Source organism: Mobula hypostoma, chromosome 7 (assembly GCF_963921235.1).
Source record: "Mobula hypostoma chromosome 7, sMobHyp1.1, whole genome shotgun sequence".
Taxonomy (NCBI): domain Eukaryota; kingdom Metazoa; phylum Chordata; class Chondrichthyes; order Myliobatiformes; family Myliobatidae; genus Mobula; species Mobula hypostoma.
In genome coordinates, this window is record NC_086103.1 from 11323322 (window position 1) to 11395410 (window position 72089).

At 45.4% G+C, this 72089-nt stretch overlaps 1 protein-coding gene across 2 annotated transcripts; it reads right to left on the reverse strand.

Annotated features, from left to right (window-relative positions):
- Positions 1 to 1564: 1564 nt before the first annotated feature.
- Positions 1565 to 47249, reverse strand: LOC134349122 (protocadherin-10-like). Of its 2 annotated transcripts, XM_063053010.1 has the most exons (4): positions 44745 to 47249; positions 38623 to 38681; positions 38384 to 38469; positions 1565 to 3645 (listed from the first exon to the last, which is right to left on the reverse strand). In XM_063053010.1, the coding sequence occupies exons 1-4, from the start codon at positions 47232 to 47234 to the stop codon at positions 3398 to 3400; spliced, it is 2883 nt and encodes a 960-aa protein (XP_062909080.1). In that variant the 5' UTR covers positions 47235 to 47249; the 3' UTR covers positions 1565 to 3397. The 2 variants fall into 2 exon arrangements, with proteins under 2 accessions (XP_062909080.1, XP_062909081.1); XM_063053011.1 differs by lacking the exon at positions 38623 to 38681 and having other exon boundaries at positions 3464 to 3645.
- Positions 47250 to 72089: the final 24840 nt, after the last annotated feature.

A 72089-nucleotide genomic window follows, 5' to 3' on the forward strand; every position in this document is an offset into this window, starting at 1 on the left:
TAGATAGATAGCTATCTGCCAAGAGGATCAATGGGGTCTCCTTCCCCCTAGTTGTGACTTTTACTGGGAGCATTGTAGGCAAAAGACTCGACCGCAATCTCTCTGACCCACTACCATCAGGAAGGAGGTACAGGAGCATCAGGACTAGGACCGTCAGACTGGGTAACAGCTTCTTCCCTCATGCTGTGAGACTAATACCCTGCCACCACCAAGGTCTCGTCACTAGGACAGCGAGCTATGCTGCACACTATATACACCTTAAATTATATCTTATCAACTAGTTTGTGGCAGTATTTTGATTAATGTGCTGTGTGTGATGTATTGTGGGTGCACAGTGGTCCAGAGGAATGTTGTTTCATTTGGTTACATATATGTACAATCAGATGACAACAAACTTGGAACTTGTATTACAGAACATGTAAAATGAGGCTCACTGGGCCGGAGGGACCCGTTCCACATTCCACTTCTAAATAAAAATAAAATGCAGGCAGCACCCGAAGTCAGGATTGAACCTGCGTCTCAGGCACTGGGAGGCCTTCGCTCTACTTGCTGCATCACTGCACCTCCGACACCCACAAGGGCTCCACAGATAATGACTCCAGTGCAACGCAGGTGCTGGACAGGCTGTATCCTAGTGAACAACTATTACCTTCAGGAGAAGGCCTTCTGTATCCGGTGGTCCCGATGCGGCCTCCTCTACCCGACGTAGATTGGGAGACTACTTTGTCAAGCACCTTCACTCCATCTGCAAAAGAGTAGGATTTTCTGGTGGCCAACCGCTTTATTTCCTATCCCTACTCCCACTCCAACATGTTGGTCCATGGCTTCCTCTGCTACCATGGTGAGGCAACTTTCAACATCTCATATTATGTCTGGGTCGTCTCTACTATAGATTCTCCAACTTGTGGTCATTTTACCAGCCCCCTTCCCTCTTCTTCAATTCCCCACTCTTAGCCTCTTACCTCTTCTCCTCACCTGCCTGTGTGACCCTTCTCCTCCCCCTCCCCTTTCTCCCATGGTTCACTCTCCTCTCCTATCAGATTCCTTCTTCTTCCGTTCTTTACTTCTTCCACCTATCACATCCCAGCTTCTCAGTTCACCCCCTCCCTCCCCACCCGCCTGGATTCTCCTATCACCTTCTAGCTTGTACACCTTCCCCTCCCCCTACCTTCTTCTCCCCTCCATTCCTGTATAGACAAAGGGTCTTAGCCTGAAGTGTCGACTGTCTATTCATTTCCATCGATGCTGCCTGACCTGCTGAGTTCCTCCAGCATCTTGTATGAGGCGACATACGGAAGAGCAGTTTTAGTAGGAAGCTTGTCAGTGTAGCTAAGATAAGCAAAGCAACACATGGCCAATGCAACGCGCTAACACCTCCAGCAGGGTCATCCAGCTGTCAATGCCTGGCACTCGGCAAATCAACACATCAACGCGAATATACTTCTAACAGCGTCTCAACAGCATGGATCTGAGTGATTACTCATTCTCACATCGTCTAACACTTGAGGGCGGGGCAAACGAAAAAACGCAGCAAAAAAAACTCAAACATCACAGCCTGATTTTAATCTGGGACATGCTGCAGACACGTTCGTAGACACTGAAGCAAAGAGCACAATCAGGCAGACAACCCCCAAAGGACCAAATTTTTTGTTTCAACCATACCCTTCCCACACCCCCGTAGCCCTGTGAACATTCTATCTTGAAGAATAGATCCAAATCTCATTTCTGGATCTATTCCACCGGAAGTGGATTCCAGAATGCAACAAAGAAATTTTATCTCCCCTCCTCACGGTTTTTGTTTTTACCAATTATTGGTAATCGTAACTCAAACAGATTGCTGTTTCTGTGTGTAAATAAAATGGATTCTTCCTGATAACATTAACTCAAGAGCAACACACAATGCTGGAGGAACTCAGCAGGCCAGGCAGCATTTATGGAGGGGAATAAGCAGTCAACATTTCAGGCCGGGTCCATTTATTAATGATAATGGAACATCAGTACTGATGACACTTCGTCATTCTCCCTACTGAGGAATGAAAAATAAATGGGCTCACTAGAATTCAGAAGAATGAGGGGTGACCTCATTGAAACCTATCGGATGTCGAAAGGCTTGATATAGTGCATGTTGAGGGGATGTTTCCTATGGTGGGGGAGTCTAAGACCAGACCACAGAAGCTCAGAATAGAGGGGCGTAGTTTTAGAATGGAGGTGAGGAGGAATTTCTTTGGCCAGAGAGTGGCGAATCTGTGGAATCGTTTGCGGAAGCCAAGTTATTGGGTATATTCAAGGCAGAGGTTGATAGATTAGTAAGAGCATGAAGGTTTATGAGGAAAAGGCAGGAAGTTGGAGCCGAGACGGAAATGAATCAGCCATGATGAAATGACGGAGAGGACTCGATGGGTCAAATGGCCTAATTCTGCTCCTATATCTTATGGTCTTAAAATAGCAGATGGAATTTAATGCAGATGAATTAGCTGAAGACACCAAGACTGGAGGTCAAGTGTGAGGTGTTGCCCTTTGGGGAGACAGCCCAGGGTAGGACTGACACAGTGAACTTTAGGGTACTGAGGAGTGTGCTAGAACAAAGGGACGTGGGAATACAGATTCCTTGAGAGCGACATCACAGGAAGATAGGGTCGTAGAGAAAGCTTTAGGCACATTGGCCCTCAATATTGAGCACAGGAGTCGGGGTGTGAAGTTGAAATCATATAAGACGCTGCTATGGTCTAATTTGGAGTATTGTGTACAGTTCTGGTCGCCCATCTACAGGAAAGATGTCAATCAGATTGAGAGTGCAGAGAAAATTTACAAGGATGTTGCCGGGACTTGAGGACCTGAGTTATATGGAAGGGTTGATTTTATTCCCCAGAGCGTGGAGAATGAGGGGAGATTTGATAGAGGTATACAAAATTATGAGGGGTATAGATAGGGTAAATACGAGCAGGCTTTTTCCATTGACGTTGGGTGAGACTACAACTAGAAGTCTTGGGTTAAGGGTGAAAGGTGAAATGTTTAAGGGGAACATGAGGGGAAATTTCTTCACTCAGAGGGTGGTGGGAGGGTGGAACGAACGAAGTGGTGAATGCAGTTTTGATTGCAGCATTAAAGAGAAGTTTGGATAAGTGCATGGGATGGGAGGGGTATGGGGGGGGTGGCTGTAGTCCAAGTGCGGATCGATGGGACTAGGCAGGATAATGGTTTAGTGTGGACTAGATGGGCCGAAGGGCATGTTTCTGTGCTGCAGTCCTCGATGACTCGATGACTATGAAAGGTTTCAGCCTAAAATGTTGACTCTTTATTTCCCTCCGTAGACACTGCCTGGCCTGCTGAGTTCCTCCAGCACGTTGTGTGTGTTACTCTGGACTTCCAGCATCTGCAGAATCTCTCGTGCTTAATGTTAACTCAATGTCCTGTCTGGTTCTGTGTCCTGTAATGAAGTTAATTTTGTCTTTTTCCCAAAGGTGGAGAAGGTTTTGCTCTGGTCCGTCTTGCCTGCCGGGTTCATTTTGCTCGACTTGAGTGGTGCGTTGCCGGGAATGTAGACGTTAAGCTTGTATCCAGTGGGCTGATCACCATAGGGGTACTGAGGCCCGTACCTGGGCATCCATGCATCACCTCCTGACGATGAGGACGTCTGCTTGTTTCCTGCATTTAGAACAAAGAGAAACAGATCATTACTTTCCCCCCTCAGAAGCGGTAAGGGAGGCCGAGCGCGAGAGACGTTGCCCGCCCTCTGCACACCTCAATGACACCCTTCTGAAGTGCCGTCACGGCTGGCTGGAAAACATATGGCAGTTTAATTACATAAATGCATCTCCCACAAATAGAAATGTGATAATGAGAACACAAGAGTGTGTTAACAAGTCCTCTTTAAATATCCTCGGGATGCTAAACTGTGTATTTTGTCTTCTCCTTCTTCTCAGACAGTCCCTCGGGGTCACAAATGGACTTGTGTCAGCTCCTCCATCTTCTTCAGCCCCTCAGCCCTTCTGGGGCACAGGCCACCGAGAGCGGATCTCCACGGTCCTCTGTCCTGGGCTGAAAGCTGATCAGCCCTGTGGCTTCTGCTTTCACCATGTGACTTCATACGTCCTCTAGGTGCAGATCCTTCCTCTCCCAGGGACGAGGTCTTTGGGGCTTCTGTTCGCAGTTCTGGGTTTTTATGGGAAGGGGTTACTAGCCCCGTGCCCAACCTTTTCCCTTTTGCAGCCAGGCTCGGCTGAATTGGCTGTCTGCATCTCGACCTGGTATGGAACACCAGTGCCCAAGAACAAAGAAGCCTACAAGAAGTGGTAGACACATCCCAGTCCTTCACAGGATGAGCACATTCACAAGGAGCACTGACACAAGAAAGAGGCACCCACCAACAAAGACCCCCACTGCCCAGGCCGTGCGTTCATCTCGCTGCTGCCATTGTGAAGGTGATACAGGAGCTTTAGGCCTTTACCACTGGGCTCAGGAACAGTTATTACCCTACCAGGCTCCTGAACTAGCATGGCTAACTTCACTCACCTCAGCACGGAACTGATCCCACAACCCACAGTATCACTTTCAAGGACTCTACAACTCATGTTCTCAGTATCAATATGTTCATTTATTTGGTTATCTATCTATCATTATCATCATTTCTTTTAGTATCCACAGTCTTCTTTTGCACATTGGGGGTTTGTCAGTCCTTGTGTGTAGTTTTTCATTGATTCTATTGTATTTCTTTATTTTACTGTGAATGTCTGCAAGAAAATTAACCTCAGAGTAGTACATGATGACATGCACATACTTTGTTACTAAGTTTACTTTGAACTTTGAACTTCAAACTGGGAGGGAGTAGAGGTGCTCCTAGCCAGTGAGGAGACACGTTCCCTCTGCCAGTTCAGAGTGCTACCGCTGCACGGTGATGAGATTCTCAACGCCATGTCAGATGCTCCCTTTCCATCAGCCATCGAGGACCCTAGCAAATTTCTACAGATGTTTCCTGGAGTGCATCACGATCTGGTGTGGAGGGGCCGCGGCGCAGGACCAGAAGCCCCTGCTTCAGCCGGCTCCAGCATGGCCACCTGCCTGGCCGTCAACATCTCTGAAGAGCTGACCATGGTCCACTAATATGACACGATTGTGAAGAAGGCATGACAACAGCTACGTTTCATTGGGAGTTTGAGGAGATTCGGCATGTTATCAAAGACCTGGCAAATTTCTATGGTTGTACAGTGGAGAGCATTGGGACTGGTTGCTTCACCTCCTGGTAGGTCAGATCCATCATGGACACCTGCCTCCCAACCATCACGGACATCTTCAAAAGGTTATGCCTCAAAATGGTGGCATACATCATTAAAACCCAGGACATGCCCTTTTCTCACTACTACCCTCAGGGAGGAGGTACAGGAGCCTGAATCACACATTCAATATTTCAAGAACAGCTTCTTCCCCTCTGCCATCAGACTTCTGAACGCTCCATAAACCCATGAACATTACCTTACATTTTTGCACTCTTTCCACAATTAATTTAGATTTTTAATACATTCTTATTGTAGTGTATAGTTATTTTTATGGTTCCTTCAGCTTGTCATAACGGGGACTTAAAGGGGACAAGCTCCCACACTACCTACTAAACGCTCCAATGGCGTGCCTCTGTAAACAGCCTCTGACAACCAAGTCCACTCCCGGCCTTCACCTGTGGCTTAGCTACGAAGCACATCGGAACTGTTTCTACTGACTGGAGAAAGGGTTGCTGGCACCTTAAAACCAGTCGCTTTGGGTAGATGGGCCTCATCAGCCGTGGTTGGCAGCTCATCTAGGAAAAGGAAAACTCTAATCTCAGACCTCCATTGTCTCGCGCCTAACCCACTCATGGGGAAGGCCTCAGGAGTGAACCCTGAGGGAAAAATCCGCAGCTGGAGTCCCTAAAGCAGTCCTACGTTGAGTTCAGCGCTGACTGGCAACCCCTGTGATGTCACTGGTACCAAACTGTATTGGTCTCTGCTGTTCCTTTGGGCATGGAAAGGCAGAGTCAACAGCTTGCTTTCCATAGCGTACTGCCCTGGCTTGCTGGGCAGGAAAGGTGAAGAACATTATAGGCCCAACACTGGTGAATGGGACTATCTTAGATGGAGCATCTTGGTCAGCATTAACCAACTGGGCCGAAGGGCCTGTTTCCATGTTAATGGCAGAGCAAAATATTCTTGTTACGAATATTCTTTTCCGTAAGATGTAGTTACACAATAACGCCACTTGGTGTCACTGTTGGCTGATTAAATCATTCCAAGGTTCCTGATGAAATACCAGTTCTGCGTGAATTCCACGCAGATCTATTCACCTGTTAAGGGGAGAGCTTTGTTGTATTATACAAGTTTTGTGATATAACCACTCACCAGTAATAGTTTCCTAGTTTCAGGAGGTGGGTGGGGAACATAGTTTTAGGGAAGTTACTAAAGGAAAGGGAGATAGAGGGGTAGTGCAGTGTCAGCACGATGCTATTAAACTCGAGGAGTCGGAATTCGGCGTTCAACCCCAGCACTATCTGTAAGGAGTTTGTACGTCCTCCCTGTGAATGTGCGGGCTCCCTCCAGCTGCTCTGCTTTCCTCCCACAGTTCAAAGACATTCCAGTTAGTCAGTTAAGACCAGAAGACACAGGAGAAGAGATGAGCTCTTTGACCCATCGAGCCTGCTCTGCCATTCAATCATGGCTGGTCCTTCCCTCCCCTCCTCAGCTCCGCTCCCCAGCCTTCTCCCCGTAACCTTTGACACGAGTTCCAATCCAAAACCTATCAATCTCTGCCTTAAATACATCCAACGACCTGGCCTCCACAGCTGCCTGTGGTAACAAATTCCACAAATTCACCACTCTCTGGCTAAGCAAATTTCCCCACACCTCTGTTTTAAATGGATGCCCCTTGATTCTGAAGCTGTGCGCTCTTGTCCTAGACTTCCCACCATCGGAAACATCCTTTCCACAGCTACCATGCCCAGGCCTTTCAACAGTGGAAAGGTTTCAATGAGATCCCCCCCCCATCCTTCTGAATTCGAGTGAGTACAGACCCAGAATCATCAAACGTTCCTCGTATGATAACCCTTTCATTCCTGGAATCATCCTTGTGAACCTCCTCTGGACCCTCTCCAATGCCAGCACTTAGATAAGGAGCCCAATACTGTTCACCACACACAAAGTGAGGCCTCACCAGTGCCTTATAAAGCCTCAGCATCACATCCCTGCTCTTGTATTCTAGACCTCTTGAAATGAATGCTAACATTGCATTTGCCTTCCTCACCACTGACTCTACCTGCAGGTTAACCTTTAGGGTGTTAGGGTGTTCTGCACAAGGACTCCCAAGTCCCTCTGCATCTCAGAGTTTTGGATTTTCTCCCTGCTTAGAAAATCATCAGCACATTTATTTCTACTAACAAAGTGCATGACCATGCATTTTACAACATTGTATTTCGTTTGCCACTTTCTTGCCCATTCTCCTAATCTGTCTAAGTCCCTCTGCAGCCTACCTGTTTCCTCACTCCTACCTGCCCCTCCACCAATCTTCTTATCATCTGCAAACTTGGCAACAAAGCCATCTATTCCATCATCTAAATCATTTATATACAGCATAAAAAGAAGCAATCCCAACACCGACCCCTGCGGAACACCACTAGTCACTCGCAGCCAACCAGGAAAGGATCCTTTTATTCCCACTCACTACCTCCTACCAATCAGCCAATGCTCTAACCATGTTAGCAACTTTCCTGTAATACCATGGGCTCTTAACTTGGTAAGCAGCCTCATGTGTGGCACCTTGTCAAAGGCCTCCTGAAACATACAACATCCACTGCATCCCCTTTACCTATCCTACTTGTAATCTCCTCAAGGAATTGCAACAGGTTCGTCAAGCAAGATTTTCCCTGATGGAAATCATGTTGACTTTGTCCTATTTTGTCCTGTGTCACCAAGTACTCCATAACCTCAAACTTAACAATTGACTCCAACATCTTCCCAACCACTGAGATCAGGCTAAGTGGTCTATAATTTCGTTCCTGCTGCCTCCCTCCTTTCTTAAAGAAGGTTAAGTGGTCATTGTAAATTGACCCGCGATTAGAGTAGGGTTTAGGGATTAGAAGGATACTCCAACGTAAATCCTACGACCCGGGGACCTCGCTGTCACCATCCCAGCTTGCTAGGCTATGGCAGATGAACCCCGAGTGTAAAGGGTGGGGCCAGTACCGCGCACACTGCACTCCACCGTTGCGCAGGCCGAAGGGCATGCCCACGTCCACGACCAACCTCCCCGACCCCGCTGTGGCCGGGCCTGCCTGTCCTGTATTGGCCTCGTCAGCCACCAGTGAGCCTGCAGAAGACGTGGGCAGCCGGCTTCCTAAATCTTCATTCGCGAAGCCAAGCCATGATGATGAAGAGTAGGGTTTAAATTGGGGTTGTTGTCGGTGTGGCTCAAAGGGCCGGAAAGGCCAGTTCCGCATTGTATCTCAAAATAAAATAAATATCAAGATGGAGGACAAAGTCAGTGTCTAGGCAGCAAACGTTATCGTTGCTCCTTCCAGCCATCAGAATCAGGTTTACTGTAACTGACATATCAGTTGTTTTGCAGCAACAGCCCAGTGGAATACATTTAAAAACTATTAATTACAACTTACAGTAATACACAGTATATAGATTAAATTAAATTTAAAAAAGTAGTGCAAAAAAAGAGCAAAAACTGGTGAATTAGTGAAAGTGAAGTTAAAAGAATCATCTTGAACCATCTTTGATAGAACCCGCAGGGTGATTCTGAGAAACTCTGGTAAAATAATTCTCAGAAGTTCAATTTAAACGCAAACAACAGGAATTCTGCAGATGCTGGAAATTCAAGCAACATACATCAAAGTTGCTGGTGAACGCAGCAGGCCAAGCAGCATCTATAGGAAGAGGCGCAGTCGACGTTTCAGGCCGAGACCCTTCGTCAGGACTTCCTTCAGTTAGTCCTGACAAAGGGTCTCGGCCTGAAACGTCGACTGCGCCTCTTCCTATAGATGCTGCTTGGCCTGCTGCGTTCACCAGCAACTTTGATGTATGTTTCTCAGAAGTTCAATGTGGGCTCAACTTGCAGTTCATAGTTATAGTTATTTATTTATTTAGGTAACAAGCCCACACTGCCAAATTACACCCATACGACTAATTAACCTACCAACGGGTACGTCGTCGGACTGTGGGAGGAAACCAGGGCACCCGGAGGAAACACACACTGTCACAGGAGAATGTACCATCTCCTTACAGTCAATAGCAGGAATCGAACCCAGATCACTGGCATTGTGAAGTGTTGTACTAACTGTGACACTACTGTGCCCTAGCAGTGGCTCCAGGCCATTCGGCCCTTCACAAGCCTACCCTGTGATTGTGCGAGATCTGGTCCAGGCCTCTAAGTGACCCCTGGTAATTTGCTCCCAGCATCCTATCCTTATTTCTGTACTTGCTGGAGTTTAGAATAATGACGGGATATCTCACTGAAACCTATCAAACATTGAAAGGCATAGACGGAGTGGATATGGAGAGGTAACGCTGATCTTTGGTGTCCTGCACGGGGTCACGTGAGAGTCCAGGGTGGGGGAGCAGCCCAACGTCTCAAGCTCAATGTCCCATCAAACACCTCCTGGCCCACCCCCCAAAGTGTGCCATGGGACCCATAGTGGTCCCTTCAACCATTTCAGCACCCACATGGGGCGCCACAGTAGCGTACTGTTAGCGTGATGCTGTTACAGCTCGGGGCGTCGGAGATCAGAGTCCAGTCCCAGTGTCCCCGGTAAGAAAGTTTGTACGTTCTTCCCCTGTGCGTGTGGGTTCCCTCCCACAGTGCAAAGACACACCAGTTAATGAGTTAATTGGACATTGTAAGTTGTCCTGTGATTAGGGTGGGGTTAAATCGGTGGGTTGTTGGGCGGCTTGGCTTGTAGAGCCAGAAGGGCCTATTCCACACTGATTCTCTAAATAAATAAATGGGATAGAGAGATAGATAGATAGACAGATAGATAGATAGAGATAGAGAGGTAGATAGATAGAGAGATGGCTAGATAGATAAATACATAGATACATAAATAAACAGGTAGATAGAATGATAGATAGATGGATGGATAGAAAGATAAATAGATAGATGAATGGATAGTTAGATGAACATAAATAAACAGATAGATAGATAGAGAGATAGAGAGGTAGATAGATAGAGAGATGGCCAGATAGATAAATACATAGATACATAAATAAACAGGTAGATAGAATGATAGATAGATGGATGGATAGAAAGATAAATAGATAGATGAATGGATAGTTAGATGAACGTAAATAAATAGATAGATAGATAGATAAAAACAAAAGAAAATCTGTGGATGCTGGAAAGCAAAGTAACACACACAAAATGCTAGAGGAACTCAGCAGGCCAGGCAGCATCTGCAGAAGAGTAAACAGTCAACATTTCAGGCTGAAACCCCTCATTAAGGCCCTTCTGCAGTATTTTGTGTGTATCAGATAGATGGGTAGACAGACAGATAAACAAATAGATAGATAGAAAATTTGTAGATAAATAAATAAATGAATGAATGAAGCAAATAAAGTTAATTATATATCCTTAAATCCTTCTTCTCTTGAACCAAACAGATAGGGGTTGGGAAAATGGCTGATGAACAACAGACGATAGGTAACAGAGCTGACGATTCAGGACACTGGTTACACCTATTCATTAGTGGGAATACCAACTAAATGGCCCAAACTCACAGGGCACATCACACCAGTAATCCCTAGCATGACTAGATGGCAAATATACGGTACTGCACAAAAGTTTTAGGCACATAATTATTGTCAGGGTGCCCAAGGCTTTTGCAGATTTTCTCTCATTTTTATCCATCTATCTGTTCATTTATTTGTGTCGTAACTTTATGTATTGCACTTTACTACTGCCACAAAAAAAACTAATTTCATGACATGTAAGTGATGACAAACCTGATTCTGATATGGGCCTCTATTGTGTACTGAGAGTGGGAAGGGGTCAGGGAGAGGGTTGGGAAAAGGGGAAGGGTGAGGGGAGGGGGTGGGAAGCACTGGAGAGACATTATGTAATCGTCAATAAACCAACCGACCATTTGCTTGGAATCAAATGACCTTGCCTGGTGTCTCAGGGCTGGGTGTGTCTGCACCCGCGCACCCTCTGCCCCTGGCACTTCTTCTCTGCCACCTGTCCCACGCCCCTCCCGCAGCGCCCCACCCTCGCTACTCCCAACATCCTTGGCTCAGGCCTGATTTACAGACTGGCTCTCCACTCCACATTGACAAATACAGTGCCGTGCAAAAGTCTGAGGGCACTCTAGTTATATGTATGCACCTAAGACTTTTGCCCAGTATTATACATATGCAGAAATTATGAAAATGGACCAGATTTAGACATAAATAGACTGAGGTAGGTAAGTCTAAAATGCATGAGGTAATGGGGGAGCCTGATCCAGTCAGGCCTGGAATGAGATGTTTAATTGTGGTTGCTGTACAGAGGGAGGGTTACTGTGGGTCTGAATGCAGGTAGAGAGAAGCAATATACGCAGCTGAGTGGTCGAATTATTTATTCTTCTAGTTATTTATTTATGTGCTTATTATTTATCTACCTACTTAATTGTTTGTTTGTTTATTCATTCATTCCTTCATTCATTAATTTTTATTATTATTTATTTGATATTTATTTACTTCTTTATTAATTTTATTACTTGTTTCTTTTTCTTTTGCACTCCTTATCAGTCTTTGTGGTAGTTTTTCATTGATTCTATTGTACTTCATTGTTCTACTGTGAATGCCTGCCAGAAAATTAATCTCAGGGTAGTATTTGATATACAGTGCCGATAAAAAGTTCTCACCCCCACCTCCAGTGGTATTTATGTTTTATTGTTTTACAACATTGAATATGGCACAGCTGTAAACCTGCCCAGAGCAGTCCATCCTCAAAAACTGAGTGACCGTGCAAGAAGGGGACAAGTGAGGGAGGCCACCAAGAGATCTGTGACAACTCTGGAGGAGTTACCAGCTTCAGTGGCTGAGATGGGAGAGACTGTGATACAACAACTGTTGCCCGGGTGCTTCACCATTCGCAGCTTTATGGGAGAGTGGCAAAGAGAAAGCCACTGTTGAAAAAAACTCACGTAAAATCTCAGCTAGAGTTTGCCAGAAGACATGTGGGACACCCTGAGTCAGCTGGAAGAAGGTTCTATGGTCTGATGAAACCAAAATTGTGTGTTTGGCCATCAGTCTAAACACTATATTTGACCTAAGCCAAACACCGCACACCATCAAAAACACACCATCCCTACTGTGAGCACGGTGGTGGCTGCATCATGCTGTGAGGATGCTTCACTGCATCAGGCTCTGGAAGGCTTGTGAAGGTAGAGGGTAAAATGTATGCAGCAAAATACAGGGAAATCCTGGAGGAAAACTTGATGCAGACTGCAAGAGAACTGCAACTTGGGAGAAAATTTGTTTTCCATCAAGATAATGACCCCAAGCATAAAGCCAAACCTATACAGGAATGGCTTAAAAACAACAATTTAATGTCCTGGAGTGGCCAAGACAGAGTCCAGACCTCAATCCAATTGAGAATTTGTTGTTGGACTTGAAAAGGGCTGCTCACTCACCATCCCCATGAAATCTGACAGAGTTTGAACAGTTTTGTATAGAAGAATGGGGAGAAATTGCAGTGTCCAGACGTCCTGACAGAGACTGATCCACACAGACTCAAGCTGTAATTGCTGCCAAAGGTGCCTCTACTAAATACGGACCTGAAGAAGGACAATACTTATTTTCTGTTTTATATTTGTAATTAATTTAGATCACTTTGTAGAGATCTGTTTCCAGTATGACATGAAATAGTGTTGATTAGTATCAAAAAAAGCCAAATTAAATCCACCGTGATTCAATGTTGTAAAACAATAAACTTGAAAACTTCCAAGAGGGGGTGAAATATAGACACTGTACGTGCATTGATAATCAATTTACTTTGAACTTTGAACTCATTTGCTTATTAATCTAATACTTTTTATCTATTTGTTTTTACATATTTTAGAGATACAGCATGGAACAGTCCCTTTTGTCTACCAAACCATGCCACCCAGCAACTCCTGTTTTAACCCCTGCTGAACCATGGGACAATTTGCATTAACCAATTAACCTACCAACTGGTACGTCTTTGGACTGTGAGAAGAAACTGGAGCACCCAGAGTAAACCCATGCTTACAGAGGACGCCAGAACTGAACTCCAAACTCCAACACCCCAAGCAGCAATAGCTCCACACTAACCACTTGGCTATTTATTTATTTACTTACTTACTTAATTAATTTAATTAATTACAGATACAGCACAGTCACAGCCCCTTCCAGTCCAACGAGCCTGCACTGCCCAATCACGTCCTACTAACCCACGCGTCTTTTAACCGTGGGAGGAAACCAGAGCACCAGGGGGAAACCTCTGCAGTAATGGGGAGAACCTACAGTCTCCTTACAGACAGCCGTGGGAATTGAACCCGAGTCACTGGTGATGTAATACCATTACACAAGCCATTATGCTATTGTGCTGTTCATTCTGCAAGGACAATCAGAAGGACCACAACTTAACTTTCAGAATAGCTATAGATAAGAATAGGTGTGGTTCTTGCGGGAGTAGGGAAAATTAAGAAGGCATTAAGAAGAGTTAATAGGGAATAACTTTTTTCTGGCAAGTCCACATCAGATACCTTAACAACAGGTACTCCTGTTTGAGTACTGTTGGGGGGGGACAGCTTACCCGGGGGAAGCGACAGTGGCCGTGCCTCCGGCACAGAGTCTGGCCCTGTAGCTCAGAAGAGTAGGGAAAGGAAGAGGAGGGCAGTTGTGATAGGGGACTTGATAGTAAGGGGGTCAGATAAGCGATTCTGTGGACGCAGTCCAGACACCCAGATGGTAGTTTGCCTCCCTGGTGCCAGGGTCCAGGATATTTCTGATCGTGTTCAAGATATCCTGAAGTGGGAGGGTGAGGAGCCAGAGGTCGTGGTACATATAGGTACCAATGACATAGGTAGGAAAAGGGAAGAGGTCCTGAAAGGAGAATATAGGGAGCTAGGAAGGGAGTTGAGAAAAAGGACCGCAAAGGTAGTAATCTCGGGATTACTGCCTGTGCCACGCGACAGTGAGAGTAGGAATGCAATGAGGTGGAGGATAAACGCGTGGCTGAGGGATTGGAGCAGGAGGCAGGGATTCAAGTTTTTGGATCATTGGGGCCTCTTTTGGCGCAGGCATGACCTGTACAAAAAGGACGGGTTACACTTGAATCCTAGGGGGACCAATATCCTGGCAGGGAGATTAGCGGGGGCTACTGAGGTGACTTTAAACTAGAATGGTTGGGGGGTGGGAATCAAATTAAAAAGGCTAGGCGTGAGGAGGTTAGTTCACAACAGGGGGATGGGAACCAGTGCAGAGAGACAGAGGGGTGTAAAGTGAGCGTAGAAGCAAAAAGTAGTAAGGAGAAAAGTAAAAGTGGCAGGCCGACAAATCCAGGGCAAGCATTAAAAAGGGCCACTTTTCAACATAATTGTATAAGGGCTAAGAGAGTTGTAAAAGAGCGCCTGAAGGCTTTGTGTGTCAATGCAAGGAGCATTTGTAATAAGGTGGATGAATTGAAAGTGCAGATTGTTATTAATGATTATGATATAGTTGGGATCACAGAGACATGGCTCCAGGGTGACCAAGGATGGGAGCTCAACGTTCAGGGATATTCAATATTCAGGAGGGATAGACATGAAAGAAAAGGAGGTGGGGTGGCGTTGCTGGTTAAAGAGGACATTAACGCAATAGAAAGGAAGGACATAAGCCGGGAAGATGTGGAATCGATATGGGTAGAGCTGCATAACACTAAGGGGCAGAAAACGCTGGTGGGAGTTGTGTACAGGCCACCTAACAGTAGTAGTGAGGTCGGAGATGGTATTAAACAGGAAATTAGAAATGTGTGCAATAAAGAAACAGCAGTTATAATGGGTGACTTCAATCTACATGTAGATTGGGTGAACCAAATTGGTAAAGGTGCTGAGGAAGAGGATTTCTTGGAATGTATGTGGGATGGTTTTTTGAACCAACATGTCGAGGAACCAACTAGAGAGCAGGCTATTCTAGACTGGGTTTTGAGCAATGAGGAAGGGTTAATTAGCAATCTTGTCGTGAGAGGCCCCTTGGGTAAGAGTGACCAAAATATGGTGGAATTCTTCACTAAGATGGAGAGTGACATAGTTAATTCAGAAACAAAGGTTCTGAACTTAAAGAGGGGTAACTTTGAAGGTATGAGACGTGAATTAGCTAAGATAGACTGGCAAATGACACTTAAAGGATTGACGGTGGATATGCAATGGCAAGCATTTAAAGATTGCATGGATGAACTACAACAATTGTTCATCCCAGTTTGGCAAAAGAATAAATCAAGGAAGGTAGTGCACCCGTGGCTGACAAGAGAAATTAGGGATAGTCTCAATTCCAAAGAAGAAGCATACAAATTAGCCAGAGAAAGTGGCTCACCTGAGGACTGGGAGAAATTCAGAGTTCAGCAGAGGAGGACAAAGGGCTTAATTAGGAAGGGGAAAAAAGATTATGAGAGAAAACTGGCAGGGAACATAAAAACTGACTGTAAAAGCTTTTATAGATATGCAAAAAGGAAAAGACTTGTAAAGACAAATGTAGGTCCCCTACAGACAGAAACAGGTGAATTGATTATGGGGAGCAAGGACACGGCAGACCAATTGAATAATTACTTTGGTTCTGTCTTCACTAAGGAGGACATAAATAATCTTCCAGAAATAGTAGGGGACAGAGGGTCCAGTGAGATGGAGGAACTGAGCGAAATACATGTTAGTAGGGAAGTGGTGTTAGGTAAATTGAAGGGATTAAAGGCAGATAAATCCCCAGGGCCAGATGGTCTGCATCCCAGAGAGCTTAAGGAAATAGCCCAAGAAATAGTGGATGCATTAGTGATAATTTTTCAAATCTCGTTAGATTCTGGACTAGTTCCTGAGGATTGGAGGGTGGCTAATGTAACCCCACTTTTTAAAAAAGGAGGGAGAGAGAAACCGGGGAATTATAGACTGGTTAGCCTAACGTCGGTGGTGGGGAAACTGCTAGAGTCAGTTATCAAAGATGTGATAACAGCACATTTGGAAAGCGGTGAAATCATCGGACAAAGTCAGCATGGATTTGTGAAAGGAAAATCATGTCTGACGAATCTCATAGAATTTTTTGAGGATGTAACTAGTAGAGTGGATAGGGGAGAACCAGTGGATGTGGTATATTTGGATTTTCAAAAGGCTTTCGACAAGGTCCCACACAGGAGATTAGTGTGCAAACTTAAAGCACACGGTATTGGGGGTAAGGTATTGATGTGGATAGAGAATTGGTTAGCAGACAGGAAGCAAACAGTGGGAATAAACGGGACCTTTTCAGAATGGCAGGCAGTGACTAGTGGGGTACCGCAAGGCTCTGTGCTGGGACCCCAGTTGTTTACAATATATATTAATGACTTGGATGAGGGAATTAAATGCAGTATCTCCAAGTTTGCGGATGACATGAAGCTGGGCGGCTGTGTTAGCTGTGAGGAGGATGCTAAGAGGATGCAGGGTGACTTGGATAGGTTGGGTGAGTGGGCAAATTCATGGCAGATGCAATTTAATGTGGATAAATGTGTGGTTATCCACTTTGGTGGCAAAAATAGGAAAACAGATTACTATCTGAATGGTGGCCGATTAGGAAAAGGGGAGGTGCAACGAGACCTGGGTGTCATTATACACCAGTCATTGAAAGTGGGCATGCAGGTACAGCAGGCGGTGAAAAAGGCGAATGGTATGCTGGCATTTATAGCGAGAGGATTCGAGTACAGGAGCAGGGAGGTACTACTGCAGTTGTACAAGACCTTGGTGAGACCACACCTGGAGTATTGTGTGCAGTTTTGGTCCCCTAATCTGAGGAAAGACATCCTTGCCATAGAGAGAGTACAAAGAAGGTTTACCAGATTGATTCCTGGGATGGCAGGACTTTCATATGAAGACGGACTGGATGAACTAGGCTTGTACTCGTTGGAATTTAGAAGATTGAGGGGGGATCTGATTGAAACGTATAAAATTCTAAAGGGATTGGACAGGCTAGATGCAGGAAGATCGTTCCCAATGTTGGGGAAGTCCAGAACGAGGGGTCACAGTTTGAGGATAGAGGGGAAGCCTTTTAGGACCGAGATTAGGAAAAATTTCTTCACACAGAGAGTGGTGAATCTGTGGAATTCTCTGCCACAGGAAACAGTTGAGGCCAGTTCATTGGCTATATTTAAGAGGGAGTTAGATATGGCCCTTGTGGCTACGGGGATCAGGGGGTATGGAGGGAAGGCTGGTGCAGGGTTCTGAGTTGGATGATCAGCCATGATCATAATAAATGGCGGTGCAGGCTCGAAGGGCCAAATGGCCTACTCCTGCACCTATTTTCTATGTTCTATTTTTCTATGTGGAGGGTGTTCAACGATCAATTTCACAGAGTACTGGAAAGGAATGTTCCTTTTAGAAGGAAGGATGGGGATGGAAAGATAAGAGAACTTTGGATGTCCAGAGAGGTGATGAATTTAGTCATGAAGAAAAAGGGAAAGTTTGTAAAACTTCAGAAGTCATAATCAAACGAAGCACAGTAGGATTATAAAGAAACCAGAAAATAACAAAAGAAAGGAATTTTGAAAACCAGGAGGGACCTTGAAAAGTCCTTGACAAGTAGGATTAAGGTGAATCCCAAGGCATTATGTACCTATATCAGGAGAAAAAAGGTAACTCGGGAGAGGGTGGGACCACTGAGGATAAAGAGGATGTGGAGAGTGTGACTGAGGTACTTAATGAGTATTTTGTTTAATTATTTACCAAGGAAAAGGATATGGATGACCAGGAGAGCAGTACTGAGTGTATAAATACATTAGGCATTTAGAGATTAAGGAGGAGTAAGTGTTGGGCTTCCTAATGAATATTAAAACCCTAAGACTATAAGACATAGGAGCACAAAAAGGCCATTTGATCCACTATTCAATTATGGCTGATACTCTTTTCCCTTCCTCAGCCCTACTCCCCGGCCTTCCCTCCATAACCTTTGATGCCGTGTCCAATCAAGAACCTATCAATCTCTGCCTTAAATACACCCAATCACCTGGCCTCCACAGCTGCTGTGGCAACAAATTCCACAAATTCACCACCCTCTGGCTTAAACAAATTTCTCCACATTTCTGTTTGAAATGGACACCCCTCTATCCTGAGGCTGTGCCCTCTTGTCCTAGACTCCCCCACCATGGGGAACATCCTTTCCACATCTACTCTGTCCAGGCCTTTCACCTTTCGAAAGGTCTCAATAAGATCCCTTCCCCACCCCCCGCCCGCATCCTTCTAAATTCCAGTGAGTACAGACCCAGAGCTATCAAACGTTCCTCGTATGATAACCCTTTCATTCCTGGAATCATCTTTGTGAACCTCCTCTGAACCCTCTCCAATGCCAGCCCGTCTTTTATAAGATGAGGAGCCCAGAACTGTTCACAATACTCAAGGTGAGGCTTCGCCAGTGCCTTATAAAGCCTCAGCATCACATCCTTGCTCTTGTATTCTAGACCTCTTGAAATGAATGCTAACATTGCATTTGCCTTCCTCACCACCAACTCTAACTGTAGGTTAACCTTTAGGGTGTTCTGCAAAAGGTCTCCCATGACCCTTCGTACCTCAGATTTTTGGATTTTTCCCCTGTTTAGAAAATATTCTACACATTTATTTCTTCTACCAAAGTGCATGACCATGCATTTTCCAACCTTGTATTTCATTTGCCACTTTCTTGCCCATTCTCTTAATCTGTCTAAGTCCTTTTGCAGCCTTCCTAGTTCCTCAACACTATCTGGCTCTCCACCAATCTTTGTATCATCTGCAAACTTGGCAATAAAGCCATCTATTTCATCATCTAAATCACTGTTGTACAGCATAAAAAGACGTGATCCCGACACCAACCCTGTGGAACACCACTATTCACTGGCAGCCAACCAGAAAAGGATCCTTTCATCCCCACTCACTGCCTCCTACCAAGCAGCCAATGCCCTAACCATGCCAGTAACTTTCCTGTAATACCATGGGCTCTTAACTTGGTAAGCAACCTCGTGTGGCACTTTGTCAAAGGCTTTCTGAAAGTAGAAATATACAATATCCACTGCATCCCCTATATCTACCCTACTTGTAATCTCCACAAAGAATATCAACAGATTTGTCAGGCAAGATTTTCCCTTAAGGAAACCATGCTAACTTTGTACTATCTTGTCCTGTGTCAACAAGTACTCCAAAACCTCATTCTTAGCGATTGACTCCAACATCTTCCCAACCACTGAGGTCAGGCTAAATGGTCTATAATTTCCTTTCTGGTGACTTCCTCCTTTCCTAAAGAGTGGCATGACCTTTGTAATTTTCCAGACCTCTGGCACCTTGTCAGAGTCCAAGGATTTTTGAAAGATATTTGCTAATGTCTCCATAATCCCTACCGCTACTTCTTTCAAAATGCTAGGGTGCAGTTCATCTGGTCTGGGTGACTTATTTACCCTGAGGTCTTTCAGTTTTTTGAGCACCTTCTGCCTTGTAATAGTAACCGCATTCACTTCTCTTCCCTCGCAACCTTCAACATCTGGCACACTGCTAGTGTCTTCCACAGTGAAGACTGATGCAGAATACTCACTTAGCTCATCTGTCATCTCCTTGTCCCCCGTTATTATTTCTCTGGCCTTATTTTCTAGCTGTCCTATATCCACTCTCATTTCTCTTATGTTTTATGTACCTCTAAAAGCTTTAAGATTTAACTTCCCTTGTCAGCCTCATTTGTACTATTTTGCCATCTCAGTATTTCTTCATTTTGGAATACACATGTCCTGCACTTTCCTCATTTTTCCCAAAAACGCAAGCCATTACTGCTCTACTGACATCCCTGCCAGCAGCTCCTTCCAGTTTAATTTGGCCAGCTCCTCTCTCATATCACTGTGGACTGCTGGAGACTTGACCAGTATCTTTGTGTCCTGTCTAGGCACACGTAAGGTCCTGAAGGACTGGCCAGTGGCTCTGTTTAAGGAAAGAACAAGGGAAAATCCTGGAGACTATAGACTGGTGAGTCTCATGTCAGTTGTAGGGAAATTGCTGGAAAAAAACTCTTAGAGATAGGTTAGGTGAAATCCATGGCCTGTGAGGGGCAAGTTGTGTCTTTCCAAATTGATGGAGTTTTTTGACAAGGTGACAAGAGAAATTAATGAAGGTAGAGCAGTGGATGTTGTCTGCATGGATTTTAGTAAGGCGTTTGACGAAGTCCCTCATACAAGGCTAATCCAGAAGATTAAGATGCATGGGGCCCACAGCAAATTGGCTGTTGGTTTCAGAACTTGGTTGCTCAAAGACACGGGGGTTAGTGGTCAAAGGGATTGATTTGAGTTGGAGGTCTGTAATTAGTGGTGTTCCACAGGGATCTGAGCTGAGACCTCTGCTGCTTATGATGTATATAAATGACCTGGATGAAAATGTAGATGGGTGGGTTAGTAAGTTTGCAGATGATACCAAGATTAGTGTAGTAAACTGGCAAAAATACAGCGCGATATAGATCAGTTGCATTTGTGGGCAAAGAAATGGCAGATGGAGTTTAATCCAGTTAAGTGTGAGGTGTTGCACTTGGTAGGGCAAATGCAAAGAAAGAGTACAATGTTAAGGGTAAGATCTTGGAGAAGCTCTCTGGACTTCCCTTGAGCAGAGAGATCTTGGGGTCCAAGCTCGTAGCTCCTTAAAAGTGGCTACACAGGTTGATAGGGTGGTTAAGAAGACTAAAGGAATGCTTGCTTTTTTCAGTCGAGGCATTGAGGTCAAAAGTCAAGAGGTTATGTGGCAACTTTATAAAACTCTGGTTAGGTCACATTTGGAGTATTGCATACAGTTGTGGTCACCCCGCTATAGGAATATGTTGAGGCTTTGGAGAGGGTGCAGAAGAGGTTCACCAGGATGCTGCCTGGATTGGAGGGCATGAGCTATCATGAGAGGTTGGACAAACTTGGACTGTTTTCTCTGGAGCGATGGAGGATGAGGGGAGATCTGATAGAGAGTTATAAGATTATGAGAGGCAGAGATTGAGTAGACAGGGTAGGAATGTCTAATAGCAGAGGGCATGCATGAGAGGGGGAAGGTTCAAAGGGAACATGAGGGGTAAGTTTTTTACTCAGAGAGTTGTGGATGACTGGAATGCACTACCTGATATGGTGGCTGAGGCAAATACATTAGAGATTTTTGACAGGCCTTTAGATAGGCACATGAATATGAGGAAGATAGGGATATGGACATTGTATAGGTAGGAGGGATTAGTTTTTGGGGGGTTTATGATTTACTATTTAGCTGGTTCAGCACAACACTGTGGACTGAAGGCCCTGTTCCTGTAAGTACTGTTATATACTCCATATTGGTTCTATGAATATCAATCAGATATTCAAGACTATTATAGAAGAACTAATCTGCAAATATTTGCTCCACAGTGATTTGTATTTACACAGTATTTCTAAGTTTAATGGGAGAGTTAGCAAGTCTTGGCTCCAAGCCAAGAGAGCTGATACTGAGATGCAAGAGTCTGCAGATGTTTGAAAATGCAACAGCAGTAAACTTGGAGCAATTCCGTGGGTCGAGCAGTATCTGTGTGGGAGGGTGCGGGTGGGGGTAAGGAATGGTCTCCATTTCGGAAACAACTCGGAGAAATTCAGCGAGTCAAGCAGTATCTGTGGGTGAGCATGCAGGAGGAGGTAAGGATTGGTCTACATTTCAGAAAAGCTTCAAAAGAAATAGTAACATTGCATGGTCAGAGAGACAAGCTTTGGAAGGGCAGAGAGATTGGCGAATGCATTCAGGCAGGGAGTTCAGAACTTCCGGGTCAAGTGGCTGCTAGCAGTGAGGGTGAGGGGATGAATGGGAGGAATGTTGAATTAACAGCTGCAGCAAGTTACAAGGGGAGGGATTTACTTAAAAGATTATAGGTTAGCTTTACTTGTCACATGTACGTTGAGACATACAGTGAAATGCTTCTCCGCGCAACGAACAACATTCACCAAAGTTTTGCGCCACCCTTCCGGCGCCAACATAGCGTGCCCACAACTTATTAACCCTAACCCGTATTTTTCTGGAACGTGGCAGGATATCGGAGCACCTCGAGAAAACCCACGTGGAGAACGTACAACCTCCTTGCAGATAGCGGCGGGATTTGAACTGTGATTGCCGGTGTTGTAAAGCATTATGCTAACCACTACACTACCGTGCTGCCCTGCTGGCTACACAAGCTAAGGGACCATTGCAAGTTGCCCCCAGTGGACGAATTTCGAGGAGATGATAGGACTGCACTGAGAATAGGTTACAGGCAAAAAAAATCATGGCAAAGTGATTGCTCTGTGAGCCAGTATAGATTTGATTCGTTGAAATGATCTTTATTTAATGTTACATTAGAAAGCTGAAGAAAACTGTTAACTCAGCCACTCTCTCGTGGGCACTGGCCTCCCCAGCATCCAGAACACCTTCAAAGATCAATGCCTTAAAAAAGGCAGCATCCATCATTAAGGACCCTCATCACCCAGGACATGCCCTCGTCTCATTGGGCCATAAGACAAAAGAGCAGAATTAGGCCATTGAGCCCATCGAGTCTGCTCCGCCATTCCATCACAGCTGATCCCAGATCCCACTCAACCCCATACATCTGCCTTCTCGCAATATCCTTTGATGCCCTGACTGATCAGGAAACTATCAACTTCTGCCTTAAGTATATCCACAGACTTGGCTTCCACCACAGTCTGTGGCAGAGCATTCCTCAGATTCACTAATCTCTGGATAAAAAATTCCTCCTTACCTCCATTCTAAAAGGTCGCCCCTCAATTATGAATCTGTGCCTTCTTGTTCTGGATACCCCTGCCATAGGAACTATGCTCTCCACGTCCGCCGTATCTAGTCCTTTCAACATTCAGTAGGTTTCAATGAGACTCCCTCCCCACCCCGAATTCTTCTAAATTCCAGTGAGTACAGGCTCAAAGCTGCCAAACGCTCCTCATATGTTAACCCCTTCATTCCCAGAATCATCCTTGTGAAACTCCTCTGGACTCTTGCCAATGACAACACATCCTTTCTGAGATTTTGGGCCCAAAATTGTTGACAAAACTCCAAGTGTGACCTGACTAGTGTCTTATAAAGCCTCAGCATGATCTCCTTATTTTGATATCTATTCCCCCTGAAATAAATGCCAACATTGCATTTGCCTTCTTTACCACAGACTCAACCTGGAAATTATCCTTCTGGGAGTATTCCATGAGGATTCCTAAGTCCCCCTGCACCTCTGATGTTTGAATGTTCTCCCCATTTAGATAATAGTCTGCACTAGTGTTCCTTTTACCAAAATGCATTATCATATATTTCCCAACACTGTATTCCATCTGCCACTTTTTTCACCATTCTTCCAATTTGTCTAAGTCCTGCTGCAATCGCATTGCTTCCTCAACACTACCTACCTCTTGACCTATCTTTGTATAATCCACAGACTTTCCCACAAAGCCATCAATTCCATTATCCAAATCATTGACAAACAATGTGAAAAGTAGGGGTCCCAATACTGACCCCTGAGGAACACCACTAGTCACTGGCAGCCAACCAGAAAAGGTCCCTTTTATTTCCACCTGCTGCCTCCTGCGGTCAACCATTCCGCTATCGATACCAGTATCTTTCCTGTAACACCACAGGATTTTATCTTGTTAAGCAGCCTCATGTGAGGCACCTTATCAAATGCCTTCTGAAAATCCAAGTAAATGACAGCCACTGTCTCTCCTTTGTCCACCCTACTTGTTACTTCCTCAAAGAACTCAAACAGATTTGCACGCAAGGTTTTCCTTTACAGAAACCATACTGACATTTTACTAATAGTCTCCAAGTACCCTGAAACATCATCCTTAATAATAAACTGCAACATTTTCCCTACCACTGAAGTTAGGCTAACTGGCCTATAATTTCCTTTCTTTTGCCTTCCTCCCTTCTCAAAGAGTAGAGTGACATTTCCAATCCTCCAGGACCATGCCAAAAATCAAATGATTCTTGAAATGTATCCATTATCTCTTCAGCAACCTTTCGCAGGATTATGGGATGTAGTCCATCTGGTCCAGGTGACTTATCCAGCTTAAGACGTTTCAGTTTGCCTGGCACTTTTTCCTTTGTAATAGCAATGGCACTCACTCCTGTTCCCTGACACTCACGGACCTCTGGCAATTGCTAGTGTCTTCTACAGTGAAGATAGATGCAAAGTACCCATTAAGTTCATCTCCCATTACTACCTCACCAGCATCATTTTCCAGTGGTTTAATATCAACTCTCACCTCCTTTTTACTCTTTATATAACTGAAAATACTTTTAATATTCTGCTTTATATTAATGGCTAGTTTGCCCTCATATTTCACCTTTTCACTTCTTATAGCTTTTTAATTGCATTTTGTTGGATTTTAAAAGCTTCCCAATCATCTAACTTCTCACTCACTTTTGCTACCTTAGATGCCCTTTCCTTGGCTTTTATGCAGTCCTTAACTTCCCTTGTCAGCCATGGTTACCTACCACTCCCATTTTAGAACTTCTTTTATGGGATGTCTCCATCCTGCACCTTGTGAGCTATTCCCATAAACTTCAGCCATCTCTTCTCTGCTGTCATCCCCACCAGTATCCTCCTCCAATCCGCCTGGGCAAGCGCCTCTCTCATGCCTCTGTAATTCCCTTTATTCCATTAGGATACTGATACATGTGACTTGTGCTTCTCCCTCTCAAATTGCAGTATGAATTCAATCATATTATAGTCATGGTCTCCTTTACCTTTAGCTCCCTAATTAAATCTGGGTTATTACACAACACCCAATTTACGATAGCCTTTCCCCTAGTAGGCTCAAGCAGAAGCTGCTCTAAAAAGCCATCTTGAGGGCATTCAATGAATTCCCTCTCTTGTGATCCAGCACCAACCTGCTTTTCCCAATCTCCTTCCATGTTGAAGTCCCCCATTACAATTGTGCCTTCTCCAGCTACCTTTGCAATCTCAACCCAACATCCTGGCTATATTTGAAAGCCTACATATGATGCCCATAATGTTTTTTTCACCCTTGCAGTTTCTTAATTCCACCCACAAAGGTTCAATGTTCTCTTTCTAAAGATGTAATTGCATCTCTTACCAACAGTGCCACACCACCGCCACGCCTTCCTGCCTGTATTTCGATACCCAGTGTATCCATTAATGTTAAACTCCCAACTATGGCCTTCTTTCAGCCACAAACTCATTGATGTCATACCTACCAATCTCCAGTTGTGCATGAGTTCATCCACCTTATTCCAAAGCTATGCAAATTTAAATACAACACCTTCAGTCCTGCATCCTTCACCTTTTTGAAATTTGCCTCTGTAGTACAATTTAAGTCTTTGCTCTGTCTGTATTTGTAACCAGTCATTGGCTTGTCCTTCCTTACATTCACGTTACATCCATCATCTACTTGTAAACCTGCTGGCTCACCCCCCACTCTATCAAACTGGTTCCCATCCCCCTGCCATATTAGCTTAAACCGCTCCTAAGAACTGTAGTAAACCTGTCTGCAAGGATATTGGTCCCCCTCGGATTCAAGTGCAACCTATCCCTTTTGTATAGGTCTGACCTGCCCCAGAAGAGGTCCCAATGATCCAGAAATCTGAATCCCTGCCCCGGTTCCAATTCTTCAGCCACGCATTTATCTGCCACCTCATTCTATTCCTATCCTCACTGTCACGTAGCTCAGGCAGCAATCCTGAGATTACTACCCTTGAGGCCCTGCTTCTCAGCTTCCTTCCTAACTCCCTGTATTCTTTTTTCAGTACCTCCCTTTTTCTACCTATGCCGTTGGTACCAATATGTACCACAACTTCTGGCTGCTCACCCTCTCTTTTCAGGATATTGTGGACATGTCCAGAAACATGGCGGAACCTGGCACCTGGGAGGACAATGACCACCCATGTTTCCTTTTCACGTCCACAGAATTGCCTATCTGTCCCCCTGACTATAGAGTCCCCGATTACTGCTGCCACCCTCTTCAGTTCCCTACCCTTCTGAGCCACAGGGCCAGACTCAGTGCCCGAGGCACGGCCAAATATATTTTTTAAATATATTTCTTATTGCAATTGACAATTTTTTAATTATTATGTACTGCTGCTGCATAACATCAAATTTCACAACATATGCCAGTGATATTAAAGGTGATTCTAATTTTGAAATAGAAGAACAAATAGGTTTAAGTCAGGAATGAACCACCAGAGGGGTGGTAGGAAACATTATTATGCAGATAGGAAGAATATTGCCAGCCTGGTCAGAACAGGATGGAGAAGAAAGACCACAAGACCATTGGATAAAGAAGCAGTAATAGGCTACTTGGCCCATCATGTCTATTCCACCATTCCATCATGGCTGATTTATTTTCCCTCTCAACCCCATTCCCCGGCCTTCTCCCCATAACCTTTGACACCCTGACTGATCAAGAACCTATCAACCTCTGCTTTAAGTATATCCACACACTTGGCATCCACAGTCATCTGTGGCAATGAATTGAACAGATTCACCACCCTCTGGCTAAATAAATTCCTCCTCATTACCATCCTAGAGGGACGTCCTTCTACTCTGAAGCTATACCCCCGGTCCTAGATTCCCCCACTATAGGAAATATCCTCTCCAAATCCACTCTATTGAGACATTTTAATATTCAATAGGTTTCAATGAGATTCACCCCATTCTTCTGAACTCCAGCAAGTACTGGTCAGAACCATCAAACACTCTGCAAACATGAACAGTTCAATGTCTCGAACCATTCTCGTGACAGTCCTCTGGACCAGCACATCCTCTTCTCGATAAGGGGCCCAAAACTGTGCATAACTGTGGTTTGAGCAATGCCTTATAAAGCCTCTGACCAGCTAGACAAGCATGATGGGCCAAATGGCCTCCATCTCTGATGTAATCTTCCTGAGATCATATGAAAATGAATGCTCATCATCACGATGTGCCATGTTGTATGACATAGGCCATCATGTTCTTCCTCAAGCCATGACCGTGATTGTTCTTGTCAAATTTTTTCTACAGAAGTGGTTTGTCATTGCCTTCTATCTGGGCACCCAGCTATTATCCATGCTCTTCAGAGATTGTCTGCCTGGTGTCAGTGGTGGCATAACCAGGACTTGTGATATGCACCAACTGCTCATACAACCATCCACTCCCCATTTCCATGTGACCCTAATCGGGGGGGGAGGGGGCAAGCAGGTGCTACACATTGCCCCAGGGTGACCTGCAGGCTTGCAGAGGGAAAGAGAGGCTTACGGTTGAGAAGTATCTCCACTCCGCCACCCCAACCAGTACTGGAGGTAGTAAATCACGGTGAGCGCTTCATAGCCAGTAATAAAACATAGAACGTTACAGCCTAGGCTGGCTGGTGGTGCAACGACATCGGCGCCAGACCCAGGAGCAGAGGTTCCCGGGTTCGAAACCAGTCGGGTCCGCTCCTGAGTACGCTTTCCACCCGTGCCGGGTTGCATGTCGAGATCGCAACTCGACCTCGTAAAAATAAGGGGAAAAAATACTGCGATAACATCTGTGCACCACACAGTCTCTCTCTCGCTCCGCACCTTGTAAAAGCCATGAAAAAGACATCATCACAGACGCACGCACGGACACGCCAAAAAAAAGACATTACAGCCTAGTACAGGCCCTTTGGGCCACAATGTCGTGCTGATCTTTTAACTATTCTAAGATCAATCTAATGCTTCCCTCCCACGTAGCCCTCCATTTATCGCTCATCCATGTGTCTATCAGTTTCTTAACTGTCCTTAATGTATCTGCCTCTACCACCAGCCCCGGTAGCACATTCCACGCACCCACTGCTCTGTGTAAAAAACCTACCTCTTGTATCCCCCTATACTTTCCTCACATCTCACGGTTAAGACCATCATCGCCCACGGCACATGGTATCGATGATATAGGGGCAGTTCGGTTAGCTCAACGCTTTACAGTACCTGCGACCCAGGATCAAGTCCCATGTCTGTCTGTGAGGAGTTTGTTCGTTCTCCCTGTGACCACTTGGGTTTCCTCCGGGTGCTCCGGTTTCCTCTCACAGTCCAAAGACGTACCAGTTAGTAGTTTAGTTGGTCACTGTAAACTACCCCGTGATCAGGCTGGGGTTAAATCAAGAGTTGCCGGGTGCTGCACTTGAAGGACCGGAAGGAGCAATTCCACACCGTATCTCAATAAATAAATAAACACTTAAGTTTTTATATATTTCTTATTGTAATTTTAGTGTTTTTATGCCTTGCTCTGTACTGCTGCCGGACAGCAACAAGTTTCATGAATATGTCGATGATAATACTGTAAACCTGATTTTGATTTGGATTCTGGTTCATTTTCTCGTCGCCTTTGATCTACTTCTGCTGGTTCTTGCCCCTTCCACCTACAAGGACAAATTCTTACTACGTGCTTTTTCATGATCTTCAGATCTCCATGCAACCTCTGCACTTCCAAGGAGAACACCTCATCTAATGTCTCTCGTGCACACAGTCATTCCGATCGATATTTTAGAGTCACAGGACAGAATCGGGCCCTTCGATAAATTCGTACCTCATTCTTGTGCTGGGGGATAGGTGGTTTGCCAGAGTCCTCTGTCCTGCCCAGCCTTTCAAGTTTTCCCGAGGTCCAAAGATCCTTCTTCTCCCAGGGATGAGGTCTTTGAAGCATCCGTTGGTGTTTCTATAGCTCTGGGTTTTTACGGGATGGGGCTGCTGCCCCATGTCCAGCCCTCCTCCTTCCCTTTCGCAGCCGGGCTTGAGATTGTCCATGGGGGAGTTTTATTTTCCTTCCCTCCATAGAAAAAATGTGCTGAGCCTGTCTCCATAATTCAGTCCCTTTAGTCCCTGCAATATCCTTGTACATCTCCACTGAACTCTTTAGAGCTTAGTGGCATCTTTCCTCTCGCAGGGAGACCAAAATTGAACATAGTGATCCAAACATCTGATTTATTTATTTAGAGATGCAGTATGAGACTGGCCCTTCCAGCCCAACGAGCTGCAACCCATCGATTTATCCCCAGCCTAATGTCAGGACAATTTATCACCAATTAATGAACTAACCAGTATACCTATCTGTGGAATGTGAGAGGAAACATACATGCTCACGGGAAGGGTACAAACTTCTTACAGACAGTGTCGGAATGAACCCGGAACTCCGATGGCCCAAACTGTGAAAGTGTTGTGCTAACCATGACACTGTAACATTACATTCCATCTTCTATCGTCAATGCCTGGCTGATGAAATGTGACGAATCCCTTGAGTTTTCTTATTTTGTAAGTTTCAATGAGATCTCGTCTCATTTGTGATACATCCCTACCTAGACTACTCAATCCCTCTGCAAATGACAGACCCAGCATCCCAGAAGCCAATGTGATGACTCCTGTATGGCAGGTATATTTCAGAAACGGACTTATGAAGGCCCTGAATCCTCCTCCTCGCTGACAATCAACACCGGTGCACCTCAAGGATGTGTGCGTGCTTGGCCCACTGCTCTACTCTCTCTACACCCACGACTGTGCGTCTAGGCACAGCTCAAATGACATCTATAAATTTGCCGATGACACAACTACTGTTGGCAGAGTTTCAGATGGTGACGAGGGGGCGTATAGGAGCGAGACAGATCAGCTGGTTGAGTGCTGTCAAACAACAACCTTGCATTCAATGTCAGTAATTAATTGTGGAATTCTGGAAGCGAAAGTCGAGGAGACACAAACCAGTTCTCATCGAGGGATCGGTAGTGGAAAGGGTGAGCGGTTTCCAAGTTCCTGGGTGTCAAAATCTTTGAAGACCTGTCCTGGATCCAACATATCGATGCAATTACAAGGAGGCTATATTTCATTAGGAATTTGAGGAGAATTGGTATGTCACCAAGGACACTCACAAATTTCTACAGATGTATCATGGGGAGCATTCTAACTGGCTGCATTACCATCTACGGAGGGGCCACCACACAGGATCAGGAACAGCTGCAGAAAGTTGTAAACTCAGCCAGCTCCATCATGGGCACCGGCCTCCCCAGTATCACGGACACCTTCAAAAGGTGATACCTCAAAAGGCAGCATCCATCATTAAGGACTCCATCTCCCAGGTCATCATGCCCTCTTCTCATTGCTACCATCAAGGAGGAGGTACAGGAGCCTGAAGACACATACTTAATGTCTCAGGAACAGCTTCTTCCCCTCCGCCATCAGATCTCTGAATGGGCAATGAACCATGTACACTACCTCAATACTTTTTTCTACATTCTCTCATTCTGTACTACTTAGTTAATTCAATTATATAAACAGGTATATATTTTTATTATTTATTTTATATATACATATATATAATTGCAATTAAGTTTTCGGTATTATTGCATATTGCAATGTACCTCTGCCACAAAAAGCAAGCTTCATGACGTGTGCCAGTGATATTAAACCTGAGTCTGTTTCTCATTCTGATTCTGACAACAGCACTAAAACTTCTTTCCTCCTCCTCTCAGATCTTCCAGCAAAAAGGTTCTGAAACATGGGGAGAAAAGTAGATGGGGAGGTGAAGATGAGCTTGGCACAGGGGTCTTCATCACGTTTGGCAATGAGCACCATACTTGGAGCACAGCCATGCCAATCCTTAAATATCCACACACCCTACTCCCATGCAGTTACACAAGAGACCCAGCGTAGCTTGGGCGACTGCTTTGTCAAACGCCTTGCCCCATTCCCAAAAAGTGGAATATTCTCGTGGCCAATCCCCATTCCCATTCCATCACATCAGTCCATGTCCTCCTCTTCTGCCACAATGAGGCCACTCTCAGGTTAGAGAAGCGGTTCCTCATATTCCTTCTGGGTAGCCTCCAACCCGATGGCATGGACATCAATTTCTCCAACTTCTGTTCCTCCTCCTCCTTCCCCCTACTTCAATTTCCCACTCTGGCCCTCTTATCTCTTCTCCTCACCTGCCTATCACCTCCACTGGTGTCCTTCCTCCTTCCCTTTTTCCCCATAGTCCGCTTTCTGCTCCTATCAGAATCCTTCTTCTCCAGCCCTTTACCTTTTCCACCTATCACCCCCCAGCTTCTTACTTCATCCCTCCTCCCCCACCTACCTATCTCTTTCTAGATTGTCCTCCTTCATCTCCTTCCACCTTCTTATTCTGGTATCTGCCCCTTTTCTTTCAGATCCTGAAGACGGGTCCTGGCCTGAAACATCAGCTGTTTATTCCTCACCATAGATGGCAGCTGACTTGCTGAGTTCCTCCAGCGTTTTGTGTGTGTTGCTCCCATTTAGTTACTCTTGGTCCTGGACCTTCTCTGTCCTGCTGAATATTCTAACTTAGGTACTTGCTAAGTGCTGTGCAAGGTTCTATCTCCACCATCCCCTCAGGTAGTACATTCCAGCTTCCAACCACACTTTGGGTGAAAACAACAGCTTCCTTAGCTCCCTCCTAAGCCTCCAGCCCCTCATTCAGAATTTATGTGCTCTAGTTTTAGGTGCCTCAATATCTTTTCCATAGCTTCTGTACAGGCATAGATTAATTCAGTATGGAAGGAGGTCCAACTGGTCAAAGCCAATCATAGTTCAAAGGTCAAAGTAAATTTATTATCAAAGTATGTGTATGTCACCATACAACCCTGAGATTCTTTTTTCTTGCAGGCATTCACAGTTGATACAATAGAATCAGTGAAGATCTCACAACGATGAACTGTCTTGTTGCAGAAAAAGACAAACTGTGCAAATGTAAAAGAAACAAATAATAACAATAACGAATAAATAAGTAAGTGATAAATAATATTGAGAATATGATTTGTAGAGTCCTTGAAAGTGAGTCTGTAGGTTATGGAATCTGCGTTGAGGTGACACCTGATGTTTGAAGGGTAATAACTGATTCTCAGCGTGGTACTGTGGAACCTAAGGCTCCTGTACCTCCTTCCCAAAGGCAGGCAGTGAGAAGCGAATATGGCTTGGATGGTGGGGGTCCTTGACAATGGATGCTGATTTCTCATGACGGTGCTCCTTGTAGACATGCTCAGTGGTGGGAAGGGCTTTTCCTACCAAGCTAGTCCCATTTATGCACATGGCCCATATCCTTCTCAATCTCCCCTATCTGTGTACTAGGTCTTACTCAATTCACTTCTATGTTGAGAAAGAGTATGGACCCCACTGTGGATGCAACAGTTTAGTAGCGGTTGAGTCAATGTTCTATAAAGATTCATCATTAATCCCCTGCTCTTAGTATGCTACCAATCTATTCAAGTTTTAGGAGTCAATATATTACATAGAACAGGACAGTTGCATCCCAGCCCATCACGAGTAAAGCTCTCCCCACCGTTGAGCACATCTATAGGGGTAATATCGTGGGGAGGGCGGCATCCATCATCAGTGACTCTCCACCACCCGGGACATGCTCTCTTCTGGCTGCTGCCATTGTGTGGTGAGGATGCAGGGGCCTTAGAGCTCACACTGGCAAGTTCCAGAGCAGTTGTTACCCCTTGGCCATCAGGCTGTTGAACCAAAGCAGATACCATAAGTCAACTTTGCTTGCCCCATCATTGGAATGTCCCACGGCCTGTGGTTTCACCTTCAGGGACTCTTCATCTCATGTCCTTGATACTTATTGCTTATTTATTTATTATTATTATTTCTTTATTTTTGTATTTGAACACACTAGTTGTCCACCAATGTTCCCTCCAAAGTGTGCTTGCACGCGCACACATCTTTTGCTCTAGTGCACAAAGGAATTTAAACTGCACACAAAACATTGTCACCTTCTACCTTGTTGGCATGTTAAGTATATTTCATGATCGTACATTTCCTTTCCCAGTTTCTGACGGGACAGTGTTGACAACTGCTAGTTCATTTAAAGCAGAATGGCTTAATGAAACAATAGAAACTGCTAGTCCAAAAGCTCATGAGGTCAGGAACGTGCAGCTACAAGAAATATTTATGTACAATACAGAAACTGATGTTAACTGCGTGTATTAGTGCGATGCGAAGGCTGCTGGAGAATTTGCAAGTGGGAAGAAATGGAGTGATATTTGGAAACTTTATTCCAAATGGATTACTAGCTTTTCTGAAATGGTGACGTTTGCACTTCAAAATGAAGAACTTGTGACCTTGCAAAGTTGATGGACATTAGCGGATCCTTTCTTGCATCTAGCGCTGCCTGTGAAAGAGGTTTTAGCCTAATGAATCAAATCAAAAAGAAACTGAGAAACCATTTAAGTGAGTGTCATTTGGATATGCTGATGAGTATTCAAAGCTATCTGTTGGAAGGAGGATTTATTAGCCTTGACAGGGTTTACAAAGAGTGGGTAAATGCCAAAGACAGGAGGAAGAAAAATGACTAAGCAACTTAAATATGTTCATTATCTTCTTCAACTTTATGTCTTTTATGTAGTTAAGCTACAAAATCTGTGCTGTATGCAATGATTTCCAAATAAAGTACCTGTCTGGATATTTCATCAATTAGCTTTGTAATTTTATAAATTTTGTTTGATCATCTCAAACAACTTTAATAACATGTGAAAAGGTTGATATTATTACATGCTGTCATATTCTATATGGGGAAATAAGACTCATTGATGTATATTATTTTATTTATTTTAATCAATGAACAACAAACTGGACTTGGTAGTTTATTATCCTTAAAATAGCTTCAGGTTTGCTTTTGCTTAAAAATTCAGTGCACACATGTTGTGGTCACTGAGCAAAAAATTGTACAGCACAAGATTTTTGTGGACATTGGTCATTACAAATCAGAGGGAACATTGTCACCCTGTTAGGTGCAGTTTTTCATTGATTCTATAATGATTAGGGACTTATTGGGTATGCCAGCAAGAAAATCAATCTCAGTGTTGTATATGGCGATATATGTACATTAATATTATATTTAATTTGAACTTTGAACTCAACATGCGAAACTCCATTGAGATCAAAACCACCCCATCCAATCCATCCTTATGATTAAAGCCCTCCATTCCAGGCACCATCCCGGTGAATCTCCTCTGCACTCTCTCTAAAGTTACTACATCCTTCCTGTGGTGTGGGGACCATAAACGTACACAAACATGATTCTGAGAATGAAAGGGTTAATGTATGAAGAGCATTTGATGGCTCCGGGCCTGTACTCACTGGAGTTTAGAAGAATGAAGGAGATCTCGTTGAAACATACTGAATTCCGAAAGACTTGGATGGAGTGGAAATGGCGAGGATGTTTTGTACAGTGGGGAACCTAAGACTAGAGGGCACTGCCTCAGAATAGAGGGACATCCCTTTAGAACATAGATGCTGAGGAATTTCTTTAGCCAGACAGTGGTGAATCTATGGAATTCGTTGCCACAGACAGCTGTGGAAGCCAGGTCATTGGGTGTATTTAAATTGGAGCTTGATAGGTTCTTGATTAGTCATGGTGTCAAAGGTTATGGGGAGAAGGCAGGAGAATGGGTTGAGAGGGATAATAAATCAGCCATGATGGAAAGGCAGAGCAGACTCGATGGGCCAAATGGCCTAATTCTGCTCCTATGTCTAATGGTCTCAATACACCAAGTACAGCACACCTCAGACCTTTCGGCCATGATACTGTGTCAACCCATTAACCTACAACGATCTAGCCTTTCTCTCCTACATAACATTCCATTTTCCTATCACCTATGTGCCTATCTAAGAATTTCTTAAATGCCTGTAATGTATCTACCTCTACCACCATCCTGGCAGGATGTTCCACACACCCACCACTCTCTGTGTAAAAAATCTACCTCTAACATTCTCCCTGAACTTTCCTCCAATCACCTTAAAATTATGCCCCCTCATATTAGCCATTTCCGCCCTGGTAAAAGGTCTCTGGCTGTCCACTTGATCGATGTCTCTTATCATCTTGCCCACCCCTATCAAATCACTTCTCATCCTCCTTTCTTCCAAAGAGAAAAGCACTTAGCTCACTCAACCTGTCCTCATAAGACACACTCTCTAATCCAGGCATCATCCTGGTAAATCTCCTCTGTACCCTCTCGAAAGCTTCCACATCCTTCCTCTAGTGAGGTGCCCAGAACGGAACACAATATTCGGTCACCTCCTGACCAGGCCCTCTCGGCCAGGGGTCCCCAACCTGGGGCTCACAGACCCCTTGGCCCATGGCATGAACCCCTGCTCCTAGGCACTCACTGACCGTACATTCATGATCCTCTGCTGCTGTAGCCCATCCACTTCAACATCTGTGTTCAAAGATGCTCTTCTGCACACCACTGTTGTAAGGCATTGCTATGAGAGTTGCTGTCAGCCTGAACCAGTCTGCCCATTCTCCTCTGGCCTCTCTCATTAAAAGACTTTTCACCCACAGAACTGCCACTTCCTGGATGTTTATCAGTTTTTGCCACCATTCCCTGTAAACTCTGGATCAGGGGTTGCCAACCTGGGGTCCACAGATCCCTCCGTTAAAGATAGAGGTCATGGCATTTTAAAAAAAGGCTTGAACTCCTTGCTCTAGAGACTGTGCATGAATATCCCAGGAGAGCAGCGGTTTCTGAAATACTCAAATCACCCCACATGGCACCAGCAATCATTTGATGGTCAAAGTCACTTGGATCACAGTTCTTCCCCATTCTGGTGTTTGGTCTGAACAACAAACGGACCTCTTGACAATGCCTACTTGCTTTTATGCACTGAGTTGCAGCCACACGATCGGCTGATTAGATATTTGCATTAATGAGCAGGTGTACAGCTGTACCTAACAAAGTGGCCACTGAATGCAGTTAAAGATCACTCGTCCATTCATCACCTTCCTTCAACCTCCCTCGACTTATACCCTTCAGAGACCACCATAAATACTCCCTCTCGATAATTAACGCCATGCTCTCCCTCAATAAGATGCCCTTCTGGGACTTCTCCAGAGAAATAAAGATACACTCCTATGATGTATTTGCAAATCTCATCACATTAATTTCATTTCACTGTTTATAATTTGGTTAGTTTAATGAACAGTGCTGCCATTAACATAATCAGAGCGCTCATGCAGATTTAACTGGTTTAGATGTGGCAAACACTTTAACCGCTAAACCCTGTTGAATCGAATTACCAGCGCGAGAATGACAGGCAGACATGAGAAGACGAGACAGTATGCAGCACAAAGAGAATCAGGCAGAGAGGTATACATACAGGTACACACACACACATACACACATATACACACACACATATATATACACATACACACATATATACACACACACACACACAAATATATACACACACGCGCGTGCACGTACACATATATACACACACACCTACGCACACACTCATACACATACACATACACACACGCGCGTGCACGTACGCACATAGACGCACACACCTACACACACTCACACACACATTCGTGCACAGACACACACACACACACACACATACACACAACACACACAAATATACTAACACACAACACATAGACACACAAATTTACACACTCACACACAAAGAGGACAAAAGAAAAGAGAGAAATTGAGAGAAAACAATAGGGAGAGAAACAAGAGCAAGAGAGCTGGATAAAGCGAGCGAGAGAGACAGCGAGGCTGGGAGGCAAGAGAAAATGTGTGTGTGTGTGTGTGTGTGTGTGTGTGTGTGAGAGAGAGAGAGAGAGAGACAGACAGACAGACAGACGGAGACAAAGAGGGAGGGGATCAGACCGGAGAACAGCGATATGCACGGAACGAAAGCTCGTGGTGAGAGAGAGAAAGAGAGGAGAGGGAGAGACAGAGACAGACAGACAGCGAGAGAGGGGGAGACAGAGAGAGAGAGAGAGAGAAGTGGAAGACGGGCATCATTTGGTGCCGTGAGTGAAATCGGTAGACTCCCTGTATTTCTGCATGCGAGAGACGGAGACTTCACGCCCGTCCCCGCGCAGACCACACAGCCCAGAGGCAATAGCACAACAGCCTACACCACTGGGCAGAACGGTGCTGCCTAGTTTTACCACGCTGCCATCTTCCACCGAGCGGGCACCCAAGGACTGAAATATCTGCTTCAGTAACTAGTAAACGGATAGTAAATATTTTACTTTAACACAGATTACGGGCTCGGATTCAGTCCTCGGGGTCCGCTGTAGCGACCGATGTATCTGATTAGACCCCTCGGAGCCGCCGGCAGCGAGCCCGGAGCCCGTTTACAAACCACAGAATAAATCTTTCATCTTTATCTCGTCTAAAAGCAATAAATTGTCCCTGTCCTCCTCCATCGGAAACAAAGGACCCTTTGGAAACATCGGGGGAGCAAGTTCTACCTTCCGGAGTCGAAAATAACGTGGCGGTGACAGAAAAGACAAAATTGCATAAATATTTAAATCACCAATAATGAAACTAACTCGCCTCGCCCAAACCCGTCCATCACAGCCACGCTGAAATAAAATTAAAATCTTGGTCTCTGCAACAGTGAAAGATGCTCTTTTCACTGGGGAAGCTTGTTATATTTCTCCCATCGCTGAATTATAATTAGACCTGTTTTGACACAATACGTGTAGAAAATGATGTTTATGTTGTGTATATGTTTTTACAGAGTCGCTGCTTGGTACAGAGATCGGGTGTTTTATCGCTGCCCCGCTGCCTTTCTGTATTTCTCTCTCTCTCTCTCTCTCTCTCTCTCTCTCTCTCTCTCTCTCTCTCTCTCTCTCTCTCTCTCTCCCCCCCCCGCTCTCTTTCTCTGTTTCTGTATGTTTGCCTCTGTGAGCTTCTCTTTTCCTGTCGCTCACTCTAATTCCCTCTTCCCGTCCTCCTCTCCCTTGCTCTTTCTGTATGCTTGCCTCTGAGTTTGCTTCTCTCTCTCTCTCTCTCTCTCTCTCTCTCTCTGCTTGCCTGTCCACACATGCTGTCCCCCTCTCTATCTCTCCTTCTCTCAGTCTGCCAAACTCTCTTTCTGTATGCTTGCCTCACTCTCTTCTCTCTGTCTGCTTATCTGTTTTTTCTCTGATTACATTTCTGCCTGCCTCTACCTCAGCCTGCCTTCCTCTCTCTCGCTCCCTCCCTTTGTCGCTCTCTCTCTCTCTCTTTCGGGCTGTCGGTCTCTCTCTAATTGCCTTTCTGCCCTCCTCTATCTCTGCCTGCCTTCTGTCTCCTCCGTCTGCATTTCTCCTTCTCTTTCTCTCTCCCTCTCTCTTTCTCTCCCTTTTCCCTCCCTTCCTCTCTCTCTCTCTCCCCCTCCCCCTTTCTCCCTCTGCCCCCCTCTCTCTCTCTGCCAGGCCCTCTCCCCACACCCCCGCCCGCGCATGCCCTCGATATTCACCGCTTGGAGTGGGGACGGCCGCTTGCCGTTTGTTTGCCCGCGTCTGCCCATCCGGTTGGACTCGATTCGCCTCGGGGTCCCAAGAGCTGTGGATGGACACAAGTAAACACAGTGTGAGGGGAAGTGGGTAAATAAACAACACCTTGGAGAATGAACAAACAACCAACTGATACAACACTAAACCAAAGACAAAGGCATGATGGATGCATGAACATGTCACTGAAGGAAGGGTTTAGTACCTGCTCTCTGTATGTCTCTGGCAGGGCGGACAATGGTAGTCAGTGTTTTGTTGTTTAACCTGAAAAACATAACAAGGGGCTGTTTGTTGTGTCTTTAGTCATCGAGTTAGACAACGCAGGAAGATTCTGGGTGGAGGAGGAGAGGTTCACTGTGGCCGTTTCTGTCTTCCCTCCCTTGTAAAGACCACCAACACAAACTTGAATCGGCCGGAGTGCAGATAAGTGCGGGGTAAAAGCATAAGACACAGGAGGAAAATTAGACCATTTGCCCCATCGAGTCTACCCCCTATTCCATCATAGCACATTAATTACCCCTCTTAACCCCATTTTCCTGCTTTCTCCCCGTAACATTTGACTCAAAAACTCGACCAACTTCTGTTTTAAATAGACCCAAAGACTTAGCCTCCACTGACAATGAATTCCTTAAATAAAATTCCTCTTCATCTCTGTTCTAAATGTATGTCCTTCTATTTTGAGGTTGTACCCTCTGGTGCGGGTCTGCCCCATCCTTTCCCCGGCCACTCTACCTAGGCTTTTCAATATTCCATAGGTTTCAACGAGATCTCCCCTCCCCACCCCAGTCTTCTAAACTCCAACAAATAAGGCTTCATACTATCTGAGAGCTGTTTTTTAAACAGGATGGCCCAGTTTCACATTCACATGGAATCATTTAAAGGGTTAAACGCCAAGGAAGCGATGCCAATGCCAAATGCATGGATTAACTGTAACACTATGTTTCAAAGCGCTCATGGTAAAAGCGTTTCAAGGTCAGAGTACAAAGTACGTTTATAAAGTGGACAATTTTGGTTTTCATGCTCCTCTCTGAAGCTAATGATATTGATTGGATTAAGTTTGACGTTAATTAAATGTGCGTTTTATTAAACCATCGCCGGCGCCGCGTCAGCTGTCCGAAATCTTTCTTTTCAAAAATCCTCTCTGCGCAAAGATCTAGTTAATTTCCACATTCACATTTCAGTAATGCGCCTCGTTTATGCAGCTGACGCGAAGAATAACCTAGGGCAGTGAATTGGGATATTTTCCTCTCGCGTACAATATCTTCTCTCTCTCTCTCTCTCTCTCGCTCGCTCTCCCGTCCCTCTCTCCCCCTCTCCCTCCCCTCTCTCATTCTCTCTCCCTCTCTCTGTCTCTCTCTTGCTCTCGCTTTCTTTCTCTCTCATTCTATCTCTTTGTCGGTCATTTACGCTTGCTCTCTCTCTCCTCCTCTCTCCCCCTCTCTGTCTCTCTCCCTAACATCTTCTCTCTCTTCCTCTCTCTCTCTCTGCACATCAGAATTAATTGATGTTATCGGCCTGACGGTACGGCCAAACAGAGAAGAATAAACGGCAGAGAAGAATTAACGTTTGCATCAAAGCTTCTGAGCGCTCTTCGTCGCGCTGAATATTAATTCTGTTTGCGGTGAAACACGCTGGTAGAAAACCACAGCTGCATCGATTTGTAGATGTGGTGAAAGGGACAGCGTGATTCAGATCGATTTGTTCAATAAAGACGATGTCACTAGCAATGGCCTGTTCAACTCCATAGCCCAACATACACAAATTAATAACGTTCCGATCGCAAGCTGGAGTGAACTAATTAGAAATTAAGCAAAGAATTCTAAGATGTGACAGCCGATGACTTCTTAATGGAATCCATCATAAAATACAAGAGCATAAGACATAGGAGCAGAATTAGGCCATTCAGCCCATCGAATGGAGGGTGGGGTCAAAGGATTCAATTGTAATCGCATTTCAAGTTCGAGTTCAATGGTCAGTTAACCATACAAACGTATACAGCTAAACGAAACCTCGTTCCTCTGGGGCAAGGTGCAAAATACAGTGCATACAGTGTAGTCACACTTATTAGAGTTCCGTTAGCACGTAGGTTGCGCCATATAGAATACCGGAAGCAAAATTTAGACGGGTGGGTCCCCCTCCCCAGTTTAATTGCCCTCCCAAAACTTGTTCGGGCGAAAACGCAGGCCTATGATGGAATAGGAGAGGGCTAAGAAATGAGCGCTCTTCGACATGATGGGCCGACTGGCCTTTTTTTTACGTATGCCTGCGTGATATTATAATGTGGAAAACTTATCTTCAAAACAACTCGGACCAGTCTGGTGACATTGAAAAGGCACGTTTGCCAGTCTTCATAGCTCTACTCCCCGCCCGAGCACCCCGCTGTGTCTCGGCGATAACGAGCACAGCGTGAAAGAAAGGATGATTACCTGCCGCGAATTGTTCGCGTCGCTCTAATACAAGGACACTCAGTGCAAATCTGTCTACTCAAGAAAAGATTTTATCAAAAGAAGTAGCGGGCAGTGAAAAGAGTAAGCTTTCCTCTGAAGGCAATGCCTCCCTCGGAATCCGTGGGTGTCAATGGACAGTCAACGCCCACCCGGCCCCATTCCGGCCCCGTCTCTGCGTTCGGAGTCGGATAACTTCAGCTGAGCTGGGGGAAGCGCGGCTGCTGTTTAGGCTCAGAGCTCCGGATCGTCCACCCAGAGGTCGCGGGTTCAAATCCCTGTTCAGCGGACAGGAAATGTAAATCCGGTTAATCAGAACTCGCAGCATCAGTTTTTTTTTGCTAACTTGTCTAGGTCCTAAAGGGTGAGGTCTCTTAACACCATATAAGAATAGGGAGCAGAATTCCAGCATTCGGCGCATCGAGTCTGCTCCGCCATTCATCGCAGCTGATTTATTATCCCTCTCAACCGCGTTATCCAACCTTCTCCCCATAAGTTTTGACACCCTTACTAAACAAAACGTTATCAACTTCTGCTTTAAATATACCCAGTGATTTGGGCCTCCAGAGCCTTCGGTGGCAATGAATTCCACCACCTTCTGGCTAAATAAATTCCTCCTCGTCTCTGTCCTAAATGGACATCTTTCTATTCTGAGTCCTCTGGTCCTAGACACTCTCACTGCAGGAAATATCCTCCCCGCGTCCACTCTATCTCGGCCTTTGAATATTCGAGAGGTTTCAATTAGATCCCTCCTCATTCTACTAAACCAGCGAGTACAGGCCCAGAGCTCCTCATACCTTAACCCTTTCATTCCCGGTATCATTCTCATGAACCTCCTCTGGAACCTATCCAATGCCTGAACATCTTAGATAACGCAACCAAAACTGCTCACAGTATTCCAGGTGTAGCCTGATTTATAACGCCTCTCAGCATCACATCCTTGCTTTTATGTTCTAGCCCTCTCCAACTGAATGCTAACGTCGCTTTGGACTTCTTCCCTCCCCCTCTATCTCGATGTGACTCCGGGCCCACGTTAATACGGTTGGACTCTGAACGAAACCCTGAAGTGATCCACTCAATCACTTGGTTGACGGGCAGTCCAGGAGAACCCGAAATGGCACCCCGCCGCTAGCTGGCGAAGGCTGTTCTCTATAGTACTGTACTAGAACACTCACGGCCTGCCAGTGCTCTGTACCAACATATATTTCGGGCGTGCTTGGAATTCTATTCATGATCTTGTGAAGTAATTTACCAAAAAATTAATTTGTAAGTTGGATGCAATGAAACGATTAAAAGTGACTACAGTTTACCTATTTATTTAGAGATACAGCGCAGGAATGGCCTTTCCGGCACCGCCCAGCAACTCACCTAGCCCAATCACTGGACAATTTATAATGACGAATTAACCCGCTAACCGGCAGGTCTTTGCACTGTGGGAGACAATAGACAATAGGTGCAGGAGTAGGCCATTCGGCCCATCGAGCCAGCACCACCATTCACTGTGATCATGGCTGATCATCCACAATCAGTACCCCATTCCTGCCTTCTCCCCACATCCCTTCACTCCGCTATCTTTAAGAGTTCTATCTAACTCTTTCTTGAAAGCATCCGGAGAATTGGCCTCCACTGCCCTCTGAGGCAGAGCATTCCACAGAACCACAACCCTCTGTGTGAAAAAGTTTTTCCTCAATTCTGTTCTAAATTGTCTACCCCTTATTCTTAAACTGTGGCCTCTGGTTCTGGACTCCCCCAACATCGGGAACATGTTTCTTGCCTCTAGCGTGTCCAATCCCTTAATAATTTTATATGTTTCAATCAGATCCCCTCTCATCCTTCTAAATTCCAGTGTATACAAGCCCAGTCGCCCCAATCTTTCAACATATGACAGTCCCGCCATCCCGGGAATTAACCTCGTGAACCTGCGCTGCACTCCTTCAATAGCAAGAATGTCCTTCCTCAAATTTGGAGACCAAAACTGTACACAATATTCGAGGACACCATCAAGAACATCGAATTGCATCACGGAGAACTGCGGGAGTTGGACCCGGGACGCTGGCGCTGTAAAGCGTTATGTTCTTCCTGTGACCGCTTGGGTGTCCTCCCACATTCCAAAGACGTGCAGGTCAGTAGGTTAGTTAGTCACATGGGTGTAATTGAGCGGCGTGGGCTCTGTGCCAGGAAGGACCTGTTACCGTGCTATCTCTAACCAAAGTACATTTACACACGTCATACATCATACAGCGCGAACCTTCGGCCCACTATATCTCAACATTGGGACCGTCGCCTTTTATACCATACCTTTTAATGTTATTTCTTGCCATTGTCAGAAAATACACAAAGGACAGAACGCTAAGGTCCTGGGTTAATCGTCAGATTAAAGGGAGAGCGATCTGATGTGCATGGACGGCAGCAGGTCAAAAGAAACCTGTCCCGCACCTCCCTTTCCTGGCCAATAAAACGCCAGCGTGATTCGTCCCTTATATTTGGAAGGCACGGTAGAGTAGGGGTTAGCGTAACGCTTTGCAGTACCAGCGACACGCCTCAATCCCGCCGCGGACTCTAAGGAGTCTGTACGAGTAGGTTTGCCCCGGGTGTCTTGGTTCCACATTCCATATACGTACGGGTTAGTAGGTTATTTGTCACATGAGTGTATGGGCCTGTTGCCGTGTTGTATCTCTAAATAAAAATATATCTGTGTGAGATGTAGCTTCAAACAGTAGGCTTTAACACGAAACTGTTAATTTTCAGGAATTTAAGAGTTGGTCATCTTATACTTTATGGTTACCGTTTAGCTGTTTCCCCACTTGATAGACCTTAGGATCATCTTTTACACCAGCGAGCTTTCCTCCGCTAACCTCACAGACAATGATTCCTTTAATATCAAGAAAGCACTGCCATTATCGGAAATATTATAGTGGGCATGGAGGCACATAGGAGACAGTAGGGAAGAACGGAGCGGAGCCTAGCCCTGACCGGAAACTGATACTGCGAGTTGCGATTGACAGAGTTTATTTTACATTTCATACAGTTCACCGACAAAACGTTTTGCTACAGTGTGAGGGTAACTGGGTGGGGGCAAGGAAGATGTTGGGGTGTGTTTAGGAGATGTTTCAGATGGTAAGTTATGATCTTGAAGACGGTGAACTTTAATACGGTAAGGGCGTTCAAAGGGGAGACACGAGAGATGATGGCAGATGCTGGGATCTGGAGCAACGCATAAGATGCTGGGGGAACTCTGCCCTGTGGAAGTCGACGTTGCGGGCCGGGACCATCCACCAGATGCTGTGGGAACTCAGCGGGGCAGAGGGCACCTATGGAAGAAAATGGGCAGCCAGCCCGAAACATCCTCAGCCCACTTCCCTCTACACATGCTGCCCGGCCTGCTGTGTTCCTCAAGCGTGTTGTACGTTGTTCACTCAAAGAGGAACTAGGTGTATACTTGCCGGAGAGGCGTGGAGGAAGATCGAAAGCTGTGAGACTAGACAGTTCCTTAAAAAGGTTACCCCTGGCAGCGTTTAGCTCAACGATGATACTAGGACAGAGTTGCTTATTATTTACAGTGTAATGTTTACCTGTGCTGTGCATTACATACATTTTGAATTATATTTTCTAAATAATTTGTAATAATATTTAGTTTTATGTGCTTTGTGTAGTATATGTTTTTGGATGCACTGTGGTAAGGGGGAACGTTGTTTCGTTTGGTTGTATATATATATGTACAGTCAGATGTCAATGAACTTGAAGTTAATCTCTCTGTTCGCCCGAGGCCCGTTGACAGTACCCTCCTCATTTGGGGTTTTAATGTACGTGAGGATGGAATAGAATGACGGTTGTTAAAGGAAAAAGAAATCTTATCAGGCTCCTGAAGGGTCAGCAGGCTCACCTCCCCCGATGCTTTGGAAGCGACTCCGGCCATCGGACCTTGGCGCGCCGTCACTCGGGCGTCGCGACCCCCCTCAATCTGGTTGTTCTGCGGCGTGTACGGCTTGAGGAACATGAAGTCGCTTTTAGCCGACTCCGGGGTCAGGCACACCTTGTAACAGTAAGCTTGGGAAGGGAGTCGGCAGCCGCCAGCTTCCGAGCCGCTCGGGGTTCCCTTTGTACCTGCGGCCAGCTGGACATTGACATTGGATTTCTGATACACCTCGCCGGAGTCCCTCCTTCGACCCGGACAAGGTTTGGAGCAGCAGGTGATAACCGGGCTGGCGTGCCCGCGGGTTCGATTCCTCTGACACCTGATGAGAGCCAAGACCACAATAGCGACCAGGAACAGGCACGAAACGGAGCCCAGGGAGATGATCAGGTAGAGGGTTAAATCCGAGTGAGGCTCCGGTTCGCTGGTCAGTTCCGGCTTGCTATGAACTAGACCATCCACCACCGTTAATACGATGGTGACGGTGGCGGAGAGCGGGGGCACGCCGTTGTCCTTGGCTTGAACTACCAGCCTCTGCTGGCTGGAGTCCTTGACCCCGAAGCGCCTAGCCAACCTGACCTCCCCCGTGTGCACCTCCAAGTTGAACAGGCCACGCTCACTGGCCCGAAGTAGCCGGTAAGAGACCCGGGCGTTCTGGCCCTCGTCAGCGTCCACCGCCGTCACCTTGACCGCCAGCGCGCCCGCCTCCGCCCAGCGCCCTACCGTCTCCTCGGCCACCGAGCCGTTCCGGGCCAGGGGCGACACGATCACCGGCCCGTTGTCGTTCTGATCCAGGATGAAGACGTTGACAGTCGTGTTGCTGCTGAGCGGGGTGAACCCGGCGTCCTGCGCTTGAATCTGGATCTGGAAACTTTTAAGTTGCTCGTAGTCGAAGGAGCGCAGAGCGTAGATGTTACCGTTGTCGGAGTTCACCGAGACGTAGGTGGAGATAGACATCCCCTGGATCCTGCTCTCCACCAGGGAGTAAAAGAGGTAGGAATTCTGGTTCTGGTCCGGGTCCACGGCCGTAACCGAGCAGATAGAGGCGCCCGGCGCGTTGTTCTCCGTGATGTAGACGGTATAAGACGGCCGGGTGAATCGTGGTGCGTTGTCGTTGACATCCGACACTCGAACGGCGATGGTGGTGTTGCTGGAGAGCGAGGGGCTTCCCCCGTCGCTAGCCGCCACCGTGATGTTGTACTCGGGCACCGCCTCTCGGTCCAGCGGACGATCGGTGACCAGCGTGTAATACTTTTTGAAGGACGGCAAGAGTTTGAACGGGAGGCCGCCGAGCAATCGGCAATTTACCCGGCCACTGGCTCCGGTGTCGCGGTCGGTCACGCTGATCAGGGCGATGACGGTGCCCGGTGGAGCATCCTCCGGGACGGGGCTGGACAGGGATGTCAACACGACCTGCGGCGCGTTGTCGTTCTCATCCTCGATCTCCACTATAACGTTACAGTGAGCCGCCACGGCGTTCGGACCCAGGTCTTTCGCCTGTACGAAGATCTCATACACGGGGACCTCCTCATAATCCAGCGCTCCCTTCACCCTCACCTCCCCGCTCTGGGGTCCCACCGTGAAGAGTTCCCGCACCCTCTCGTCGGCATGGTTGCTAAACGAGTAAACGACGCGGCCGTTGGTCCCTTCGTCCAAATCGGTGGCGTTCAGTTGGATGACCAGGGTCCCAGCGGGAGCGTTCTCCCTCATCCTCACCGTATACACGGTCTGGTCAAAGACCGGCACGTTGTCATTGGCGTCTAGCACGGCTACGGTAATGCGAACGGTACCGGATTTCTCGGGTGTCCCGCCGTCTACCGCGGTCAGCACCAGCCGATGAAGGGCCAGTTGCTCGCGGTCCAGCGGTTTCTCCAGGATGAGTTCGGCCAACTTGCTGCGCTCGCTGCGAGTCTGAACGTCCAGGAGAAAGTGCTCGTTCGGCGACAGGCGGTAGGTGCGGAGAGAATTGGTGCCAACGTCCGGATCCTGCGCACTTTCCAAGGGAAACCGAGCTCCCGGAGCCGCCGACTCGGTGATCTCCAGCCTAACGTGGTTTCGCGGGAAACTGGGGGCATTATCGTTAACATCCATAATCTCGATTTCAGCCTGATACAGTTCCAAGGGGTTTTCGATCACAACTTCAAGGTTGAGGAAACAGGTGGGACTAATACCGCAGAGTTGTTCCCGGTCCATTTTCTCGTTCACGAAAAGAATCCCGTTCTCCAAATTCACCTCCAAATATGGCTTTCTGGTACTGGAAACCATCCGGAACCTGCGGGCGGACAGTTCGGCCACGTTGAGTCCCAGATCATCGGCTATATTCCCAACGAAAGCGCCGTGTTTCAGCTCCTCGGGAATAGAGTACCGAATCTGTCCGGAAGCTCCCTCTAAAATCCCCAGCAAGATCAGCAGAGATAAAACGAACGCGTTCAAAGAGCGGCTCCCATCCGAAGCAGACATCACAACAGCAATGGCCCAGACTCCCTCCGTCGCTTGCGCAAGTGAACTCAAATCTATTTTTTTCTCCCTCTTCCGCAAACATAAAAAAAAACTTTATTTTCGCGTGTTGAGATTGTAGGCAAGCCTAACCGGGCCAAGTCGGCGCACTGACATCTCGAATTCGTACATGGGCGCAAAGCTGCCCATTTCAAGCGCGTCTCCCCACATCTCCCGCTGCCGCCGGTCCACTGTTGTACTGACAGCGTGGGGGATGTTCGGAGCGTTGCTGCTCGCTCGCCCCCTCTCTGCCTTACTACTGTGCTTAACGCTAAGACAGGGAAGGAGGAGGGGAAGAGGGGAGGGAGGAGGGGAGGAGTGGGACCACCGGCTCCCCGCCTCATTGGAGGAACCGCGCTAACAGTTTCTAAAGGAGCCCGTTCACCCGCGAGGCTGCACGTGGCTAATGTGCCAAAGCTCCGTTCCGGAACCACCATTCCCATTTGCGATTCAATTTTAAAAAAACAAATATATTTTCTGGAATACATGTTATTATTTGTAAATTTATTTCCGGTAATATTACTTCATGTGTTTTGTGTGAGTTATAAATACTGTGTTCTGTAGTTTTGGTCCGGAGGAACGTTGTTTCGTTTGGCGGTATATGTTTGAATGACAATAAACTTGAACTTGCCTTGAAATCCGAGTCTTAAGCGATTTAACTTCTCTTGAAACTGAACAGATTCCCAATCCGTGGTGTCGGTCCTTTTCCGCCACAGGTGAGAAGCAACAGCTCATATTCCGATTTCTCCTTCAAGTAATTTTAACTCCCTCTTCCCTCTTCCTTCATTCCCCACTCTGACTTGTTACCTATTTGCTTCACCTGCCTATCACCTGCCCTCTGTGCCCCTCCTCATTCCCTTTCTCCCGATGGTCCGTTCTCCTCTCCTATCAGATTGACTCTTCTCCAGCCCTTTTGCCTTTTCCACCCATCACTCCTCAGCTTCATTCCCTCCCCCAGCCACCTGGTTTCACATATCACCTGCTACCTTGTCCTCGTCCCCTTCCCCACCTTCTTATTCTGGCACCTTTCCCTTTCCTTTCCATTCCCGATGAAGGGTCTGGGCACAAAACGTCCACTGTTGATTCATTCCCATAGATGCTGCCTGACCGACTGGGTTCCTCCAGCATTTTGTGTCTGTTGAACAGATTTAGCCTTTTTCCAATCTCAGTCCAAGTTTGCCCGCACATAACTGAACAACAATAAAGAGCCTTTTGAGGGCAGTTGTTGATAAAATGGCGTTTTTCACTGAAATGCAAATAAAATTTACAAGATTAGCACATCTGAGTTTTATTTTGATTAGTCTTAATTAACATGTGTGTGTTCAGCTCGCTCTCTGCGAGTCCGTACAGACCAGGTTGTAATCCACTTGCAGTAACAATAGTGCGGTCATTCGAGTCGAGAATGGTACCTGTTAGTGGGTAGAGACCGATCCAGGGACTACATATTCTCGTGCAATGTGGGCAAGAGTAAGAGGTGTCTGTGGTTACTGGTTGGGTTGTTTGATTGCTCAGTCCCTCCTTTCCCAGCTGTCGTTTGTTCTCTATGGTTCAGCCGAGGTCGTTCTTGTGTAGCACATCTCCCTCATGAACAGATTTCTTCCAGGTGTATCTATGCGTGCAATGTCTTCCCAGTTTTTAGATGTAACGTTGAATTTCTTCAAGCTGGTTTTGATTTACGCACACAGAATGCTGGAGGAACAGGAAACATCGATTTCTCCTCCCGCAAATTTTCCCCCTCCCCGTTCTCTAGTCTTCTATTCCCCACTCTGGTCTCTTATCTCTTCTCCTCACCTGCCTATCACCCCCCTTCAGCGCTTCACTTTTCCCGCCCACCTGGCTTCACCTATCACCTTCTAACTATCCTCCTTTCCGTCCCCCTAGCTTTTTATTCTGGTAGCGCACCCCCCCCCCTTTCCAGTCCTGAAGAAGGGTCTCACCCCGAAACGTCAACTCGTTATTCATTTCCCTGCTGCCTGACCTGTTGAGTTCCTCCACCATTTTGCATGCTTTTCTGTTGATTTCAAGCATCTGCAGAATTTCTCGTGTTTATAACTTTGATGTTATCGTTGAAGCGTTTCACTTGCCCACCAGGAGCCCCTGACCTTCCTTCAACTGGGAGTAAAGGATCTGTTTGGGAGACGTGGATTAGGCGCCCGATGACATGTCCTATCCCTTGGAGTTGGTGTTGCTTTGTCGCTTAAAATACAGAGGAAGGGTTGTACTGTCAATGGTGGCAAATTTCTGATAAAATATTAAACTCAATCCCTCTCATAAAGACCATTCAACAAATTTACACTTACAGAATGTTTATGCTGAAGCCAATGACCGGGTGTGGCTAAACGCAACCTTGATGAACGAATCTCAAACAACAGGAATTCTGCAGATGCTGGAAATTCAAGCAACATACATCAAAGTTGCTGGTGAACGCAGCAGACCAAGCAGCATCTATAGGAAGAGGCGCAGTCGATGTTTCAGGCCGAGACCCGTCGGCCTGAAACGTCGACTGCGCCTCTTCCTATAGATACTGCTTGGCCTTGATGAACAGTGCCTCATATTTGATACGCTGGGTGTCAGGCAATATAGAGTCTGTTTGACCCAAAAGCAGAACAGCAGCTGGGTCCAGCACGTAAGTGCGATTATGAAGAAAGCAAACAATGCCTCTACTTCCTTAGAAGTTTGCAACATTTTGATAGACTTCTATAGATATGAGGTGGAGAGTATATTGACTGGCTGCATCACAGCCTGGTATGGAAAAAACAATGCCCTTGAAAGGAAAATCCTACAAAAGTGGTGGATACTGCCCAGTTCATCACAGGTAAAGCCCTCCCCACCATTACCATTATAACATGGAGCATTGTTGCAGGAAAGCAGCTTCCATCATCAGGGACCCCAGCCATCCAGGTCATGGTCTCTTCTCACTGCTTCCATCGGGAAGAAGGTACAGGAGCCTCAGGACCCACACCACCAGGTCCAGGAACAGTTATTACCCCTCAAACATCAGGCTCTTGAACCAATGAAGGTTCTCAGCCTGAAATGTGGGCTGTCTGTTTGCCCCCACAAATGCTGCCAGACCCGTTGAGTTCCTACAACATCTTGCTTGTTGTTCCACATTCTGGGCCATGCCATCCCTCATGTCCATACTGAAAGTAGATCCTTGTTATCAGGTCACTGGTCTGAGTGCTACTGGTACCATGTAACCCAGTACTACCTGTCGCATGGTCGGGTGGTTGGCTTGCCTGGTGAGGAGGGTGGTTAGACACCCTGCAGGATGAAAAACAAGACCTGTCAAAGGGCGGATGAAGCCTCTCATAAGGTCAACAGCCATCTAGCAAACACGTGCCGTGAAGCGCGGAAAGGGCATCCCTTGCATCAAAGCCTGGTCTGGCCATTCACTGCAACAGAACTCCCCCCCGCCGTCTTGGACCCCACCATGCCGCTGGATCCGGGAGGGGATGTCGAGAGGGTGGGTCTGGACCTGTGCAACCCCCTACTCACCTAAAATCCACTCATGCACACGCTGTTCCTTTCTGAGGAGTGGTACTACCCCACTAACTGACTGAAAGGAACCATCATCATCCTATGGGATGGATAGCCAGAGAGAGAGGGAGAGATCCTCGTTATCTATGGCTGTGGTGGAAATTGCTCTCCGCAAACCGACTAATGTTCTTCCAATACATGTATCATGGCTATAGTTGGAAGAACTTTGATGGAGGAAAATGGGTTTGGGACATTATTATGTACTGAACTGGGCTCTATCAATGTAAATCTTTCTTCAAACCATAAGACCGTAAGCTGAAGTAGCCAGAATTAGGCCATTCAGCCCATTGAGTCTGCTACACCATTCCATCATGGCTCATTTATTTTCCCTATAACCTTTGACACTCTGACTAATCAGGAACCAATCACCCTCCACTTTAAATATAACCGATGGCTTGGCCTCCATAGCCATCTGTGGCAAAGAATTCCACAGATTCACCACTCGCTGGCTAAAGAAATTCCTCCTGATCTTCATTCTAAAGGGACGACCCTCTATTCTGAGTCAGTCCCTCCGGTCCTAGACTCCAGCACCATGAGAAACATCCTCGCCACATCCACTCTATCTAGGCCTTTCAATGAGATCCCCCATAATTCTTCTAAAGTCCGGTGAGAACAGATCCAGAGCCATCAAACGCTCCTCATACATTAACCCTTTCATTCCTGGGATCATTCTCTGGACCCTCTCCAATGCTGGCATATCTTTTCTTAGATAAGGGGCCCAAACCTTCTCACAGTACTACAAGTGTGATCTGTCCGGTACTTTATCATGTCTGTGCCTCACAGCCTTGCCCAAAACGAACGCTAATTTGGCACAACTAGTCCAATCGATCGATTTATCTATTTACTTACTTACCTGCTTATTTATTTATCTATTTGCTGAGTCACCTACCTGTCTATCTTTCTATTAATTAATTTATTTGTTTGTTTACTTATGTGGCAGTACATCGTGGAGAAGGCCCTTCTAGCCTTTTGAGCCACACCACCCCAGCAACCCCACAACCCCGATTAGCCCGAACCTAATCATGGGTCTATTTATCATGATAACTAACCTACCCAGAACATCTCTGGCCTGTTGAAGGAAACTAGAACACCCGGGGAATCCCCACACATTCCATGGGGAGGATGTATAGAGACTCCTTACAGAATGGCGCCGGAATTGAACTCCCAAACTCTGGAACGCCAGGAGCTGTAATAGCCTCACGCTAACTACTATGCTAGTAGTTCGACCAAGATTCCCAACTAAGCTAGCTCCCATATCATCATTCAAGACCCAAGATCGTTTATCAGACACTATCCAAGTCTGGGAGCCCAGGCCAAAGGCTGGAGTTTGAAGGCCCAATGCCTGCGAGTTTGAGATTCCAGGCCCAAGGACTGGAGGCCTGGAGGCCTGGAGGTGGCCTGTCCTGAGGTTTGAGGCCTGTGTGAGAGGGCGGAAGGGTGGGAAAGGGGTTTGCTTTGCTGTTGTTGACTTGTTCTGTTCTGTTACTGCTGCCTGTGTTGTTCTGTATTATGTGTTGTGTTGTTGTTTCTGCTGAACATGGTGGGCGTGCTCTGTTGGCACCAGAACGTGTGGCGACATTAGCGGGCTGCCCCCAGCACAGCTGTAGGTAGTGTTGGTTGTTGACACAAATGACACATTTCACTGTATGTTTCAATGTACACGTGATAAATAAATCTGAATCTGCTGCTGCCAGTTCCTCCAGCATTTTGCTGTTGCTCCCATTCCAGCCTGGTGTGTCATTTGGAAGGGAAACTGTGAGTGATGGTGCTTCCGTATGCTACAGACTTGGAGGTACTGTAATTCAAAAGGAGCCAAGCCACAACACTGCAGAGAAACTTATAGAAAGCGTAGACACCCGACACAGTTGAAGGGACTAAACAAGCACATGGATTGGGTGTAATCCAATGTAGATTTTATATCGGTCTACAGTGGATGCAATCTCACTGGCTCTCCACCTGGCTTTGGATGACATAGAACATAGAAAAGTACAGCACAGTACAGGCCCTTCAGCCCACAATGTTGTGCCGACCCTCAAACCCTGCCTCCCATATAAGCCCCCACCTTAAATTCCTCCATATACCTGTCTAGTAATCTCTTAAACTTCACTAGTGTATCTGCCTCCACCACTGACTCAGGCAGTGCATTCCACGCACCAACCACTCTCTGAGTAAAAAACCTTCCTCTAATATCCCCCTTGAACTTCCCAACCTTTACCTTAAAGCCATGTCCTCTTGTATTGAGCAGTGGTGCCCTGGGGAAGAGGCGCTGGCTATCCACTCTATCTATTCCTCTTATTATCTTGTACACCTCTATCATGTCTCCTCTCATCCTCCTTCTCTCCAAAGAGTAAAGCCCTAGCTCCCTTAATCTCTGATCATAATGCATACTCTCTAAACCAGGCAGCATCCTGGTAAATCTCCTCTGTACCCTTTCCAATGCTTCCACATTCTTCCTATAATGAGGCGACCAGAACTGGACACAGTGCTCCAAGTGTGGCCCAACCAGAATTTTATAGAGCTGCATCATTACATCGCAACTCTTAAACTCTATCCCTCGCCTTATGAAAGCTAACACCCCATAAGCTTTCTTAACTACCTTATCCACCTGTGAGGCAACTTACAGGGATCTGTGGACATGTACCCCCAATTGTCCATGGCCTGGTCAATAGATCAGTCTGCTGTTTATTGATTGCAGCTTTGCATTCAAAACAATCAGACCCTCAGTTCTAATCAACAACCTCCAAAACCTGGGTCTCTGTACTTTTCTCTGCAACTGGATCCTTGACCTCTTCACTGGAAGGCAGCCTGTGTAGATCAGGAATAACATCTCCTCCTCACTGATAATCAACACTGGTGCACATCAAAGATGTGTGGTTAGAGCACTGCTCAACTCTTTTTACACCCATAACTGTGAGGCTAGGCACAATTCAAGTGCCATCAATAAATTTGTCGATTACACAACTATTGTTGTCAGAATTTCCACTGGTAATGAGGAGACATACAGGAGTGAGTTAGATCAGCTGGTTGAGTGGTGTCACAATAACAACCTTGCACTTAGTGTCAGTAAGACCAAGGAATTGATTGTGGACCTCAGGGAGAGGAAGTCGAGGGAACACACACCAGTCCTCATCGAGGGGTCGGAAGTGGAAAAGGTGAGCAGCTTCAAGTTCCTGGGTGTCAAATCTCTCAAGATCAATCCTGGGCCCAACATATTGATGCAATTACAAAGAAGGCACAACAGCAGCTATATTTCATTGGGAGTTTGAGGAGACTTCGTATGTCACCAAAGACACTCACAAATTTCTACAAAATGCACCATGGCCAGCATTCTACCTGGTTGCATCACCATCTGGGATGGAGGGGCCACAGCACAAGTTTAGAAAAAGCTGCAGGAAGTTGTTAAACTCAGCTAACTCCATCATGGGCACCAGACCCCCAAGAATCGAGGACACCTTTAAAAGGCGATGCCTCTAAAAGGCAGCATCCATCATTAAGGACCCCCATCACCCATGATGTTCTCTTTTCTCATTGCTACCATCAAGGAGGTACAGGAGCCTAAACACATACACTCAACATTTCAAGAACAGGTTCTTCCCCTCTGCCGTCAGATTTCTGAAAGGACGTTGAACTCATGTACACTAGCAAACTACTATTTTCTACTGTTTTGCACTAATTATTTAATTTATTTTATTTATATATTCTTCTTATTACAATTTATAGTTCTTTTAAAATTGCATATTTCAAAGTACTGCTGCTGTGAAACAGCAAGTTTTAGGACATATTCCAGTGATACTCAGGAATACTACAACCTCGCTGTGGTTTGCAGGCTTGCATGTCTCAATGACCCGGAGATCTATGCTGTGGCTCTTGGTATGCTCACCCGTGCCAAGCAGAAGCCAGACTAAGAGTGGTCCAACAATCCTCCAGTTTTCTGGGGTTCAGCTCAGGGCTAACAGCCCTGACTGGTCAAACAAAACTGTTACAGAAACAGCCAACAAAGAATCCCTCTACATCTGAGTGTGATGGTATTCCTGAGTCTCCTCCCGGGACTTGCATGGCAGACAGTACTGAAAACCGAGAGGCAGCTACTGGCATGGTGAAGGAAGCTCTATACACCACCAGAGATGAAGGATCTTCGTTGCTGCCCTAAACGCCAGTGGAGTAACAGGCAGTAAGTAAGTAAGTAATTTTGGTGATACTAAACCTGATTCTGAATTCTGATCATTGAGAATGATCTATTTATTCATTCTTTCATTTATTCATTGAGATACAGTGCATAATAGGCCCTTCTGGCCCTTCAAGCCTTGCTGCCCAGCAACCCCTGACTTAAGCCCAGCCTACTCACGGGACAACGTACAAGGACCAAGGAACCTGCCAACCAGTGCATCTTTGGACTGTGGGAGGAAACCAGAGCAACCGGAGGAAACCCATACGGTCACAGGGAGAACGTACACACTCCTTTCAGGCAGTGGTACGAATTTTCTGTTTTTGAGTTCATTGGGAAGCCATTTGGGGCACCTGTCATTTACATTCTTTTTATAAATGCCAGGGATGAATAAAAGGAATTGACTCTCTTTTCTAGTTAATTAACGACAAACTCTAAAGCCATTAAACTGTATTTGAACAGCTCTTTGCCTATTATTAACATAAATATTTGTCGAGCAAATCTGTGGGAAGAAGGTGGTTCTAATGAGACGTTGTAGACTCAACAGTTGTAGACTCAACTCCATTACAGGCACAATGGTCCCCACAATCCAGAGTATCTTCAAGGTGGCGGCATCTATCATGAAGGACCCTCACCATTTGGGGCATGCCTTCTTCTCGTATCTACCACCAGGAAGGAGGTAGAAGACCTCGAAGACCCACACTCAACAATACAAGAGCAGCTTCTTGCCCTCCACATTCAGGTTTCTAAACTGTCCATGAACCCATCAATACCAGCTCATCGTTATTCCTATATTGCACTATTATGTAATTTATAGCATTTTTTAGTCCTTGCACTGTACTGCACCCCAATCAGGGTCATGTGAAGCCACGGGAGCAGGTGGTGGATGGTTGTATGAGCAGCTGGTACATATCACAAGTCCTGGTTATGTGACCACTGACGCCAGGCAGACAATGTCGGAAGGTTATTGATAATGGCTGGGGTCACCTGTCTTGTATAGGCACAGCCCAGAAGAAGGCGATGGCAAACCACTTCTGTAGAAAAATTTACTCAGAACATGGATAGAGAAACGAGTCAGATTAAAGACAGGTGGAAGGCCACGATCACCCACGTTATACGTCATGGCACGCAATGATGACGATGATGATGAATGTACTGCAAAACAGCAAATTTCACATCAAGTAAGTCAGTCTGATGAAGGGTCTCAGCTCGAAACGTCAACCGTTTTCATTTCCATAGCTGTTGCCTGAACTGTTGAGTTCCTCCAGCATTTTGTCTACATTGCTCTGGATTTCCAGCATCTGCTAAATCTCTTGCGTCAATGATAATAAATCTGTTTTGGATTTGGATGTCCAGCTGTCTCCATTTACACTCCCCCAATATAATCATGTCCCTTGAAGATTGTTCTTATCCCACTGACAATCATAAAATGATACAGCACCACCATTCTGCCCATCATATTCATACTAGAGTTTGCAGAATAGCTAACCAATTAGCAGCAGTTTCTTATTCAATTTTATAAGTAATTCCTTTTGTGGTTTGATTACAACATTTAGACCTTAAGACCAGAAGATAAGGGAGCATAATTAGGCCATTTGGCCCGTTGAGTCTACTCCACCATTTCATCATGGTTGAGCTGTTTTTCCTTTCAGAGAAGTTTATATGGGTACGCGTATGGGACCAGACAGAATAACAGTTTGCTATGGACTAGATGGGCTGAAGGGCCTGTTTCTGGTTGTAGTGCTCCATGACTCTCTAATTCCCTTTCGAAAATATGTTCTTCACTAGCATTTCATAAAATTAATTACAATTAATAACAACTCAGCAATTAAAAATATATCTGCACATCATTTCTTTGTTTCTTCTACCAATTGCTTTAAATCTCTGTCACCTTGTTACTGACCCGCTTTCCAATGGAAAGGATTTCCCATCAACTAATTTCAGAAATACTTCCATAATTATAAATATCTCCATTAAATATTAAACCGTTGAAATTCTTTACTCTGAGAACAATCCCAGTTTCCCTGCTCCCTGCTGTACACAGCATAATTCATTAAAGATGGTGCCATTTGCTCAAATATAATCATTAAGTCCTAGTCAACATTCTTTACCTCAAACAAGCATTATAAAGATAAGATAAAGATTAGCTTTATTTGTCACATTTACATCTAAACATGCAGTGAAATGCATCATTTTCATCAAATTAAATTAGCAAGGGTGTGCTGGGGGCAGCCCACAAGCGTCACCACACTTCCAGCCCCAATATAGTATGCCCACATCATACCAACCCATCTTTGAAATGCAGGAGGAAACCAGAGCACCAAGAGAAAACCCATGCTTTCTTCGGGGAGAACGTACAAACTCCTTACAGAGAGCAGTGGGAACCACTCCCCAATCCACGGCATTGTAAAGCGTTACGCTAACGGCCACATTACCACCCTACATTAACATGCAAGCATAATTAGATCATAATCAGTGGCATTAATTATAAATTAATTCTCGTTGGAATAAACTGCAGATGTTGGAATTCCAAAATAAAAACAGAAAAGTCTGGGGGGAATAAACAGGGCAAGAGTTCTGACAAAAGTTCACACATGTTGCCCACTTATCTTTCCAGAGATGCCACTTTGATGTGCTGAACATTATAATATATTATGTTTATAATATAATTTGCAATCATAGGCAGGGCAGGAGTGAGAGGCAGACAGAAAGATTCAGGTCCAAAACCCTTCACCAGAACTAACCTTTTCTTCCATGCGTAGGTGCTGCCGGACCAGATGGAGTTTCACAGTAAGATCCAGACTGAAAGACCAGGCGCTGCTTCTGCATGAGGGAGCTTTCAGGAGAGTTGTTAAACTGTCCTCTCACATCTTAAAAGAAAATATTTTTGAAGCTGAAAGACTGTGCTATCTTCTAGACACCTTCATTCACCAGACTAAGATTTATTTATACATGTGTATCAAACATACAAAATTCGCTGTTTGCGTTCAAGATCCAGAGGGGGTGTACAAGAACGATCTCAGGAATGAAAGGGTTAACATATGAGGAGTGTTTGATGGCTCTGGGCCTGTACTTGCTGGAGTTTAGAAGAATATCTCATTGTGGGGTGGGGGGGGGCTCTCACTGAAACCTATTAAACATTGAATGAAAGACTTAGATAGAATGGACATGGAGAGGATTTTTCCTGTAGTGGGGAAGCCTTCTGAGACACCAGCCTTTATTCTCTTATTTATTTAGCAATAGACTGTGGAGCAGGTCCTTCCAGTCTGACTAGACATGCAGCCAGCAACAATCTATTCAACCCTAGCCGAACCACTTACAATGACCGATTAACATACATAACTCTACAAGGATGTCCTTTCAGACAGAGATAAGGAGGAATTTCTTTAGCCAGAGGGTGGTGAATCTGTGGAATTCATTGCCGCAGATGGCTGTGGAAGCCATGTCATTGGGTATATTTAAAGTAGAGGTTAATAGGTTCTTGATTACTACTGGTGTCAAAGGACAGGAGAATGAGGTTCAGAGAGATGATAGATCAGCCATAAATGGCACAATAGATTTGATTGGCTCAATGGCCAAATTCTGCTTCTATGTCTCATGGTCTCGTCGAACACAGACACCCATGGCTAAGCCGTGGGCAGCCCACGGATGTGGCCACACGTTGCACCACCAGCACAGCGTGCCCATAATGTTCATCAGAACGACACAAATAACAACAACAACAAAAAAAGACAACAATAACAGAACAAAACAAGACAACAGGAAAGCAAGCCCTTTCCCGGCCCCATTAACATTATTAAAACAAGTGACCTGGCTATTCACACTTGGAGTATTGTGTTTATTTCTGGTCACCTCATTATAGGAAGAATGTGGAAGCTTTAGAGAGGGCGCAGAGGAGATTTACCAGGATGCTGCCTCAATTAGAGAGCATGTCTTATGAGGAAAGGTTGAGTAAGTTTTTCTCTGTGGACAAAAGGTGTCTTGATAGAGATGTACAAGGTGACAAAAGGCATAAACCAAATGGATAGCCAGAGACTTTTTCCCAGGGCAGAAATGGCTAAAAGCAGAGGGCATAATTTTAGGATGACTGTTTGAAAGCTTGGAGGGGATGTCACAGGTACTGTACAATTTTTTTTACACAGAGAATGGTGGGTGTGTGGAACATGTTACCAGGAGTGGTGATAGAGGCAGATACATTAGGGACATTTAAGAGACTCTCAGATATGCAATGGATGATAGAAAATGGAGAGGGAGGAGTTGGATTAATCTTAGAGTAGGTTAAAAGGTCAGCACGTCATGGGCCAAAGAGTCTGCATGTGCTGTAATGTTCTATGTTGTGTTCTTCTTTGTCATCCTCGGAGTTCACTGAAGAAAGACTGACAAGGACAGTTTCTACAGCAAATACACATGGAAGGTACTGCCCGCATCTCCTTCTCACACTGGAGTTGTTCTCACTCCCCACAGATACCACCTGAGATGCTGAGCCCTTCCACCATTTTCAATCCTTGCACCTGACCTCCTGACGGCATCAGTGACCTTTTGTGTTTATTCCAGTTTATTGTACCTGATGAAAGTGATTTCATGTACTCCCTACAGCTGAAGCACATGAACAATATCTGTTCCAAGTCTATAAAAGTCACAACTCATTAACAAAACATCATGCATAATATTTTGGCTCCAACCCAACATTTGGCTTGGGGGGACAACCTGACTGTGAGATTGTGAGATGCATAAATAGACTGCCAATTTTTCCAACGGTCAAGATATTTAATACTAGAGGGCATGTGGTTAAGGCAAGTTCAAAAGAGATGTCTGTTTATTTATTTAGTGACATAGTGAGGAACGGGCACTTCAGGGCAATGAGACACATCACCTCGCAGCCCACTGATGTAACACCATCTTAATCACAGAACAATTCATGATGACCGATTAACCTACTAACCAGTGCTTTTTTGTTCTGTGAAAGGAAACCCATCGTTCAGGGGGAGGAACATACATAATCCTTACAGATGGCACTGGAATTGAACTCCAGTCTCCAACACTTTTGAGCTGTAATAGTTTCATGCTAACCACTACACCACTGTGGTGCTTCCCCCCAAGTTCTCTTGTGTGGGGCAAGTTTTCTTTGTATAGAATGTGGTGGGTGGCCGGAAAATGAGCAACTACAACTGAGGCATTTAAGACGTTTGCAGATGCGCAGTGAATGGAGGGATATGAACTTGTGTAGGCATAAGGATTGGTTTTGTTTAATTGCAGTAGGTCAGCACTAGGTGAGCTGAAGTTCCTGTGCAGTCTGGTTCTATGTTCTATATTCCAATTAAAGCCAAACCAAGCCAAAACCAACCCTCCAACTTAGGGGGGCTAGCATTTAAAATAAACCACAACATTAACCAGTGTCCTACTAATTTATTGAAAAGATAGTCCTTAGAGAAAATCTGTTGCTAGCAAACAGTAAAGCAGCAGGTAGGTATGATGCAACACTCACAACACGCTGGAGGAACTCAGCAAGGGCCTCTGCCCCTTCCCTCTTCAGTCCTGATGAAGGGTTCCGGCCCGAAACGTTGACTGATCGTTTCCACGGACGCTGCCCGACCTGCTGAGTTCCTCCAGCGTGTTGTGAGTGTTGCTTTGACCCCAGCATCTGCAGATTATTTTTGTGTTTAAGGTAAGTACGATGATATTAGAGCTTGGGGCGTCGGAGTACTGCGGGCGGTCTCTCTAAACAGAGCACACTCCACAGGCTACCGGAGCTGCAGTCTCTGAGAGGTCAGTGTCCAGGGACACCCGACACCAGAGACCGCTGGCGCTGATCGGGACCAGCACGGCCAGTTGCGGCTACAAGTAACAGGATCTCTGTATTCTACTCTGCTCCAGAGTTGTCTGTGGACGCCAACGCACAAAAAACAGGAAGTTAGCGTTGTGTAGTAGATTAATTGGTCATTGTAAATTGTCCTGTAATCAGGCTACGGTTAAATCCGTGGGTTGCTGGGCGGTGCGGCTCATTGGCCCGGAAGACCCTATTCCACGCTGTATCTCTAAATAAAGACAAACTTTTGTACGTTGCATTAATTATTGTTGTGTCTTGTCGTAGGAGTTGGAACTGTAGCCGCAGGGTTCGAACTTTAGACGCGTTCCTTTGAATCCGCCGCACGCAGATGCGCATGAAGATATTGCTTTGACGATCCCGACCCAATGACAGTCTGGTGCTTTTAGACAGAAGTTTCCTCTTCTCTTCCGCTCTCCAGGAGGCAATCCGCCGCTACCTTTAAATGCAATTCCTTTGACGCTTATATTATTCATCGCTGGCTCCAGCTCATCAAGGCGGGGGATGCGAGCACTTGCGAGGACGCGGTGGTGCTGAAAGACAGCGCCAGTCAGAGAAGCCCCCCGCTGTAATCCACCACGACGAGAGCGGTGAACTATCGCTTTAATCAGCATCTTGCTCCAACACAGGGCCGCGGATAAAGACATTCTTTTCAGCAATCGTAGCAGATGGTGTGCCGTAATTCCACATTCTGATTAAAGTACAGCATGCGATCAGCGTTTTATTTTAGATCTTCTTAAATTTGCCTTGAGGTCAGATATTGACAGATCTAACCTGGACGCGGGCCCACAGCTGATTAAAGTCCTTTCATAATGTTGTGTGTGACAACACCAGTTACCAGCGCGGCTTAGGGAAATGGGAAATAGAATATAGAACAGAGAACATAGAGAACATAGAACACATTGAGAACATACAGCATTACAGCACAATACAAGCTCTTTGGCCACCCTTCCCTCCCACAGAGCCCTCCACTATTCTATCATCTAATAGTCTCTTAAATGTCCCTAATGTTTCTGCCTCTACCACCACCCCTAGCATCCACCACTCTGTGTAAAAAAACTTACTTCTAACATCCCCACTCTACTTTCCTCCTTAAAATTTTGCCTCCTCGTTTTAGCTATTTCTGCCCTGGGAGGAAAAGAATCTGACTGTCCCCTGCATCTCTGCCTCTGATCATGTTGTGCTCCTCCATGAAGTTGTCATCCTCCTTCGCTCCAAAGAGAAAAGCCCCTAGCTCGCACAACCTTTCCTCGTCAGACATGCAGCCTCCTGGTAAATCTCCCCTGCACCCTCCCTAAAGCTTCCACATTATTCCTATAATGAGGTGACCAGATTAAACACAAATTTCCAACTGTGGTCTAACTGGGGTTTTATAGAGCTGCAACATTACCTCATGGCTCGTATTCTACACAATGATTCAGGAATTACAAGTATATCCTCTGCTTTATTTTTAATTCCTGCTTCTAAACATGTGTAATGCTAACGTAATCACATAAACAATAATCTACTTCAGATTAACTGTCTTTGGATGAAAGGATTTATCCTAAATCCTGTGAATTTATGATTATCAGTCATACACTGTCTCCAGTGGTAATGTATATCCAGTGCCACTTTATTAGGTACACCCGCTTTTTAATCCAAAATACCTAATCAGCCCATCAAGTGGCAGCAATTCAATGCATAAAAGTATGCAGACTGGTCAAGAGGTTGAGTTGTTGTTCAGACCAAATATCAGAAGATTCAAGTTTCAACATCATTTAATGTCACTTCCAGTACACAGGTGTAAAGGAGAGCAAAATGATTGTCACTCCTGATCCAATACAGCACCAAAAAAAACACAATAAGATAAAGAACACAATATTAAAACAACAAAATAATCATAAATACATTTGAGAGCTTATATATGCAGACTGATTATATATCCATAAAGTAACACTAGGCACAGGACTATCTGTACATAATCTAACTGGCAGGAGATGATAAAGTTTGGTGGTTGGGGGTGTGAAGGGGGTGAGTTACTGGGTGGAGGTGTTAACCAGCCTTACTGCTTGGGGAAAAATCTTTTTGAGTCTGGTGGTCCTGGCATAGATGCTATGTAGCCTCCTCCCTGCTGGGAATGGGATGAATATTCCATGAGCAGGGTGGGTGGGATCTTTCATGATGTTACTGGACCTTTTCCTGCACCTTTCTGTCAGAGCAGTGCTGCCAAGATAATCAAGGACATGACCCACCCAGCCAACATACTTTTTATTCCTCTTCCCTCCGGGAGAAGGCTCAGGAGCTTAAAGATTTGTACGGCCAGTTTTGGGAACAGCTTCTTTCCAACTGTGATAAGACTGTTGAACGGATCCTGACCTGGATCTGGGCCGTACCCTCCAAATATCCGGACCTGCATCTCGGGTTTTTTTTGCACTACCTTACTTTCCCTTTTCTATTTTCTATTTCTGATTTATAATTTAAATTTTTAATATTTACTATCGATTTGTAATCCAGGGAGCGGGAAGTGCAGAATCAAATATCGCTGTGATGATTGTACGTTCTAGTATCAATTATTTGGTGACAATAAAGTATAAAGTATATATGCCTCTGTTGGCAGGTAGGTTGGTGCTGCCAATGTGGTTTGGACTACCCATTATAGAGCCTTCCTGTCCTTCACAGTGTAGTTTCCATTCCATGCAGTGATGCAGCTTCTGTAGAATGACTTGAGTATAGATGTGCAAAGTCCAGCTCCCTTCAGCCTCCTCAGAAAGTAGAGTCATCGGTGAGCTTTGCCAATTGTGTGGAATTTCTTCTGGCACTATGAGAGATTGTGTGAGATGCGTATTCCCAGGAGTTTGAGACTGCTGGCAGTTTCCTCTGCTGTGCCGCTGATGTGAACAGCGGTGTGAGTTCTCTTGAAGTCAGTAACCATCTCCTTTGTCTTGTTGACATTGAGGAAGAGGTTATTAGCCTGGCACCAGGCATTGAGTTTTTCTGCCACCTCTCTGGAGGCATCTCGTTGTTGTGGGCAATGAGCCCCACCACTGTCATGTCTTCAGCGAACTTGACAATGTGATTACTCGGGTGTTTGGCCGTACAGTCACGTGTGAGCAGAGTGTACAGCCACGGGCTCAGCACATAGCCCTGGGTTGAGGACGATGGGGAGGGAGGAGCAGTTGTGCATCCTGACAATCTGAGATCTGTTGGTTAGGAAGTCCAAAATTCAGTGGTGTATTGAGACCGAGGAGTAGGAGCTTGTACACCAAGCTCTGTTGAATGCTGAACCAAAATCCAGAAACACCATTCTGAAATAAGTGCCCTTGCTTTCTAGATGGATCAGGACCTGGTGCATGACAGATGCTATAGCAGTTCTGCTGGTAAGCATATTGACGAATGTCCAATAGGGCAGGAATAGAGATTTTGACGTGTACCATTATCAGCCGTTCAAAGCATTTCATCATTATTGACATCAGTGCCACTGGGGGGTAGTGTTTAGGTCTGAAAGTGTGGAGCATAATCCTTGCTATACCATGGCCACCCATCACAGATGCAAGCAGCTGCGTATAAACACACTGATGACTACACATTAATACTTTTGAATGTAGCCAATACTTTCTAATGTTATCTGGGAAAAGGAAGAAGCATTTTACACCTGCAGCTGTTGAAGCTTGCACAGTTACAAGAATTTGTGCTCCCTCCTTCCTGTCTCTGTGGGCATCTCAATGAACTTTATGAGCAATGAATTATCCTGTTGTTTTGCAGGCCCTATTGAATGAAAATTGTTCCATATATTGAGCCACTGAGCTGTGCTTCACAGCTGATAGTGCAAAATAGAAAGCAATTGCCAGCGTTTCAATAAAAGCAACTCACCACATATTTATCATCTAGACACCAAGTAGTCAATTAGTTAACAAAAGCCTATTTAATCAAAAAAAATCGATCCAAGACCATGCTTCATAAGCTTAGTTAACAGTTATTGAAAACACATTTAAAGATATGGTGTGAGGATGTAATTCTGTTAGAATATATTGCAGGTAAACACCTTAAAGGTGCTTTGGTCTTTCAGCAGCAACTAATGGACCATTTAAATGTCAGAAGATTAGTTAATCCAGTCGTAGTGTGCGCAATTAACGGGAGAAATTACTCAAGGATAATTGAGGACAGATCAGGTTTTCCGATGAGCCCTTGCATATCATTAACAAGAGACTGGAAGGGACTTTGTTCATGTCTCATGACACCTACGCATTAGTGTGGTAGTGTGGCTACACAAATGATTATGTTAATGCAGAGCATTTAACACACCCCACAACTAACCCATAACCTATGGAAACATTTTCAAAGACCCTTCAACTCACGTTCTCAATATTTACTGCTTACTTATTTTTTTCTTTTACGTTTGCACAGATTGTTGTCTTTTGCACATTGGTTGTTGGTCCAGTTTTTAAACCATAAGACCATAAGATACAGGAGAAGATTTAGGCCATTCGACCCACACAGTCTGCTCCACCATTTCATCATGGCTGATTTATTATTCCCCTCAACCCCATTCTCCTGCCTTGTCCTCATAACCTTTGACACTCTTACTAATCAAGAAACTATCAAACTCCCCTTAAAAATACCCAGTGATTTGGCGTCCACTACCATTGTGGCCATGAATTCCACAGATTCACCACTCTCTGGCTAACAAAATTCCTCTTCATACCTGTTCTAAATGGATTTCCCTCTATTTTGAGGCAGAGCCCTCTGGTCCTAGACTCCCCCACTATTGGAAATATTTCTCCACATCCGTTCCACTTAGGCCTTTCGATATTCGGTCGGTTTCAATGAGATTCCCTCCTCGTTCTTCTAAACTCTAGTGAGTACAGGCCCAGGGCCATCAACACCTTGTGTTTCTTTGCATTTGCTGTGTATGCCCGCAAGAATCTCAGGGTACTCTATGGTGATGTACATTTACCTTGATAATAAATTTATTTTAAACTTTGATCATCCCCTTTCTACAGCAAGGCCTCTCAAACCTTCCTGTTCAGTACAGTCTGGCAACAAGATCTCCTCCACAATCACGATCAACACAGGTGGATCACAAGGAAACTAATCTCAAGGTAGTATATGGTACCTCTACGTACTTTGATAATAAATCCACTTTGGACTTTGACACCTGCACATTAGTGAAGTCATGCGGGCTGCACAAATGCTCATGTTAATGCTGAGTCTCTTAACACATCCCCATTCTTAGCAAAGCCCCTCAAATCTTCCTGTGGTTCTGTCCATAAAGTATAACCCTCTTCCTTATTGCCCCTCAACCTTCAGGTTCCTGAACCGGTGCGGACAACTTCACTCACCACAACCCTAATCTGATTCCACAACCTATAGACCCTCTTACTAGGACTCTATACCTTTTGTGAAATGTGCTATCATGGGTTATGGTGGAGGCAGATGCATAGGGACAACTAATGCTTCCTTAGATGAAAGAAAAATTTAGGACTACGTGGAAGGGAAGGGTTAGATTGATCTTGAAGGGTCAGGACAATATCGTGGGCCGAAGGGCCTGTGTTCTTCTCTGTTCTAACTCATGCTCTCAGTAACACAGGAGATTCTGCAGATGCTGGAAATCCAGAGCAACACACAGAAAATGTTCAAGGAACTTATCAGGCCGAGCAGCATTGATGGAAATAAATAAACAGTCGACATTTCGGGCTCAGACCCATCTTCAGCAGCTTCATCATGTTCGCAGTATTTTGTTTTGTCACAATTTCCCTTCATTTGGACATTAGTTGATTGTCAGTCTTTGATTATGTATAGTTTTTCATAAGTTCTATCATATCTCTTTTTTCTCTGTTCAATTCCCAACACTGTCTGTAAGCAGTTTGTACGTTCTCCCCATGACTGCCTGGGTTTCCTCCGACTGTCCAAAGACTTACTGGTTGGTAGATTAAGTAGTCATTATAAATGTCCTATGATTAGGCTGGAATTAATTCGGGGGATTGTTGGGCAGCACGGCTCGTTGGGCTGGAAGAGCCTACTCTGCACTGTATCTCAATAAATAAATAGATAAATAAATTTCAGCAAGAAAATGAATGTCAAGGTAATATATGGTGACATTTGATAATAAATTTTACTTTGAGTTTGACTTTATCTCTATGTACCGTACACCATCCAGCCTCCTCACACATCTCACAGGAAATTAAAACACGAATAGAGGCAATTCGGCCCACTGAGTCTGTGCTAGCTTTCACAGCAATCCAATTTCCAACACACTCGCACTCATTCACTATAATCTATTCTCTTTCACGGCCGACAATAGTCCCCCGACTCCTCTACCGCTCAGCTACATTTGGGTCAACATACCACAGCAAACCAGCCTAACAACCAGAATCTCGTTGGGATGTGGGGGGAAACCAGGGCATCCACTGGAAATCTGCACGGTCACTGGGAGAACGTGCAAACTCCACACAGACAGCACCCCAGGTCAGGGTCGATCCCTCCTCACCGGAACTGTGAGACATCCGCACTACCTACTGTTCCACGGTGCCACACACATTTTCCCCACAGTGCTGGTGACGGGTCCTGGACCGAAACGTCGACTGTTTATTCCTTTTCCATAGATGGTGCCCGACCTTCCGAGTTCTGCTAGAGTTTGTGTGAATGTGTGGCTCAGGATTTCCAGCATCTGTGGGATCTCTAGTGTTTATTCTCACAGTCGTCTACAAAGTGATCCTGTCAGATGTAATGGGTTCCCCGGGGTAGTAGTGGAAGTGGGCACTTTGGTGGGAGTTTCAGAGTTTTACATCAACATTAACCATGAATATAAAGAGATTGGAGGGTTGTGATGATATACAGGGGGAGGGCACTAATTATAAATTATAAGTTATTATTTATTAATTTACTAATACATAATAACTATTATTAAACAATTATTTGTCATGAAATGATAAGAATAATTTATTATTGGCATGAAGATTAGCACAGCATTGCGGGCTGACTGACCTATACCATGTTTTAAGTTTGAATATACAATCCTCCATACCCTCAATGCAACATCCAGATAATTACAGCTTGTTCCTAAGAGAACAACCAAGAGGAAAAGTCCAGTTGACCCTCCTCAGCACCCAACACATCAGTGCAAGACACTCTCTGGAAGGAGTTGTACATTCTCCCCATGACCGTGTACGTTTCCTGCAAATACTCCAGTTTCCTCCCACATTCCAATACGTAGGGGTTAGGCCGAGTAAGTTTAGCTACTTTGTCGACAGAAGTGTGGCGACACTTGCCAGCTGCCCTAACAGGAATGATGACGAAGGTGGGGAGAGGCAATGCAAAGGTGCAAATGTACCAAAACCAGCTCTGACCCTGGTGACGGGGAACAACGGCAAATAGGTGGCGAGAACAGGTGACGTACAAAAGGGTTATGAAGAGGAAAGCACAAATGGGGACAGAAAGAACATTAAAAAATGTTCAGCAGGTTATTAACCAGGTGAAGAAAATTACCTGAGCAGCAAAAAATAGAGGTGTTGCGCCAAAGTACTTAAACCAGTAATTAAATGGTTAACTAGATGAATCCCTTCTGCCTGCACTCTGTTCATATCCAAGCGTTCTCTGCGCATAGGATGCCCGGTAGTCTACCGATTGGTGCAACTCTACTAGAGTGCAAAGTAAACTTTATTATCAGAGTACGTACATGTCACCACATACAGCCCTGAGATTCTCCTCCTGTGGGCACACTCAGCACATCTATAGAACAGTAACTGTAAACAGGATCAATGAAAGATCAAGTACAGCATAGAAGATAACAAGCTGTGCAAATGCAAATATAAGTAAATAGCAAGAACATGAAATAACAAGATAAAATGAAATTGTTGGTTGTAGGAACATCTCAATATAGATAAATGTAATTATCCTCTTTGTTCAAGAACCTGATGGTTGAGGGGTAGTAACTGTTCTTGAACCTGTTGGTGCGAGTCCTGAGGCTCTTGTACTTTCAAACTGATGGCAGTAACGAGAAAAGAGCACGACCTGGGTGGTGGGGATCTCTGATGATGGATGCTGCTTTCCTATGACAGTGTTTCCTGTAGATGTGCTCAATGGTGGGGAGGGCTTTACCCGTGAGGTACTGGGCCAAATCCAATACCTTTCGCAGCTTGAGTGTCGGAGTTTGGAGTTCAATTCCAACATCATCTTTGAGAAGTTTGTATGTTCTCCCCATGAACCATGTGGGTTTCCTCCGGGTGCTCCCATTTCCACCCACAGTCTAAAGACATACCAGTTAACAGTTAATTGGTCATCGTAAATTGTCCCATGATCAGGCTAGGTGGATGGCCAGGAGGCCGAGCTCCTGGGGATGGGAGGACCTGCTCTGTGCTGAAACTTTAAATAATAAAAATAACAAAATAGTGGTTCTGAGCCTTTTAAACACCTTTATCATCCGTCATGTTGGGACCTCGGCTTTTCACTGCCCAGACCAATGAATTAGCAAATGGATAACGAGCCACTCACTCAGGACACAAAGCTGAGAGGCATCATCTGGAGTGTGGAAAGGGCTCCATTGAATGAATGAAGAGATTTAGCAAAAGGCCAAAGCAGTGACGAAGGAGATCCACTCTGGATCTGGGAAAGGTATAATTGGGAAATTGGAAACTGCCTTAGTTACAGAAATTCCACAGAGATATGAGGGGGAGAGAGTGAAAGGGGGAATGCTGTGCCAATCTTCATATCCAGGGAAAATGTTTAGAAGTGGTTTCAAATCGGAAAAGTGTGAAGAGGTTGAATTTGAAAACAGAGTACAGGGATAATGGTAGGATTCTTAGCAATGTGGAAGAACACAGCAATTTTGGGGTCCATGCACATAGATCCCTTAAAGTTGTGCACAAGTTGATTGGGCGGTTAAGAAGGCACATGATGCATTGACAATCATTATTCGGGGAACAGTAAAGCAATGAAAACTACCTCATGATCTTTGCTCTCTTTTCACAGTATTTAGTTCATTTAATTTTTTTAAATTATGATAACAAATATATATTACATATACACTCATATAAAGGTTCAAACTTTCATTTTATTATCCAACTACATATGCAGAATACAACTCTGAGATTTGTCTTCTCCAGATAGCCACAGAAATCAGAAAACCATTGAAGCGGCTGAAAGAAAGACATCAACCTCCCCCCCCCCCACACAAAAAGAAAAAGAAACAAAAACTCGCAAACCTCAAACAGCCCCCCCCAACCACTCTCCCCTCCCTCACACAAAAAACTAACAGATCACCCACACCCCCAGCCCGTCAATCGGCAACAAGAAAGAAAGGACAAAAACACAAAAAACATAGAACTGAAAGAGGCCAATATGAACCACAGTTCAATTCATAAATCTCAGAATTTCAATAACAACTCCAAGAGCCTTGGGACCCAATGGTCCCTCCGAGGGAAGCAACTTGGACCAGCGGATCTCCGAGAGCAGATACATTTCAATACATATAATGTATATAGTATATATAACTTTTATATATGTTGAAATTGAATCCACATCCACCCCTTCTGCTGGCAGACTCAGTCCACACTCACACCAGCTTCTGAATGAAAATGTTTCCCCTCAGGTGCCCTTAAATATTTCACCTTTCACCATTAACCTATGACTTCCAGTTGTAGTCTCACCCAAAGTCAGTGGAAAAGGCCTGCTTGCATTTACCCTGTCTATACTCCCCGTATTTTTGGACACCTCTATCAAATCTCCCTGCATTCTCCTACGCTCCAAGAATCAGAAGCTATTATATTGTAGACACAATAACAGCACCTGCACCCACCCACCGGTGTCTTACATATCTGCAGACCGGCTCAGATTTTGTCAGATCTTTTTTGGCAGCTGGATATCACAGCAAGGCTGGCATTTATTTCTCATCCCTACTAGTCTTTGGGTGGTAGGGTGGAGATGCATCTCTACCCAAGGAGGTGTAAGGTGCTCCTTGCCTCCGCTCGCCTGCAGGTCACCCTTGGGCAAGGTGTAGCACCTGCTTAGCCCCCCGATCAGGGTCGCATGGGAGCAGCTGGTGGATGGTTGTATGGCAGCTGGTGCAGATCACAAGTACTAGTTATGCGACCACTGATGCCAGGCAGACAATCTCTGATGAGTATTCAAAATGGCTGGGATCACCCATCTTGTAAAGACACTGCCCAGAAGGCAATGGCAAACCACTTCTGTAGAAAAATTTACCAAGAACAATCATGGTCATGGAAAGACCACATTCACCTACGTCATATGACACGGCAGATAACGAACAAATAGCCATTGAGAAGATGGAGATGAGTCATCACCTAGAATCACCAACAGCTTCCAGTGAAGCAGTATATACAGTGTCGATACACTGCAGTGCAAAATTCAGAGTACATTTATTATCAAAGTATGCATAAATTATACAAATTGAGATTCGTCTCCTTACAGGGAGTCACAAAGCAAGAAACCCAAAGGGACCAATTTTTAAATATCGGCCAACAGCTAATGCACAGAGAGAGAGGTTGAAAACACAAATCATGCAAAAAATAAAAGCAAACAACAGCATTCTGAACCACACTGAGTCCATAAACCCGGAGCCCAGAGCAGCTGGAGTAGGCCCACGTCTTCAGTCTCCGTTCATCACACAGAGGAGCAAATTGCCACAAAGCTCGCAGACATGATGTGTGTAGCAGCCAGAGCTGTGACACAACCACAGCGCCACAGAGAGAGGAGTAAACATTGCAACAGAGCGAGGGGAATCGGCCCAATCCTCACCTCCAGTCCCAACACCTTGCTTTAACAGTCTATCTGGGCTGACGTTTAAATCATCCAAACACCGGTCTGTACCCCACACTAGGCCCGGGCCCCACTGCGGTGAAACGCTCTGGGCCTAGATCTCACCACCCAGACCATGGCCACAGCCATACTTGACCTTTCCAGACCAGCTTGGTGCTTTCCAAAGCATTAATGCACTATATTATAGAGTAGATGTATCCTGGCCCAACACATTGCTACAATTACCAAGAAGAAACGTGTAGCTATACTTCAGCAAGTAATTCAAGGGATCTGGTATGTCTCCAAATACTCCAGCAAATTTTTCAAACGCATGGTGGGCAGCAGTTGGATCGGTTGGATCACTGTCTGGTTTGGAGGGGCCACTGCACAGGATCAGGAAAAGCTGCAAAAAGTTGTAAACTCAGCCAGCTCCATCATGGGTACATAGTGTCCCGGTATCAAGGACATCTTTATTCCCCTCTGTCATCAGATTTCTGAATGGACAATGAACCCATGAATACTACCTCACTATTTGTTTCCTTTTATTTTGCTCTCTTTT

What these genes read in the sequence shown, in the direction of transcription:
- LOC134349122 (XM_063053010.1), bottom strand. Translation starts at nt 47,234, where the DNA reads ATGTCTGCTTCGGATGGGAGCCGCTCTTTGAACGCGTTCGTTTTATCT. An exon ending in CTTCCAAAGCATCGGGGGAG is followed by an intron (nt 38,682 to 44,744) that starts GTGAGCCTGCTG and finishes TATGTTTTTCAG; the next exon opens with GTTAAACAACAAAACACTGA. An exon ending in GGCCGTCCCCACTCCAAGCG is followed by an intron (nt 3,646 to 38,383) that starts GTGAATATCGAG and finishes TTCTAAATGCAG; the next exon opens with GAAACAAGCAGACGTCCTCA.